This window comes from Podarcis pityusensis (assembly GCF_964106645.2).
Source record: "Podarcis pityusensis genome assembly, chromosome: Z".
NCBI classification, from domain to species: domain Eukaryota; kingdom Metazoa; phylum Chordata; class Lepidosauria; order Squamata; family Lacertidae; genus Podarcis; species Podarcis pityusensis.
Genome location: NC_138044.1, coordinates 50,278,763 through 50,332,394, shown reverse-complemented (window position 1 = coordinate 50,332,394; position 53,632 = coordinate 50,278,763). Strand labels below are relative to the sequence as shown.

The 53,632-nt window shown below is 44.0% G+C and overlaps 2 protein-coding genes across 8 annotated transcripts; both read right to left on the bottom strand.

The window, feature by feature from the left end:
- Nucleotides 1-20,332: 20,332 nt before the first annotated feature.
- PHF6 (PHD finger protein 6) lies at nt 20,333-53,151 on the bottom strand. Of its 3 annotated transcripts, XM_080990423.1 has the most exons (12): nt 39,833-40,005; nt 39,350-39,409; nt 31,369-31,542; nt 30,869-30,970; nt 29,504-29,637; nt 29,273-29,316; nt 27,355-27,515; nt 27,074-27,217; nt 26,110-26,214; nt 25,508-25,641; nt 22,421-22,547; nt 20,333-22,099 (listed from the first exon to the last, which is right to left on the bottom strand). In XM_080990423.1, exons 3-11 carry the CDS (start codon nt 31,504-31,506, stop codon nt 22,421-22,423), a joined length of 1,089 nt encoding a protein of 362 aa, XP_080846549.1. In that variant the 5' UTR covers nt 31,507-31,542; nt 39,350-39,409; nt 39,833-40,005; the 3' UTR covers nt 20,333-22,099. The 3 variants fall into 3 exon arrangements, with proteins under 3 accessions (XP_080846549.1, XP_080846550.1, XP_080846548.1); XM_080990424.1 differs by lacking the exons at nt 39,350-39,409; nt 39,833-40,005 and adding an exon at nt 52,963-53,151; XM_080990422.1 differs by lacking the exon at nt 39,350-39,409 and having other exon boundaries at nt 39,833-40,004.
- CCDC160 (coiled-coil domain containing 160) lies at nt 44,055-52,996 on the bottom strand. 5 transcript variants are annotated; one of them, XM_080990425.1, is made up of 2 exons: nt 52,949-52,996; nt 44,055-45,086 (listed from the first exon to the last, which is right to left on the bottom strand). In XM_080990425.1, the coding sequence occupies exon 2, from the start codon at nt 45,065-45,067 to the stop codon at nt 44,093-44,095; it is 975 nt and encodes a 324-aa protein (XP_080846551.1). In that variant the 5' UTR covers nt 45,068-45,086; nt 52,949-52,996; the 3' UTR covers nt 44,055-44,092. The 5 variants fall into 5 exon arrangements, with proteins under 5 accessions (XP_080846551.1, XP_080846554.1, XP_080846552.1 ...); XM_080990428.1 differs by having other exon boundaries at nt 44,055-45,081; nt 52,949-52,987; XM_080990426.1 differs by lacking the exon at nt 52,949-52,996 and adding an exon at nt 46,333-46,461.
- Nucleotides 53,152-53,632: the final 481 nt, after the last annotated feature.

Sequence of the window (53,632 nt, the reverse complement as noted above, 5' to 3'; positions counted from 1 at the left end):
TAAAGATTTGCCTTGAGAGAGTCTTTAAACCTCTTTTGTTGACTACCAGAATTATGCTTTCCATTTTTAAGTTCAGAATAGAGTAGTTGCGTTGGAAGATGATAATCAGGCATCCGCACAACATTACCAGTCCAACGAAGTTGATGTTGAAGAATCATTGCTTTGACATTGGTGATCTTTGCTTCTTCCAGTACACTGGCATTAGTTCGCCTTTTCTTCCTAAGTGATGTGTAAAATTTTTTGGAGACACCGTTGATGGAATCTTTTGAGGAGACAGCTATATAATATATTGTTAAATGCCGTCCCATTCTCTTCTAAGCAGTAGCAAAATTCCAAGGGTTCCAGGTGCTCACCCAGGGGCATTCTGAATTCAGGGCACAGTGGAAGCTGTGGTGTTTTAAGGTATATGATTTGTTTTACACCTATATACACCTGGAGCTACATGAAGAAGAGAGTTCATAGCATTTACATATTCAGAGTGTTTTTACTTGCTTTTCTCACAGCTTGAGGCAGCTTGGGTCCAGTCTCTGGATTGCAGCCTCTGTAGTCAGGCAGCCAAGATCCTTCTGGCCTTTGTTCTCCTTTCTTGTTCCCGCTCTTTCTGTCAACACACACACCACCATCACCTTGGTAACCTGCCAATTCTCTTGTCTCCGTTCCTCATAGCTGGAAGTGGGGAGGACAGTTCTTTTGTATTGCCAATAGCCCTTAATGGCCTATGATTGTTTCTTAAGGGCTCTGTACTTCACTAGCCTATCTAGGCTGGTTTGCATGAGCCAGCCCAGGGATTCCTTGTGTGGCACAGTTCTGTAGCTTGCATTTTCTCTTCCTATTCCAAATATTAGCTGGATTCTGACATTTATTAATTTATTGGGTTGGTGGGGGTCTCCCCTTCAATTTATATCAGCATATTGCATGCAATTTAGTATTTGATGAAGAGTCATATACCATGTAGAGATTACCTCTAATTCTGCTGAGTTGGTGAAGCCAGCAAAACTGTCTTGGGCAAGACACAGCTCTGTAGGCTCTGTGGCGAAAATGCAGTTGGATCAAAGAGATGTGGCAGGGACCACCAACTAGCTGGTTGGCAGCGCATTGCAAGCCCCAACTATCAGCTTATTGTCAGGAATTGCATAGCTCTGTACAGTGTTATGCAAGAAATGCCTGGTGATCAGCAGGATTGTTAATGAAGGGGGGGGGAAGGGTTGTCAGGTGATTGTGATGTCAAGTGATTGGCAGGTAGGCAGTCCCACTCACTGGTCAAACTTGGCCTGTAGGGTGGGTAGGGAAGATAAGGCTACAATCCGCTGCTTGGATCTTGTTTCCCAGTCCTGCAGTAGAAGGTAGATTCAGATGGTAGAAGTAGTTGTCCTTCCTCAACAAAGTTCAACTGGGAGGTGAATGGGCAATCAGGAAAGATCAGAACAATCATCCTTCTGAGCTGTGCTGGTCATTCTTCTGCCATCATTCTGTACTGAACTATTGAGAACATTGTGTTACAGCATTTTATTTTTTAAAGGAGAAGGTGTACCTATGAGTGGAGGAAACTGGTCTGCTGCCAGCACAACCTTCTGTAGCTTGAGTCCCATGGGAACTAGTGGCGTGAGTTGTATACAATGCTACTATTTTCTTTGTATGTGCTCTTTTGGACTTCTTTTGGCAGAGCAAATATAGATTGCAAGCTCTCCTTGGGTGGAGAGAGCATGCAGTTTGTCTCCTCTGTGTTGCTTCCTTGCTCAAGCGCTTGCATCTATAATGACCAAAGTCACAGAACTGAATCAAGGAGGGAATCCTGGTAGATGAAGGGAACGCAGTGGATGTAGCCTACCTTGATTTCAGCAAGGCATTTGACAAGGTGCCCCATGATATTCTTGTAAAGAAGCTGGTAAAATGCGGTCTTGACTATGCTACCACTCAGTGGATTTGTAACTGGCTGACTGACTGAACCCAAAGGGTGCTCATCAATGGTTCCTCTTCATCGTGGAGAAGAGTGACTAGTGGGGTGCCACAGGGTTCTGTCTTGGGCCCGGTCTTATTCAACATCTTTATCAACGACTTAGATGATGGACTCAAGGGCATCCTGATCAAATTTGCAGATGACACCAAACTGGGAGGGGTGGCTAACACCCCAGAGGACAGGATCACACTTCAAAATGACCTTGACAGATTAGAGAACTGGGCCAGAACAAACAAGATGAATTTTAACAGTGAGAAATGTAAAGTATTGCACTTGGGCAAAAAAAATGAGAGGCACAAATACAAGATGGGGGACACCTGGCTTGAGAGCAGTACATGTGAAAAGGATCTAGGAGTCTTGGTTGACCACAAACTTGACATGAGCCAACAGTGTGACGCGGCAGCTAAAAAAGCCAATGCAATTCTGGGCTGCATCAATAGGAGTATAGCATCTAGATCAAGGGAAGTAATAGTGCCACTGTATTCTGCTCTGGTCAGACCTCACCTGGAGTACTGTGTCCAGTTCTGGGCACCACAGTTCAAGAAGGACACTGACAAACTGGAACGTGTCCAGAGGAGGGCAACCAAAATGGTCAAAGGCCTGGAAACGATGCCTTATGAGGAACGACTAAGGGAGCTGGGCATGTTTAGCCTGGAGAAGAGGAGGTTAAGGGGTGATATGATAGCCATGTTCAAATATAGAAAAGGATGTCACATAGACGAGGGAGAAAGGTTGTTTTCTGCTGCTCCAGAGAAGCGGACACGGAGCAATGGATCCAAACTACAAGAAAGAAGATTCCACCTCAACATTAGGAAGAACTTCCTGACAGTAAGAGCTGTTCGACAGTGGAATTTGCTGCCAAGGAGTGTGGTGGAGTCTCCTTCTTTGAAGGTCTTTAAGCAGAGGCTTGACAACCATATGTCAGGAGTGCTCTGATGGTGTTTCCTGCTTGGCAGGGGGTTGGACTCGATGGCCCTTGTGGTCTCTTCCAGCTCTATGATTCTATGATTCTATGATCCTGGCATTGAAAGTATCTGTGGCCACTTAAAACCAAGGAGAGGTTGCCCCAGATTATAATCTACAGACCCTACCAGCAAACATTGTTTTTCTATAGAAAGTAAAACGTTCCGGACACTCAGATTAAGGAAGCCTTATAGTGGTCTGTTTCCTGCATGCCTTAAAGCAGCCTTCCCCAGCCAGGTGCTCTCCTGTAGCTTTGGACAGTTGCAACCAGCACAGTTGGATGATGCTGGGGCTGATGGGAGTGCAGCTGTACTAGCTGGGGCTGATAGGCAACATGTGGAGAGCAGCAAACTGAAGAAAGTTGCCCTAAGCCACAGGTTTCATTGTCACTGCATGCAGGAGGAGTTCGTGGTCACCTTGGAGGATAGATGGGCCAGCTAAAAATCAGGGCTATGCACCCTCTCCAGCTATTCAGGCTACTAACTGGTTGTATTTTATTATTGCATGTCATAAAGCCACTCAAGGTTGGGGGAAATTGAAGACTGGAACACAAATTCCTTAGTTATAATTAAAACATTGCAAAAGGACAGGAAAACCTTTAACATCTTGTCCTTTCCCCATCCTCTTATTCTATTTCCTGCTAGTAGATTCAGCTCCCTGCTCTGCAGCACGCCAGATGCAATTTAAAATTTTATACTGCTCTCCTCCAGATTCCTGTTGAGTGTGTTTTCAACTGATATGCAAGTAGAGTACAGCTGCTATATCAATATTTCCCTGGAAAAAATAGCACAGGCTTCCTCCTTTCTTGAACGGTTGCTAAGGGGATCTTTAGTTACAAGGTTGCACTGACATCGCTGGTATTGATAAGGGCTTTTTTTTAATACTAAAGAATGCAAAACACAATTAAAAGCTGCTTTGGCCTAACCACTGTAGTAATTAGATAAGCAGGCAATCAGGACGTGGGGAGGGAGGGAGGAAGAGCTTATCTAGTAATGAACTGAGCATTCCTCTTGTGTTCCAATGAGGGGGAGCAGCTCTCTAAGATGAGATGCTTCTGTGGCTTGAACTGGAACAAAAACATGAAAGCCTGTAGGTTGTTTGAAGAACCAAAAACATGTTTCCAAAAGATACAAAGCCCTGTGCAAGAGTAGCAGTGGGGGAGTATCCTGTACAGTTCTTCCAGCAGAACTATACATTTAAAAATAAAACATTTTTTAAAAGCAGACTTTGGGGCGGGTGGAACACATTTTGAATGCACAGCATTTCCTGGTAGGGCTAGGGAAGATCTGGTGAGGCACGCCTTGTCAGAGTATAGTCACTATTGAGCTAGATGGCTGGCTGGTCTGACAGGGTAAAGCAGCTCCCAACTGAAACCTGATCATTATTGAGAATCATGGAAGAGCTGGAAGAGACTCTGAAGGCAATGGAGTCTGCTCCACCAATCTCAGTCTGCCCTCATCTAGGCCACAGCTGTCTGTCAGCTAGCCTGAGGGATGACTGTCCTAGCAGTCAGCTTCGCCCCCCTCCCCCTTAGACTGTGTACACACTGTACCTTTAAAGTACGGTATATTCATAGCCCTCAAATAATTCTGGGCTACTGAAGTGTATTAAAGGTTGCTGGATATTGCAACTCTGTGAGGGGTAAGGTACAGTGACCATAATTCTTTGAGGGGACATATGTGATTTAGAGGTTTGGTGAGTATTCAGCCTGCTTTGCCCTTGTAGAGCTCAGCAGGGAGGAGACGGACAAAACGAGAGCTAGTTGGCTAAGCCTGTTTTGGCTCTGGCTCCACTGAGTGCTGGGCTCCCTGCCCTCTGCCTGACCAGTGCTAATGTGCACCAGCTACCGTTGCTTGAAGGCTTGACCACCTGCTCAGTGCAGCATCCCAAGCAGACCACCACCCAGCAAAGAAGAACCCACTGCCTCCAAGGCATTCTGTATCTGTCAGACCCTGTGACCTTTAGGAAGCTTTTCCTTTTGTGTTGCTGGCATTTGCTTCCTTGCACTTTTTTTTTTTTAATTAATATTTATTAAAGTTTCAGAAATAATAAAATCACATTAATAAACAAGAAAATTTTTAACAAAGACAGAGAAAAATACACCATACAAAATACAAAATACTAAATAGAAAAAAGAAAAAAGAAGAAAAAAGAAGAAGAAAACAGTTAAAAATAGTTCCGTCTTTTCGTAACTTCTTTTACATTTACTTGTTTCCCGGACTTCCTCATACCTCCCTCTTTTGTATTCCAATTCAGTTTGTAAGCCCAGCAATTTCTTTCCCTCCTTTTTAATTCCAATCCTAAATCTTAATATATTATGACATTAGATTTTTACCTATTTAGAACCAATTTTTCCATTTCTCTTAACCTTTTTGATCCTAATCCTTAATCTTGATATATTTATAGCTTTAAAACCTGTACAGCTAGAAGCCACTTAACTTCAATCCAACATCACTCTAACATTCATTAATTTTGCAATGTTTCTGTAAATAATCTTTAAATTTCTTCCAATCTTCTTCCACCAACTCTTCTCCCTGGTCACGGATTCTGCCAGTCATTTCCGCCAATTCCATGTAGTCCATCATTTTCATCTGCCATTCCTCCAGTGTGGGTAGCTTTTGTGTCTTCCAATACTTTGCGATGAGTATTCTTGCTGCTGTTGTAGCATACATAAAGAAAGTTCTGTCCTTTTTTAACACCGATTGGCTGACTATGCCCAGGAGAAAGGCCTCTGGTTTCTTCAAGAATGTATATTTAAATACCTTTTTTAATTCATTATATATCATCTCCCAGAAAGCCTTAATCTTTGGGCACGTCCACCAAAGGTGGAAAAATGTACCTTCAGTTTCTTTACATTTCCAACATTTATTATCAGGCAAATGATAGATTTTTGCAAGTTTGACTGGGGTCATGTACCACCTGTATATCATTTTCATAATATTCTCTCTTAGGGCATTACATGCCGTGAACTTCATACCTGTGGTCCATAACTGTTCCCAGTCAGCAAACATAATATTATGTCCAACATCTTGTGCCCATTTAATCATAGCAGATTTCACCGTTTCATCCTGAGTATTCCATTTCAGCAGCAAGTTATACATTCTTGACAAATTCTTAATTTTGGGTTCTAACAGTTCTGTTTCTAATTTTGATTTTTCCACCTGGAAGCCATTTTTTTTGTCCAAATTGTATGCCTCCATTATCTGATAATAATGAAGCCAGTCTCGCACTTTCTTTTTTAGTTTTTCAAAACTCTGCAGTTTCAATCTATCACCATCTTGTTCTAAAATTTCCCAATATTTCGGCCATTTGACCTCCATATTGAGCTTTTTCAGGGCTTTCGCTTCCATCGGTGACAGCCACCTTGGGGTTTTATTTTCCAATAAATCCTTATATCTTATCCAAACATTAAATAGAGCTTTCCTGACAATATGATTTTTAAATGCTTTATGTGCTTTGACCTTATCATACCACAAGTATGCATGCCATCCAAATACATTGTTAAAACCTTCTAAATCCAAAATGTCAGTGTTTTCAGGAAGCAGCCATTCTTTCAACCAGCAAAAAGCTGCTGATTCATAATAAAGTTTAAGGTCTGGCAGGGCAAATCCACCTCTCTCCTTTACATCTGTTAGTATTTTAAATTTTATTCTGGGCTTCTTGCCCTGCCAGACAAATCTAGAAATATCTCTCTGCCACCTCTTGAAACAGTCCATTTTGTCCACAATTTGCAATGTTTGAAACAAAAACAACATTCTAGGCAATACATTCATTTTTACCGCAGCAATACAGCCCAGCAGTGAAAGCTTCAGATTTGACCAGATTTCTAAATCTTTTTTCACTTCAGCCCAACATTTTTCATAATTATCTTTAAATAAATTCCCATTTTTTGCTGTCATGTTAATCCCCAGGTATTTAACTTTCTTAACCACTGTTAAACCTGTCACATTTTGAAACCTCTCTCTCTCCATTGGTGTTAAATTTTTCTCTAAAACCTTAGTTTTTAACTTATTCAACTTAAATCCTGCAACCTGACCAAATTCTTGAATCAGTTCTAAAACCCTTTTGGTACTAGATTCTGGCTCCTGTAACGTCAATACTAAATCATCTGCAAATGCTCTCAATTTGTACTGTTTGGCTCTGATCTGTATACCTTTAACCAACTGGTCCCTTCTAATCATGTTCAGCAAAACCTCCAGGACCGAAATAAAAAGCAATGGGGAAATTGGGCAACCTTGTCGTGTCCCTTTTTCTATCTTAAATTCTTCCGTGCTTCCTTGCACTTTCAATCCATTCAACATACCGGTATAACTTCAGAGGGCAGTTAAGGAAGCACAATTTTGAAAGGTGCCCTATGGAAACATGCCCTATGGAAACACATGCAGAACAGAACACATGTACAGCAGGGAGTGTGCATACAGGGATTTCTTTTTTTAAAAAATGTGGGTGAGCATTAAAAAAATGGCATCTACCAAGCTCAGGAATAGAGAACGGTGACCCTCCAGATGTTGTTGGACTACAACTCCCATCACTCTCAGCTAGTACAGTGAATGCCCAGGGATGATGGGAGTCACAAGTTCCCCATCCATGCTCCAGCTGCAGTCTGAAGGAGTGCAGTCCAGGTTCCTACCACCTTGTTTTTCTGCTGTAGGGGTAGCCTTGGTCTAAGAATCCGCAGCACAAGCAAGAAAACTGCTGGGTGTCAGGGACACGTGTAGACACAAAGTCAGAAAAGCTAAAGCACGGAATGAATTCAGGCTTGCTAGAGAGGTTAAAAGCAACAAAAAAGGCTTTTATGGGTATGTTCGTAGCAAAAGGAAGAACAAAGAAACAGTGGGGTCACTCAGAGGAGAAGATGGTGAAATGCAAACAGGGGACACAGAAAGTCTCCAGGGCCAGATGAACTGCATCCAAGAGTATTAAAAGAACTGGCAGATGTGCTCTCAGAACCACTGGCAGTCATCTTTGAGAATTCCTGGAGAACAGGCGAAGTCCCGGCAGACTGGAGGAGGGCAAATGTTGTCCCTATTTTCAAAAAGGGGAAAAGAGAGGACCCAAATAATTACCGCCCAGTCAGTCTGACATCAATACCAGGGAAGATTCTGGAGCAGATCATTAAGCAAACAGTCTGTGAACACCTAGAAAGGAATGCTGTGATCACCAATAGTCAGCATGGTTTTCTGAAAAATAAGTCATGTCAGACTAACCTGATCTCGTTTTTTGACAGAATTACAAGCCTGGTAGATGAAGGGAACGCAGTGGCTGTAGCCTACCTTGATTTCAGCAAGGCATTTGACAAGGTGCCCCATGATATTCTTGTAAAGAAGCTGGTAAAATGCGGTCTTGACTATGCTACCACTCAGTGGATTTGTAACTGGCTGACTGACCGAACCCAAAGGGTGCTCATCAATGGTTCCTCTTCGTCCTGGAGAAGAGTGACTAGTGGGGTGCCACAGGGTTCTGTCTTGGGCCCAGTCTTATTCAACATCTTTATCAACGACTTGGATGATGGACTCAAGGGCATCCTGATCAAATTTGCAGATGACACCAAACTGGGAGGGGTGGCTAACACCCCAGAGGACAGGATCACACTTCAAAACGACCTTGACAGATTAGAGAACTGGGCCAAAACAAACAAGATGAATTTTAACAGGGAGAAATGTAAAGTATTGCACTTGGGCAAAAAAAATGAGAGGCACAAATACAAGATGGGGGACACCTGGCTTGAGAGCAGTACATGTGAAAAGGATCTAGGAGTCTTGGTTGACCACAAACTTGACATGAGCCAACAGTGTGACGCGGCAGCTAAAAAAGCCAATGCAATTCTGGGCTGCATCAATAGGAGTATAGCATCTAGATCAAAGGAAGTAATAGTGCCACTGTATTCTGCTCTGGTCAGACCTCACCTGGAGTACTGTGTCCAGTTCTGGGCACCACAGTTCAAGAAGGACACTGACAAACTGGAACGTGTCCAGAGGAGGGCAACCAAAATGGTCAAAGGCCTGGAAACGATGCCTTATGAGGAACGGCTAAGGGAGCTGGGCATGTTTAGCCTGGAGAAGAGGAGGTTAAGGGGTGATATGATAGCCATGTTCAAATATAGAAAAGGATGTCACATAGAGGAGGGAGAAAGGTTGTTTTCTGCTGCTCCAGAGAAGTGGACACGGAGCAATGGATCCAAACTACAAGAAAGAAGATTCCACCTCAACATTAGGAAGAACTTCCTGACAGTAAGAGCTGTTGGACAGTGGAATTTGCTGCCAAGGAGTGTGGTGGAGTCTCCTTCTTTGAAGGTCTTTAAGCAGAGGCTTGACAACCATATGTCAGGAGTGCTCTGATGGTGTTTCCTGCTTGGCAGGGGGTTGGACTCGATGGCCCTTGTGGTCTCTTCCAACTCTATGATTCTATGACTGGTTGGATGCATAAAAATGACAGCAGGAACCGTCTGGGGAAGCCCCAAGGGAAGAAGGGTCAGAGCCCAGGGATTGGTGGTGGGATGACAATGAGTGGTCAGAGGGAGGAGACTGGGAAAAGGTTTCAGAAGCTGAAGAGGTTAGAGGGCTTAGTGAGCAGGGGGAGCCTGTAGCAGAGAAAAGTCCAGAAGCAGAGGCAGAAGCAGGAGAGAGGGAGGAGGAAGGCCAAGAGGCAGAGATGAGTCAGGCTGGTGAAGATGCACTGGGGTCTATCCTTCCTGCTGTGACAAGCTCCCCCCCGCCTGGTCTCCCAGAACCAGTAGATGCATGAATATGGCAGAGGAGAAATTAGCATCATGCAAGCACAGTCTCAGATTGCTTGGGAAAAACCCTGGGGACTTAGGCAGTTGTGGGAAGGCAGTCCCAGCAACTGCTTAATGGGGGCAAGACCTGTCGGAGATGAGTTACTGTGCTCATTTGGCCAGGCACTCCTGTTCAGAACACTTTTCTGCTAATAAAGAGTTAACTCCACTTACTTTGTGTGATTTACTGCTGGCTTGCTCCTGTCACTCTGTCTGTTATTATTAGAAGACCTCCACAACTCATACTATGGGTTGTGTTCCTGGATCAGGGTCCCAGATTTTCACAAACTTTGTATTGAGCACATTTGTTTGTTTGTTTGTTTGTTTGTTTGTTTCAAGGCAAAAGATCAGTGATTAATATTCATATGTTGATTCCAGTGTGGGAAGTTTCAGGTAAAGAACAGAAGCAGGCCTTTTGAAAATCAGACTTCATGAAGTTCACAAGATGGAAAGTAACTGCAGGCTGAAACAGGGCTGGGAAGATAATTTCCTACTAAAATTGCATGTATAGCATCACCCTATTTTTAACCTAGTCCACAATAAGCTGTTTCCATTGCTGTCAGCTTCTCTCGTACATGAGCACTAATTAAACAGGAAGCTGAATTACAGTGAAGATGTGAGGCCTTCGGGTCCACAGGACCTAGAATGTCAGAGTTCTAACAAGTCTTTTTCTTCAAAAACTAATAAAAATGGGAGCTGACAACATCAATCAATTGTTGAATATTGTGGCTTTAAGAGATACAGAATCTGAGCATATCATTCCCCCCTTTTGAAAACAATACTCAAGGGAACCAGTACAATTAATACACAAGAACAAAACCTGCTTCTTGCAGAAAATGTTGAAGCACTCCCCCTCTTGATGTAGTTCTTCTTTTCACTGACAAATGCCAAAGTTTTTGAAGTAAAAGTCATTAAGTGCAGGCATAACTTTGATGTTTCTTCAACTCTATTATCACAGAGAAACTCTTTGCAAACTTTTTTTGAAGTAAAAGTCATTAAGTGGAGGCATAACTTTGATGTTTCTTCAATTCTGCTGCCTATTTTTCTGTCACAGAGAAACTCTGCAAACTAGTTGAAAAAAGAAGTCAGAATTGCCAGTGTCTAATTAGGATTGCTATCACCTTTCTCATTAGCTATTTCCATACGGAACAAAACACATTCTGGAGGGCCCTCGGGAGAAAGTTTTGTAAGGTGGCAACAAACACCTTTTTGTTTGTGACCCTCTGACCTCCACTCCCCACCAGAGACTGACCGTGGAGGTCCAATAAGCACAACACTTTTACCCTGTTGGTGAAAAGCATTTGATGGGATGCCAGCCAGGTACTATATTTTTCTGAATGGGTGGTGGTGGGGGGCGGTGTTTGTAAACTGGCGAGTTGGTGGAGAGTTTTATTTCTGAGCAAAAGGACAGTTTTGCATTTTGACTTGGTTTTTTGTCTCCTGCATTTTTTGTTTTCATTCCTGTTGGGTTTAACACTGTTGTGAGTAGCACTGAGATTGCTTTCCAGAAGGCCTCTAGTCATGGCGTAGCCAGGTTTTTTGTTTGGGGGGAGAGCAGGAGTTTTGTTAGGTGGGGGACAGAACTGACATGATTGGTCAGTTAGTTTAGTATTTATATTGTTTTGCTTGATCTAGGGGAGCTGCTGCCCCCTCGCTCCCCCTTGGCTACGCCCATGCCTCTAGCAAATCAAAAATAAAAATGGACCTCATGGGAAGGATTCTGTCACTGTTCTAGTGACCCCCTCAAACATCAAAGGGATTTTGCCTTAGTATAGTCTTCTAGGGGCTGGCTCCAGATGTTATGGGCTGCAACACCCAGAAGCCCCAAATAGCAGCTTTTTAAAAAAAAAAAAAATAAATTAAAGATTTTCTTGTTTTACAGAAGTGTTTGCAATGTCTCTTTCGTATTCCCCCCCCCCCCATGTAACATTTTTACAAATCAGTTTCATTTGTTGAGACATTGGGAAGAAAAGGGGGAAAGGTTGGGGTTGGCCTAGGATGTGGTTGTTCATTTGTGATTGGCTGTGGTGATCTTTGTTTTCGTGTGTGAGTGAGGTGGGTGGGTGTTTTGGATCAGGTTAGCCATATTGATTTGTATGCTGTTGGTGGGTTTTTGTCATTGTCTTGTTGGGCTGTGTATGTGATAAAGGGGAGCCATACCGGGGTGAAGGTGTCTTCTTCTTTTTGTCCCTGTGTCAGTTTCAGTTTATTAGTTAATTTTTCTAGTAGGGCTGTTTCCCATACTATTTGGTACCATTGGTCCATGCTTACTCCTGACAGGTCTCTCCAGTGTCTGGCTATGATGCTTCTGGCTGCTGAAAGTAGGTGGGTTACGAGTTCTTTGTGGTGTAAGTGGGCATTATTGTCTTGGAAGATGTTTAGTAAGGCCAATTCTGGGGTGATTTCTAATATTTGCTTGGTTATTTTATTTCTTGTATGGTTGTTGTCCAGAATAGTTGGATTTTGGGGCACTCCCACCACATGTGGAGGTATGTGCCTGTGGAGGTGCACCCTCTCCAGCATTTTGGTGAGGTTCCTGGGTGTATTAACACTAGTTTTCTTGGTGTTAGGTATCACCTGTAGGTGAGTTTTAGAGAGAGTTATTTTCTTTTTGTTGATATGGATTTAAAGGGGGGTTTAGACCACATTCTGGTCCATTGAGTGGGGTTAATCTCATAGCCTATGTCATTCTCCCATTGTTTTTTGATTGCAAACAGCAGCTATTGAGCCAGTGTCCTGCAGAGCGATTCTCAAGAGGCCTTGGTCCTTATCAGCTTTGCAATCTTCCCTTTCATCTCACCTTTTCTTTGGGTCTGGCTAATATAGGCTTCATCCTGAACTTTCCCCACAAAAAAACTGTTGAGCAGGAAATGCTCAGTGGGCATCACCCACAGAGTTGGGTGGGGGCAGTCTGGGCATAGCATTGTTGACTTCTGTTTAGCCTGGTTCACACATCAGGTTGGTGAGCTGGTGCATCCAGCCAGGATCTAGAGTATCCCTTGAAATGGGGACAGGTTTCTTTCCACATTCTCTCCTATCCATGAAGAATGCTGTGTCCTCCTGCTGGACCAGGATGTGTGCCCCTTGGCTGTTGCCTCAGTGCCTGCTCCTGGGCTTCTCCTTACAGACCACAAGGAAGCCTTTGCTTGCACCGCATCCTATGAGAACCAGACCCCCATATGCCCAAAGGCTCCCTGCCTCCCTTGTTCTGTACATGCTACTACTTGGCCATGGCGCCACTTCTACCTCCAGGAGCTCTCCTTACTTTTACAGCTAGAAAGGCAGGCTTCAGAGGTGTGTGTGCATTTGGGACCCAAATCCCACCAACTGTGCCTCAAAGGCTGCAGCTTCCCATTTCCCCATGCCATTTTTAAAAATTTTGCCCACAGTGGGACTTGCCTCCGAGGAAACCTTCCTACGATTGGGCCATGCAGCCCACTACCCTTTCCATTTCATTGTTGCAAGGTCTTAACTCTGCAGACCCCTTCATGGATCACTGCCTTGAAGTGGTGAAGGGGCTTGAATAACTCAGAGAAGCTATGAACTATGCCGTGCAGGGCCACCCAAGATGGACAGGTCATAGTGGAGAGTTTTGACCAAACGTGATCCACCTGGAGGAGGAACCGGCAAGCCACTCCAGTATCCCTGCTAAGAAAACTCCATGGACAAAGACAACAGGCATATAAAAGTTATGACGCTGGAAGATGAGCCCCTCAGGTTGGAAGGCGTCCAACATGCTACTGAGGAAGAGCGGAGGACAAGTACAAATAGATTCAGAGCTGATGAAGCAGCTGAGCCAAAGCCGAAAGGACGTTCAGTTGTGGATATGCCTGGAAGCAAAAGGAAAGTCCAATGCTGTAAAGAAAAATATTGCATAGGAACCTGGAATGTAAGAACCATGAACCTGGGTAAGTTGGATGTGGTCAAAAATGAGATGGCAAGAATAAATATTGACATCCTGGGCATCAGTGAACTAAAATGGACGGGAATGGGCGAATTCAGTTCGGATGACCATCATATCTACTACTGTGGGCAAGAATCCCGTAAAAGAAATGGAGTGGCCCTCATAGTCAACAAAAGAGTGTTGAAAGCTGTACTGGGATGCAATCTCAAAAATGATAGAATGATCTCAGTACGAATCCAAGGCAGACCTTTTAACATCACAGTAATCCAAGTTTATGCACCAACTACTGGTGCTGAAGAAACTGAAACTGATCAATTCTATGAAGACTTACAACACCTCATAGAAGTGACACAAAAGAAGGATGTTCTTCTCATTATAGGGGATTGGAATGCTAAAGTAGGGAGTCAAGAGATAAAATCGAAAGATAAAAGGAACAACTGGCAAGTTTGGCCTTGGAGATCAAAACGAAGCAGGGCAAAGGCTAATAGAGTTCTGTCAAGAGAACAAGCTGGTCATCACAAACACGCTTTTCCAACAACACAAGAGACGACTCTACACATGGACATCACCAGATGGGCAGCATCGAAATCAGATTGATTATATTCTCTGCAGCCAAAGATGGAGAAGCTCTATACAGTCAGCAAAAACAAGACCTGGAGCTGACTGTGGCTCAGATCATCAGCTTCTTATAGCAAAATTCAAGCTTAGACCGAAGAAAGTACGAAAAACCACTGGGCCGGTAAGATACAATCTAAATCAAATTCCACACAGTGGAAGTGAGGAACAGGTTTAAGGATTTAGATTTGGTGGACAGAGTGCCTGAAGAACTATGGACGGAGGCTCGTAACATTATACAAGAGGTGGCAATGAAAACCATCCCAATGAAAAGGAAATGCAAGAAAGCAAAGTGGCTGTCCAATGAGGACTTACAAATAGCGGGGGAGAGAAGGCAAGCAAAATGTGAGGGAGACAGTGAAAGATACAGGAAATTGAATGCAGATTTCCAAAAAATAGCAAGGAGAGACAAGAAGGCCTTTTCAAACGAGCAATGCAAAAAAATAGAGGAAAACAATAGAATGGGAAAAACCAGAGATCTGTTCAAGAAAATTGGAGATATGAAAGGAACATTTCGTACAAAGATTATCATAATAAAGGACAAAAGTGGTAAGGACCTAACAGAAGCAGAAGACATCAAGAAGAGGTGGCAAGAATACACATAGGAATTATAACAGAAAGATATGGATGCCTCATACACCCCCGGTAGTGTAGTTGCAGACATCCTGGAGAATGAAGTCAAATGGGCCCTAGAAAGCACTGCTAATAACAAGGCCAGTGGAAGTGATGGTATTCCAGCTGAACTATTTAAAATTTTAAAAGATGATGCTGTTAAGGTGCTACACTCAATATGCCAGCAAATTTGGAAAACTCAGCAGTGGCCAGAGGATTGGAGAAGATCAGTCTACATCCCAATCCCAAATAAGGGCAGTGCCAAATAATGCTCCCAGCTACCGCACAATTGCACTCATTTCACAAGCTAGCAAGGTTATGCTTAAAATTCTACAAGGCAGGCTTAAGCAGTATGTGGACCGAGAACTCCCAGAAGTGCAAGCTGGATTTTGAAGGGGCAGAAGAGCCAGAGACCAAATTGCAAACATGCGCTGGATTATGGAGAAAGCTAGAGAGTTCCAGAAAGACATCTACTTCTGCTTCATTGACTATGCAAAAACCTTTGACTGGGTCGACCACAGCAAACTATGGCAAGTTCTTAAAGAAATGGGAGTGCCTGATCACCTCATCTGTCTCCTGAGAAATCTCTATGTGGGACAAGAAGCTACAGTTAGAACTGGATATGGAACAACTGATTGGCTCAAAATTGGGAAAGGAATTTAACTTATTTAACTTATATGCAGAATTCATCATGTGAAAGGCTGGGCTGGATGAATCCCTAGCCGGAATTAAGATCGCCGGAAGAAATAACAACCTCAGATATGCAGATGATACAACATTGATGGCAGAAGGGTGGAGGAATTAAAGAACCTTTTAATGAGGGTGATAGAGGAGAGCGCAAAATATGGTTTGAAGCTCAACATCAAAAAAACGAAGATCATGGCCACTGGGCCCATCACCTCCTGGCAAATAGAAGGGGAAGAAATGGAGGCAGTGAGAGATTTTACTTTCTTGGGCTCCATGATCACTGCATGATCACCGTTGACAGCAGCCGCGAAATTAAAAGACGCCTGCTTCTTGGGAGAAAAGCAATGACAAACCTAGACAACATTTTAAAAAGTAGAGATATCACATTGCCAACAAAGGTCCGTATAGTAAAAGCTATGGTTTTCCCAGTAGTGATGTACGGAAGTGAGAGCTGGACGATAAAGGCTGATTCCCGAAGAATTGATGCTTTTGAATTATGGTGCAGGAGGAGACTCTTGAGAGTCCCATGGACTGCAAGAAGATCAAACCTCTCCATCCTTAAGGAAATCAGCCCTGAGTGCTCACTGGAAGGACAGATCATGAAGCTGAGGCTCCAATGCTTTGGCCACCTCGTGAGAAGAGAAGACTCCCTGGAAAAGACCCTGATGTTGGGAAAGATGGAGGGCACAAGGAGAAGGGGACGACAGAGGACGAGATGGTTGGATAGTGTTCTTGAAGCTGCCAGCATGTTTGATCAAACTGAGGGAGGCAGTGGAAGACAGGAGTGCCTGGCGTGCTCTGGTCCATGGGGTCACGAAGAGTCGGACACGACTAAACGACTAAACAACAACAACAACAACTCCTCTGCAGAGGAAGAAATGTCCCTGTAAGCAACAGCACAGGCCATCTACACGTAGGCAGGCCACACAGCTTTTTGGAGTGAACAAGAGGAGGATGATATTTTCATCCAGAAAATAAATACATTTTAAATAACTTTCTAAACTCTGTTTCACGGCATGTTAGTGTGTCGGCTGCAATGTGTAAGTATGCTGTGCAAATGCTTCCTGTGCTCCTCTTGGGGCTGGATAGGGGTTAGTTTAACCTCTGGTTTGCTAGTGAAACTGAATTACTGTGTCGTAATATGATGTATGTCTAAAAGTGTGTCGCTAACATGAAAAGTTTGGAAAGCTCTGACTGAGCTAAATAACAGCTACAGCTAGAACCATCATTCCTTGGTGCCTTTCAGTTGCATTTGAGCTGCTTTGCTTAAAAGGCCACACATGCAGCAATTCTGGACAATCCTCATTTCCAAAACAGCAGTGCATCACTTGTCACTATGAAGAATGCAGAAGTAGGGATTGAGGGAAAAAGAAAAACCACCTCAATTATCCTAGTTTAAATACTGCATATCAACATTTGCTAATGCCTTGTCCATTACAAATGGTTTTACTGTGGTATTATGGTGGTATTACATGTTACATATTACATGTTACATATTACATGTGGTAAAATGTAAAAAACCTCTACACGACATAAAGCCTGGAGCAATTGCTTAGAAGTAGCTCTCCTCTGAACCCACCTATGCGGGAATAGGGAACATATTCTGATATCCAGGCATGCTAGTTTGGAGAAAACAGTTCCCACCTTTTATTTGCTGGTAGTCTCCAAACTTCCAAATTAATCATTATTGATAATTTTAACTTTTAAGGAACTTTTGAACTTCCTAGCACCATCTATTTCTTCATCAGCTTAGACCAGGCTTCCTCAACCGCGGCCCTCCAGATGTTTTTTGTCCTACAACTCCCATGATCCCTAGCTAGCAGGAACAGTGGTCAGGGATGATGGGAATTGTAGTCTCAAAACATCTGGGGGGCGGAGGCTGAGGAAGCCTGGCTTAGACCAACCCTTGCTGGCTGGGTGACACCCACCTGCTTTAGAACTTCCATCATCTCCAGCAAAAACATCTGGAAGACACCAAGCTGGGGAAACGTGGATTCTGAAATGTCTTTTCAGAATGCTGCTGGCAAGACAGCATTATCAGGTACCAGTTACTTGGAATATAATTGGGCTCCAATTGCTTTCAAAGCCCAATTGAAAATGCTGATTATAAGCTCTAAAGGCTTGAGAAAATAGTGTGCTTGAAGAACTGCCTACCAATTAAAATCTACAGAGGATTAAGAACATAAATCAGAAGAACCTTGCTGGATGAGGTCAGTGGCCATCTAGTCCAACATCCTGCTCTCAGAGTGGCTGGACAGTTGCCTTTGGGAAAACAGCAAGCGGCCCCCCTCCCCTCCCCAGGCTTCCAGCAACTGTTTTTCAGAAGCACTGCTGCCTCCTAGCCCTTATTTGATAGTGATAAGCACAGACCAGTTAACACTGACATGAAAAATGGCTTTCTCCACAGTACCACCTAGGCCTTGGCACTGCCTTCTACTCCACATTGCACAGTAACGGCATTTTTATTTTGATTTGCACTCCCCACTACAAGGTCACCGATACAGCCTCCCACTTTGATTTTCATATGCTATCTTGATTGCTATACTTTATTGCCTACCTCTATTTTTTTAAAAGGTATAGTCAGTGCTCTCCTGGTCCTGACTAGAGACAGGGAACCTACACCCCTCCAGTTCCAACTCCCATTACCTTGGAGTGCTTGTGCAAATGAGAGTTCACACAGGGGACACCAGGTTTCTCACCCTTGGCCTATAGCTTGTGCATAAAGGAGTTACTGAATTATAGACGTAAATAAAATTTCTACAATGACAGCAGCCTATTTCACCCCATATAACATTGTGCTAAATTGTTAGATGCTGTGTTTTTAAAGCTAAACTGTGTGGTGTGCTTGTTAAAGGAGGCAGGAAAGAGAAAGCTGTACCCCAAGGGGTAAAAGGTAAAGGTACCCCTGCCCGTACGGGCCAGTCGTGTCCGACTCTAGGGTTGTGCGCCCATCTCACTTAAGAGGCCGGGGGCCAGCGCTGTCCGAAGACACTTCCGAGTCACGTGGCCAGCGTGATGAAGCTGCTCTGGCGAGCCAGCACCAGCGCAGCACACGGAAACGCCGTTTACCTTCCCGCTAGAAAGCGGTACCTGTTTATCTACTCGCACTTAAGGGTGCTTTCGAACTGCTAGGTGGGCAGGAGCTGGGACCGAAAGACGGGAGCTCACCCCGCCCGCGGGGATTTGAACCGCCGACCATGCGATCGGCAAGCCCTAGGCGCTGAGGTTTTACCCACAGCGCCACCTGCATCCCTACACCCCAAGGGGTAGAGTTACGATATACAGGCAGCCCTAAAGCCACACATACTTTTAATGAAATGGATCTGCTTTTTTGGATATGAGACAAACTCTGCTCAAGAACATCTAAATATTTACCCTATCACTGCCACCCTTCGGGTGGTGCTGTGTGAATATACTGTCTGTACAGTGGTACCTCGGGTTAAGTACTTAATTCGTTCTGGAGGGCCATTCTTAACCTGAAACTGTTCTTAACCTGAAGCACCACTTTAGCTAATGGGGCGTCCTGCTGCTGCCGCACCGCTGAAGCACGATTGCTGTTCTCATCCTGAAGCAAAGTTCTTAACCCTAGGTACTATTTCTCGGTTAGCGGAGTCTGTAACCTGAAGCGTATGTAACCCGAGGTACCACTGTATTCCCAAAAAGCACTTGGAACCAGATCTCTCTCACACACTGAAGGATCTAGCAAAAATACTTTTTAAGGCTACCTTTAATACATGGCAATTCGTGTTTCCAACAACCATAAAAATGTCTCTGGATGTCCACAGTCAGATACTTGGCCCTTGGGTAGCTAATGCTGTGAGGAAAGCACTTTATAGTTATTAAATTCAGCTGCAGTGATGAAATAAGTGAACTGGCAGGCATACCCTGTGTGAGCTTTAAACCTTCCCCAAGCGAGACAGAGCTGTCCCCACGTTCTAGAAACTGGATGGTATCAGCAACTGCCCAGATCAATGAATGGGTTGCTCCTCAGTTGGTTATCTTGATCAGCCAGTACCTAAATTCTTCTGTTTCTTCCCTTTAGGAGCAGGAGTGGCTAACACAGGCTCTCCAGCTGCTTTGGACTACAACTCCTATCAGCCACAGCAAATGACAATGGATGATGGGAGCTGTAGTCCCAATATCCAAGGGGACCACACGACAGCTTCCCCTGCTCTAGAGGAAAGTGCCTTTATGGTATATTTAGGCTCAGAAGAGACCACCACCCCCACACCAAATATGCTGTACCTCTTCAGTGGAAGCTGGTTTGTTAGCCAATTTTGGCTGAAAAGCAAACAGATGCTGCCAACAAGTATGCTTCTGTTCCCGAGCAGAGTGAAAGCTTCAACAGCTTGTTTACTTCCGAGACTTCTCCCTTTATTTCACAGAAAGGCTGAGTATGATCATGGGTATCAACTTAAGCTTATTCCCATTTATCAATGATCTATAGATGAGCCTTCCTAGGCACTCTGAACCCTGACATGGTCAACATTCTTTGTCCCTGGGTGTCATTACAGAGGTTGGAGGTTGACAGCAGCATGTGTTTTTCTTTGTCTCCCATCCAAGTACTAACCAGGCCCGACCCTGCTTAACTTCCAAGATCAGATGGGATTGGGTGCTTTCAGAGTGGTGTGGCTGCAGGCTTAAAAGAATTGTTTGGAATTTTGCTGGCATTTTTCATGTCCATTCTGAATGCATCACGACTCACACTAGACTTTGAAACTGCTTCCCAAAAGAAGTAAAATAACCCTAACACTGGTCTAATATAATAAATTATGAGTGTATTTAGAAACGATTACAGGAATAAAACACACACAACTCATGCTTTTGAAAGAGCGCAGAGCCTGGCGGAAATCTATTTCAGTACAAGTTGCGCCTTTAATCTTAAATGTTACAATACAAAATAATAATAATAATAATAATTGGTCAATGGCATAAGAGCAGTTAACTTTTATACACAACTTTTCTACGAAAACTGCATTCCTCCAGGAAGTTTTCAAATGCAACTGGATTGAATTTCAATTTGAGGGAGTATTTGTTCTTATACACAATAGTTAAGTCCTTCAACACATTAATTAAATGCATTTAAAAAAACAATAAAGGATCAAAAATAAAATGAAACTCAAAAAGGCTTCAGAAACGGAAGTCAGAAACATAAATCATATTCATGGAGTGCTTTTTGCCACATCCACGGCTAGTGAACCTTTCTGGTTTTCTGACCAATGGTCAGTATATTTCCTTTTGCAGTTTTGCCTCGAATTCAAAAGAGATAACAACATTTAGAGTGAACTTGCTAGCTTGCAAACAAGTATATATATATTTTTTGGTTGTGTTGAAAACAATAGGCTTTACTAGGACAACAGAAGAAATGAATAGAAATACCAAGATTCAATGACATCATAACTGGGATGTTAAGACTTGGCATAAATTAGGCTCCAGCAGAGCATTTGGAAGATTTTAACAGCATTTAACTTGCTGATATGCCAGGAAGCCTTAATCAAATACTAGAACATTCTCATATAGTGGTCACAAGACTCAAAATAAATACTGACCTCTTTCTATATTAAAAAAAGAACACAAAAAAACCAAAACCCAGAATCTTATTCTGCATTCTTCTTACAGCATACGGGATCTGTACATATTTTATTTTTGGACAAAACATGATGTGTTCCACGCAGCACAGAGCAATTGAGGTATGATGTCCAATAAAGGTGGCTAAATTCCATAGTGAGAGTTAAGCAGGAACTCTTAAATCTAAGACAGGTTGTGTGTTCCCCCCACTCCTGCAGCCTCCAGAAGTGAAGACTTGGTTTTCAGTTGCCATTAGCCACGGGTAAAGCAGGGAGACTAGAAGAGGTGGTGAGTGGGTGGGAGCAGGGGGGAAAGAATGAACCACAGCCCTTTGGCATGAGTACTGAAGCTCACAGCTTATAGTCAACAGCAGCTTGAGTCATCTCCAGCAAGGAATGCTAGGCAGTAGAAACCATCTTAACAGGAATAAAGATCCAAATGGTTCAGCACATGCTCTTGGAGCTGCAGGATTCTTTTCTTTTTTTCCTATGCACTGTCTGCTTTTGCAAAAGAGAGGACAACAGTTTCCCTCCATGGTTCTTAAGTGAAGGTAAATGCAAAATGTACTTCTTTACAGTCTTCCTATGGCACAGTTATGTCTGCTTTGCACGTTAAACCTTCTGTCTTTCCCTTGCTGCACAAAATCATTGAACCTAACATATTCCGCATCTTGGAAGATTCATTTAGTCCAGAAACCATGCTTCCTATTTCAATGTTTGCTGTTGTTTTGACACTGTACACATTTACATCTCATTTGTATAGTGTTTCAGGGTAGGTGTGTTGTTCTCTCCAAACACTGCAGACTAACTAGCTACATAATATTGACATGCCGCTCATCGAAGGCTCACACATGAACACTTCTGGCAGCTCAATGACATTTCTAACAGTCAGGCAGTAAAAAAAAAAGGGGGGGTCCCAACCCCTTTCAGACTTTATAAAGCCTTTTTTAAAAAACAAAACAAAACAAAAACAAAACTTAGAAATCATGGATGTCTTATTCATTCCGTTTAACTTGAACCTGTTTAAAAGATGACAGGGAGGGAGAGAGCAGATTTTAAAATAGTACAGAATAAAAAAAGAGAAAAGCAGGTTACTTAACTGAACATGACAGCTACGTTTACTGGCAGAAAGGCAGAGTTTTTCGTAAAGTTAGCTAAGGTTGAGAAATATCCCTGGATTCTTTTGCAACAGGGATTTTTTAAAAGTAAAAGGATTTTTTTTAAAAGTAACAAAAACTAACCTAATCATTGGCAATTGCTCAACTTAAAATATACCACAAATAACTACACTATTTTAACTGTGGCTCCCCTGGAGGGCTGGCAGGTGAGAACTTCCATACCTAGTTTCCATTGAGCTGCTGCGAAACTCCACTATGGTCAGCTATTGACCTCTCGCGGCTTTTACTCTCTCGCTCTTCGTCCTCTTCATCTCGCTCATCGTTTCCACTGTGGTTTTTACAGTAAAGCCTAAGAAGACAATACAAAGTAGGGGCGGGGGGAACAACCCATGTCACAGGGTGTTCATCTAGTCCAGTGCGTGCCATTGTGATCATGTTTACGTTTGCTTTTTAATGTATTCCACCAGTTGCGTTTTATGAGCTATTGTAAAACCAACCTGAAAATGTTTAAGACCAGGGATAGAAATGTTTTAAATAACCTAAATGAATGGGTAAATATTCTTAGGGCAAGCCAAACAGATTTAGTGGTTCTAACTTGAGATAGGCAAGGCTATCGTGTCTCTCACTTATGCATTGCTTCCTTGCTGTTGTCAATAAATGGGGCTAAGGTTCCTCAATCACTGTAAAGCTAATGGGGGGGGGGAGAGTAGGATGGGACTGATCTCTGAAGGTATTAGTAGTGAGGCTGAATTTGACCAAAACCCTTTCTTCCCTTGCAGCAAAATATCTTCCACCAAACTACTGTCCAGAGAATAAAAAGACTTTGGAGTGTTTGACCAAATCTGTGCTAATCCAGTTCTTGCTGGTCCTTCATGGGTCTCTTATACATAGAGATAAGGTCACATGCAGATCCCACAATAATTCCTAACCCCTTCAGAGCAGCCAGGCTAATCTAAAAGCCTAATATGCAATTGTGAAATACAATGGACCATTGTCATTTATTTGGGTAGTTACATAAGGGAGTGTGGAAAGTATTCATCTCTGTTCAGTATTCAGTAGCATATAAGGGATGAAATGGAGACAATAAATATCTAGCATATATTTGGTATTCAGACAAGTCCTACTCACAGTTAACCAACTAAAATTAATGTACATTAATATTTTAAATCTTTTTTTCCCTGAAAATTTTCCAGTGCCCTATGTCTACTGGAATCTCATTTAGCACTTACTTAGCATTGATTTAATCAACAAAACTAAAAGAAGTATAGCATTTAAATTTTATATGCTATTTAAAATCTCTCAAGATTTTCCAGTAGCCAAAATATTTGTACTGGAATATTTGATTAGGGAGAAAAATAAGCACTGTTGAACTACACTAATAGCCCAATCCAAGCATGTCTATTCAGAAGTAAACGGCTCCTTTACTCAATGGGACTTATTTTTCATCAAATGTGTACAGAAACAACCTAATGAATCTTACTTCTAATTAGGTACAAAAATGATCACTCTGTGTTATACTCAATCCAATTCAAAGCTTATTTATAAAACACATTTTACTGAAACACTTGTAAATATTATAAGCCATGTCAACTCATGGCATGTGTTAGTTTATGTGGCTTAAATTAAGGAGCTGGGGGGGGCCAGAATGAAGGCACCAAAAACCATTAAGAGTACTAATTCTAACATGGCACAAAGCCCTAAGCGCGCAAGCGCGCGCGCGCACACACACACACACACACACACACATCACAGCCACCTGAATAAAGTTCACTACAATTCTCAAACTGTCCATGTACAGATATATTTATTTACATACATAATGTATACCCCCAATGAATACTTCAGTACGTATTCTTGTTCCCAGCATGGCTAACAATAGCAATAAGCATACAACTAAAAATCTATTAAGTTATTAATTAATTTTATATTGGGAATATGTTTTTTCCAAGTCCCAACAAAAAATACATAGCAGCTGAAAGCTTTGTGGGAGCTTTTCTGCTTCACACCACTGCTTGTTAAGATGCTGTCTTTGGGTGTGAAAAGCACTTGTTGAACTCAATCCATTGGCCATGGCTTTCCTTCCAGGTTCCTAACACTGCAAATTCTTTAGGAGGAACTAACTGAATCAGTTGGGCACAAAAAGCCAGAACTAAGTATCATTCTATCCTCCCTGCACTGCAAAGCAATCCAACAAGACTGTGCTCAAGACGTCTGAAGGCACTTTCCAGGTAAATCAAGCTAAGACACTCAAAGAAGGAAAAACAAATAAGGCGACATGAAGCCAAACCACCAAATCTGAAGAGACAGAACTTGCACCACACTGTTCAGGAAATGCCACTTTGTGACCAACCTTTGGGGTCAGACACAATGGCAATAAGGCCATTAGGCAATTTGGGTGTGAACCTGGGGTGCTGGAGAGCAGTCATCCATAAGAAGAACTGTCATAGGAAACTGCAGTTGGTGTTGAAACCACCTAGAAAGGGTCAGAAGGCAAGTGATGGCCTGAGCTCCCAGAGAGACAACACTGGGCTGGACAAACAGCCTGATGTGCTGTCATCTCACTTTGGCCATCACTTTCAGCAAATCCCTTCTCAGCTTCCATTTGCTATTTGCTTTGGGAGGGGCGCGCACGAAGAAATAACTGCGTAAGAACTATTCAGCTAATTATAAACAGGAGTGGGGAGCTTGTAGCCCTCCAGATGTAAGTAAACTCAATTCAGCCCAAGCCAGCGTGGCCAATAGATGATGAGAGTTGTAGTTCAGCTACAAGGAAGGTCACAGGTTCCCCATCCCAGGTACAGAAAACGCTATTAATACAGACCCACTAAATCAGAGGTTGGGAACCTGTGGCTCTCCAGATGTTGCTAGGCTACAACTCCCATCACCCCTGACCACTGGCCATGCTCAGCAGGGTTGCTGCAAGTTAGAAGCCACCTACAATTGAGGACTGCAGACTCCCCACCCCTGCACTACATTTAGGAACACAAAGAACATGGTTGTAGAGCAACGTTTCAAAAGCATGCTTTTTAATACATTAAAACATACAAGTTTAACTTTGGCAGAATGCCTTGCTAATTTCAAAACAGAACGCTTACTGGAAACACTATTCTGTGTTAAGCATAGTGAAGAAGTCTACAGTCTTCAGTGGAACAAATTGAAATATACTGCCTCATGTGAGTTTCCTGTTGGCCAAAACATACGTGCCTCTCTATTCACATCAGTTCAACTACATAGAAATGATAACCCCATGGCCAGCCTGCCCTATGCTCCAGTAAAGTGTGTGGCAAAGTAAGAGAGAATGGCATTTACTTGTAAATTCCTCGTGACATGTTCTCAATGTATTTTGCTTTGTCTTGCACTCCACAGTGGTAATGGTAAGTCTTGATACAGGCTTTGATTTCGCATCCAATAGTTGCACCAGACTGACTACAAAGGGTGCATTTCTGTTATACAGAGACATTAGAGGGAGGAGACAGAGACACACACACAGAGAGAGAGAGGGGGGGGTAGGGGGGAGAGAGAGAGGTATTAATCTGTATCTTTCTGCTTCACAATAAATTTCATATTATTAAAGTTCTCATTTCTGGTAACATTTTTCAACAGCACGCAAGCAGTTTGCTGGGGAATTCATGTTATTACAACTTTTAAAAGTAGATACAGCCGCTCAACATGCATTACTTTCTATCGGCAGTAGTGGCTAATGTGAGAGACCAGGGGAGACTTGGCTCCAAACCTCTGCTTTACTACAAAGCTTATTCTGTCACTTTGGGTCAGGCACTGTTCTCAAGTCTACAGTTGCTGTGAGAAGAATGGGTGCAAGGAATCATGTCTGCAGCACTCAGCTCTTTGGAGAAGAGGCAGGGTAAAAGCCAGGTGGGTGGATAGGTCAGGCTCAGACAAGAAGGACATACCATTCTTTTCCCTCGTTTGATTTCTTGAAGTACAGTTTTAATATCAAAATCACCAAACTCTGCCCTTGAAGTTGTTGTCAATTGTACAGTGCCAGAAGAGAACAGCTAGGAAGAAAGGAGAGGCAAAATATTAGGAATGTGGGAAACCTTGGCTGTGTGGGACGTCAAAAAAGGACATGTGACAGGCAGATGGCGATGTGCTGAGGCTTTAAAAGGGGTATGGGCACATTCACTGAGGGGAAAAGAAATCAGTCAATGACTACTAAGTACAGTGGTGCCCCGCAAGACGAATGCCCCGCAAGACGGAAAACCCGCTAGACGAAAGGGTTTTCCGTTTTCAATGTGCTTCGCAGGACGAATTTCCCTATGGGCTTGCTTCGCAAGACGAAAATGTCTTGCGAGTCTTGAGATTTTTTTTCCGCTTTCCCCCCCCTTTTTCTAAGCCGCTAAGCCTTTAATAGCCTTTTAGCAGCTAATCCGCTAAGCCGCTAAGCCTTTAATAGCCACTAAACCGCTAATAGCGCTAATCCGTTAAGCCGCTAATAGGGTTGCTTCGCAAGACGAAAAAACCGCTAGACGAAGACACTCGCGGAACGGATTAATTTCGTCTTGCGAGGCACCACTGTATGCTAGCTATATAGGTTCAGAGGCAGTACACAGTGAGGGGATAAGTCTTGGCTTCAAGGCTTGTTTATAAAGGCATCTTGGAAACATCTGGCTGGTAACTATGGGAAAGAGGATGCTGCACTAGATGAACTTTTGGTTTGACCCTGAAGCACTTTTTATGTCATTAAACTAGGTGGCACCGTGAAGTGTGCAAGCCCTGGCTGGTAGACGGCTATATTTCAAATTAATGTGAAGCTCTGAGGAGGTGGACATCCAGCTTATGATACTATGTCATGGGAAAAGTTTCACTGAAAATGTTTGAACTCCCAGAGAATAAGGACAAAATGACTTTTCTCACCATGCACTTGTAATGTGCAGCTGCCTTTTTGGCATTGAATATATGAAGCTTCCCTCGAGCTTCATTTTCTTCTTCACCTGCATGACAGAATCCACATTTAGGTTTTGTATCACTGGGGCTGCTTCTGTGTGGCGATCTGTCTCTCTGGAAGAAAAAAACTTTTCTAAAATGTGCCAGAACAAGAAATATGGTTTCAACACAAGGCAACAAAGTAAGTTCATTATAAAAAAGAGACCTAGACTTCTTTGAGAGGTTTATAAACAAACATAGAAGGCACTTACATAAGAACTGCTTTCTACATCATCTGTGCCATGTGAAGATGTGGATCGAGTATCTTCTGGCTGCCCTTTGAGACTCAATTTTCTGGGCCTTCCTTTGCGCCCCTTCTTTTTGGGAGGGGATGTTTCCAACTCATTTAGTTCATTTAAACCTTCTCCTAAATCTGAAGGAAGAAAACCCCCACACATAAAAAGGCTAGAATGGTTTTTCACAAGCTCCTGTAGGGTACACACCCACTGGCACAAAAGATTGCCTGGGGAGGAAAGCAGGGCTTGCTTTGACACGGCAGCAGCAATTTATTGGGCTAAATCCAGGCTACTTTTTAATTATTTGAAAACCTGTGTTATAAGACCCCAATGTTCCCCACTGCCATAATCACAATAACCTGGGAAAGCAAGTTCCAAATAACTTATGTAAGCTCACTTCCAGTTATAGGAAGGGAGGAACTGATACGGCTAAAGTTCTCCCATGTTCACTTCTCCCATTACTTCTGAATATACATAACAGATTCCCAGAATAAGCAGCCAAAGAGCAAAAACAAGTATTTTCTTACAGTGTTCCTTGAATTAAACAGTGCAGTTATTAGAATGTCTACTCAAACCATTAGGGCTTGCTTATTCTGCTTGTTCAATGTACTGTACACTGAATAGATTGTTGTTCTGTTCTTGCTAATAAGTCTTTTGAGACAATAAAATATGCAGGCTCCCATTTCTCTAGAGGTCAAAGCACACTCTGCTCATGGAGTTTTGATTAAAAATGTGGACACTTTTTCAATGAGCCCAACTTCAGCCACACACCAATAGTGAGGGAACAACCAATAGTGAGGGAACACACCAAAGGCTGAGGGAACAGCCTTTTTGGTATTTTTGAGGGAAAAGTAATTCCACGTGTGCAGACAGGTTAGAATTCACAGTGGAATTTAGGCCAGATAATGGAACATGTTAGGTAAAGGTAAAGGGACCCCTGACCATTAGGTCCAGTCGTGACCGACTCTGGGGTTGCGGCGCTCATCTCGCTTTATGGAACATGTTATACACAGCCAATTCCCTTTTTTTTTTTTTACAACATTAGTGTGCAAATTAATGCATTCAAATCAGAAACAAAGCTAGACACCACAGCTGCAGATAAACTTTGAGAAACTCGTCTCTGTAGTGTTAGGATTTAGTTCAGAAAGAAAGCAACACATCATAAGGTTTATAAACTCTTGCAAATAGTAGTGAAAGTGTGAAGAGAACTTTTTCCTCCTACTCCCATAATACTAGACCATCACACAATGTGCTACTGGTTGCTAGAATAAGATGTGCTGATTGCTTAAATGGCATTAAAAGACAAATTCAGAGAGGATGATAGGCCCATGTGCAACCTCAGTTTTCAGAGGCAATACTATGCTATGGTTTAGTGCAGAGCTTTCCAAACTTTTCACGTTGGTGACACACTTTTTGGACATGCATCATTTTGCGACACAGTAATTCAGTTTGCTAGCAAACTGGAGGTTAAACTAACCCCTTTCTAGCCTGGTGAGAAGTGTGGGGAGCATTCATGCAACACACCCACACACTGTAGCTGACACACTAGTGTGTCACGACACAGTTTGGAAAGCTCTGGTTTAGTGATCCGTGGACAAGCCTCCCATTCTCCTCCTTCTACCACTTCAGCAGAGATTAGTGTCACTTTAGAAGAATAGTGACTTGCCATGTCATAGGACCCAGAAATTCTGGCTCAAACCCTGATTAGCTGAGCTGGCTTTTGGCTTGTTTAAGGACTCTTCTTTGCTTATGCTTGTGATCAAGGAAGGTTTACTCAAAGAGTAATTTATTTCTTATTAATATGCTTCTGCCCTCATCCTATTTTCTCTTGACTGGAAAGCGTGTACTTTTTGATGCAGAACTACTTAAAACAATGAGCTATGAATAATTTTACCTTCAGAGTTGTGTGGTGCTTTCTTGTGTTTTCGACATAATATCCTAGGGATAGAACATTGGAGAGAGCAAAGTCAGCCACAAAGGAAAAGCTTTTATATCTGCTTAGAACTATACCGTCACTAACAAGACTTCAAGGCACTTTGCACTGAAAGAAATCCACCTCAGAAAATCTCTGCTTAAGTACAAAAGTTGGTTCCTTTAATGGTGGAGAAATGCAAGTGGTCCTTACATGTAAATGCCTTGAGAAGGTTTCTCTCGGATCTGAGCTTTATCATGCAACGCACAATAGTAGTGATAAGTCTTGTGGCAGGTTTTTACATCACAACCAACAGTTGCTCCAGGACAGTGGCATAAGGAGCACATCTGAAAGCAGGAAAAAGACACACATTTGGAACCTTTCTTCTTACCAGCAAAGGCGATTAGAGCAGAACTGAGGGAAAGGAAGCTTATTGCACTGAATTGGTACTGCTATTTCTTTTGCATGATACTTTAGAATGTGAAAAGGAAGCTGCACCAAATTAAAGGCAGAGGAAATGTGTATTCAGTCCGAATAGACAGGGATTATACTGTACTTCAGTTTCCATGTTAAGTCTGTTACAGCAAAAACACAAGTTAAAGGCACCTTAAAAAGCAACTAATTATGGTATAATAGCTTTTGAGCACTATGGTCCATGAAAGCTTATGCCATTGTTGGTCTAAGGTGCCATTAGACTCTGAGATATTCTACACTTATATATCACCTACTAACTCGGATAAGTAGCAAAGCTACACTTCTGAGTTACACTGTGTGTATCTATCTGGCACACACATGATCTTCAGACACTCCACTGAAATCAAGAGGAAATGCAGAAGCCCCAAATACAACTAGCTTTGTATATTAGGCAAGAAGTGAAACAGTCTGTATTTAAGTAGCTGCCAAATTAATCCATGATTTGCAACACAATCCAATCACTTTAGGAAACTTATCGGTGTACAAAACAACTTCTATTAAAATCTTTTCAAGATCAGATGTTTGGCAATGCAGACAATTCTGTTACTGAAAACAGCTGCAAAACTACTGTTGAGCACAAAAGCAGCATAAGAGAGTGTTTGCCTCCTCCAAACACTGTTTTGTTGCAGTAGCTGTTCTCCTATGGCAGCTTTCTACACAAATACATTACAGTGCAGTGGTATAGACACACACACACACAAAAAGGAGGGGGTTTCTTCAAGAACAGTGGCAATTCACTTTAAAGCTCCCTAGACCTTGCTGTGCCAGAAAATACATTCACAGGATGGAGCAGAATGACCCAGGGGTGTTGCATCCCGTTTTGCAACTGGAGATGAAATGGAAATGTGCTGCCCCCTTCCTGCTGCCCACGTCATGTCTCTCTTACCTGCACTGCATGCTGGTGCAAAGCGCTGGCAGTGGTATCACCTTCCAGCAAAACCTTGTGAGATCTCACAATCTCTGGAAGAGCTCACAAGATTTCAGTGAGACCTTCCTGGAAACTGGCACTGCTGCTTCTCTGCTGGCAGTTTTATCAACTTACTGAACAAAATTTCATTTCGAGTTGAGCTTTTTCACTTTCAAGAGCTAGAAATGCCATCTTACCAGCTTGGTACCTCTTTTTATTTCCTTTTCAACATCTTCAATGGAAAAGCCTCCAAGACTCTCATTATCAGAGTGTGAAGATACCAAAGCAGATGAAAAAAGCTAAAAAGAGACAAAAAGAGAGAACGAGCTAATTGTGACTTCAGGACTGATTAAATTAAAGACAATATCAGAACTTCTACATTAGAGAGAGGTTTCTTAACATGCAGTACTATAGGAAGTTATGAATATATAATGTTCTGTTCTAAAGCGTTTTAATGGGCAGTATGATTCTATGCATAAGCTTACTTGGACATCAGTCCTATGAATTCAACAATGTTGACGCCTGCCTGTGGGGGGGGGGGACACGCTAAAAATAACAATGAGGGGCAATTGAGGGGAGAATTACCAGGGTGGAGGAAGCCTCAAGTACCCCCTCCCACCTGTCAAACTCCTCTTAGCCCACTGCAGCAGTGTTCTGCCCTAAGAGCAGGCTTCCAGCAGTGTTTGGGAGCACTTACCATACACTTATGATGTGCTGCCACCTTCTGGTTTTCAGAAAGCAGTAGCTGTCCACATTCGTTATCTTTGTTGGATCTGCAGAAGCCGCACTTGCGCTGCCTGCCGGGTCCCTTTTTCTGTCCAGCTGCTGCCGACATGATTCTTATGGCAGTTCGAAGAATGCTACTTCAAGCCTTGTCAATGCAACACAGAACAACAAAAAAGAGGGTACAAACAATCATGTTAGCCTCTCTCTAGTTCACCAGCTATTTAGCATTCCTTATCAAAAGCATCTTCAAGATTTAAAATGCCTGGTGGTGGACCATGGTGCTTCCAAGTAAATCTGCATGTTGCCAAAGCAGCCCTTCTGCAAGGAATGAAAACTGACAAAAACCCCAACAGGAAGAGTGTCCAAATAAAGAAAGTTGAAAAAAGACAAAGAGCATTTGAGAAGAATGGATATCATACCATCTTGAACTTAGAATGCTATAAATCAGTCTTGAACCCCACCCTGCTTTTGCTATTGATTTATTTTAAGCTGCCCTAGGAAAGTCAACTGTATTTTAATACAAATTTTTAGAAAATATTGTAATAGAAAGCACTCAACACTGCACTCATTTGCAGGCTCAGCTTGTAAATAACAGAGGATCAAAATGTATCTTGTGGCAAACTGCTGATGAATGATTTAATTTGCTCATCCATGGGGTATGCACATTACAGAAAGCATCAACATCTGAGCTTGTCAGGTAGAAATGTTCATCCAATTAGTTAAAATGTGGCTATCTGGTACCAACCAGATTTCCCAATCATTCTAAAATAAGAATATTAGAAGCCTCCAAGTGACCAGGACATCTGCCATTGCCTCATTGAGAGTCACGCATGCAGCTACAAACTCATAAACTTGTGCAGTATGATACAGATCAGCACTATGGCATGCATAGCTTTCTCATGTATGTGCAAAGAGCTACAGGAGTTTTGGCCAGAAGACTGAATGAACCACACAAACACTAACAGCACAGCGCTATGCCACTGAGCAGGTAACACTCTGGTCTTCGGAAGCTGTGCATGTGGTTCTGGTCTTGACATCACACTTGTAATCATGTGAAGAACATAGAATGTCAACCATTCTTTGCAGCAACATCCAGAAGCTGTATGTGCACATGCATGTGCGCGAGCGCACACACACACGTTTTATTCCCCCCACCAAATAAAGTAACTTCTTTGTTGCACCATACCAAGAGCCTACCTCATCCAACATCCTGCTTCTCACAATGGCTGGGCAGATCATTCCAGGAACCCTACAGCTGGGGCTTGAAGCCAACTGCCCTCTCATTGTTGCTCCCCTGCAACAAGGTCCAGTGGCATCCTGCATATGGACATGGGCAGTCCTTGTAGCCACCAGGGCTAATAAGCCTTTGACACAATGCTCCATTATTTTCTCTAACCCTGTTTTAAGGCCATCAACACCACAGCTTGTGGCAGCTTGTGCAATGTATTGCTCTGCTTTCCTTTGGACCACATCAGTGAGGCCGGTGTGTGTGTGTGTGTGTGTGTGTGTGTGTGTGCGTGTGTGTGTGTGTCTTGTCGTCTGGGCAGCCCAGGATCTCCATGTCCACTGCCTAGGTTTGTGCCTGGGAAGGTCACTTCAGTGCTACTAACATAGCAGATTGACTTCACTCCTGGAGGCATACTTTATTGTCTCTTGAGACAGATGCTAAGAACTGGTGCTTCTTTGTCTAGCCTGAATCAGCTTCTTTTGATGCTCCAGTCTAGTGTTATGTATAGTATTATGTATTATGATGCTCCAGTCTAGTATTATTAGTATTATTCTAGTATTATGACAGGTGCAGATAACAACGACAACCACCACTCACTTTCCCCACAGCATCATGGCCGGGTGCCCCCCCCCAAAAAATGTGGAAAGCATCAGATTTTGGAACCTTTCCTTTTAGCAGAGTGGGTTTAGCTTCATAATAATTTTGGTTGCCTTTTCTCAGCTCTAATGTATCCTTTTTGAGATGGGATGACTTCAAACATATTACCACCACCATCTTCTTCAGTTATATCCCACTACTCCTCCAGGTGGTGTACATCAGTGGTTCCCAACTGGGGGTCCGTAACCCACCCAGGGGGTCCATAGCACCATTCATATAACAAAAACTACCATAGAGATATCAAAATTTTCAAAAGCTTGGCTTTAGAAAAACGGGTCCACAGTACTTAGCTAATTGGGAACCATTGGTGTACATGTTTCTCCACCTCTCTACATATCCACAAAATAACTGAACATTTTGGAGCTGGAAAAAGTATGTTAAATTTCTAGGGAGTGATAACTAGTTTTGTGGCAAATGACTGAAGTGATTTTTTTGCCAGCTCTGGCAAAACATGTCACCCTTACTACTTTTATTTCGTCACAATAAAGGTAAAGGTACCCCTGCCCGTACGGGCCAGTCGTGTCCGACTCTAGGGTTGTGCGCTCATCTCACTCTAGAGGCCGGGAGCCAGCGCTGTCCGCAGACACTTCTGGGTCACGTGGCCAGCGTGATGAAGCTGCTCTGGCGAGCCGGCACCAGCGCAGCACACGGAAACGCCGTTTACCTTCCCTCTATAAAGCGATACCTATTTATCTACTTGCACTTAAGGGTGCTTTCAAACTGCTAGGTGGGCAGGAGCTGGGACCGAACGACGGGAGCTCACCCCGCCGCGGGGATTCAAACCGCCGACCATACGATCGGCAAGTCCTAGGCACTGAGGTTTTACTCACAGCGCCACGCGCGTCCCTATTTCGTCACAATATATGTGGTCATTTGTTGACCCTGTAACAGGAGCTCAGCTCACTACCAAAAAAATAGGCTAAAAGAAGAACAAAAAAATTTATTTATTTATTGTTGAAGGGTTTATATTGGGCCTTTCAAAACATGCCCCCCAGGCTTACAATCAGTATCATATTTTAAAATGAATACTGAGTATTTTCACACTTCAGAAATGCAAGCACAGCAAAATGCAAGATGAGGCAAGAAATTTAATAAAATACTTCAGCTTCCAACATAACAATTTCTAAGGCATCTAATGAAACTAACAGAACTGTTGCTAAGTTTGTGCTTTTTACTTAAAATTTAGTTTGTTAGCGCCTTTAATCTTCAAAGTATCATAATTCTAACACTGTTTGACATTTATAAAAATCAGGCAAAACTTTCTAGAATGAGATGTTTGACTACCCTTGTTCAGAATGCAATAAAATTTTCCATTCTTTTGAGATTTTTTTAAATGAAAACTTAAATATTAGTCTAAACCACTTTGAACCTTCGAGAACAATCCTTGTTGCACTCTAGTGTAATCAATAAATGCCTCAGTTATGCAGATAGACACAGATCCATTTCTGATTGGTTGGTGCCACTACGGCAGTAAACAGTTAGGCAGTGGCATGGAACCTGTGGTCCTCCAGACATCATTGGACTCCTCCTCCTCCTCCTCCCTGGCTACTGACCATGCCAACTGGCGTTGCCAGAAATGGTCCAGCAACATCTGGAGGACCACAGGTTCCTCACTACTGGTTCATGCCCATCCCTCAGAGTGACCTCCTTAACCTTCCCTTGTATAAAAGCAACAATAGCAATGCACTCCTTCTGAAGAAAGTTTCAAATATCTGGAGGACACCAAGTTGGGGAAGGCTGCTGTATTCACTGGCCTTTGCAATATAGTAGCCTTACATGTCCTCACAACACTGTCCTTGATTTATGGGGAGATGCTGGAGCTCAGTGGAAGTAGAGCATCAGCTTTACATGCAAAAAAGGCCCCAGGTTCAATCTCCTGGCATATTCAAGTAGGACTAGGATATGTTGCTCTCTGAAGTCTTGGAGTGATGCTATGATCAGTGTACATAGTACTGAGCTAAACAGACCAGTGGTATGACTTTGTATGAGGCTGTTTCCTATGTTTATGGCCTACAATGTTTTTCTCTTTAAAATCCAGTTTTAGTTCAAGCTTTCCTGCAATATAATCTGAAAAAAACCACCAACTGAACAGGAACCACCAACTTTAAAAAGTCAATGCACCATAGAAACCTGAATATGCACACACATTCCTGAACTGGAAACTCTTCTGACAATTTCCCAGCTAATAACAGAAGTCACATGCCACTTTACACAGCATAAAAGTTTCTTCCAGAAACATCAACAGTAGCAACACAATGGTTTCAGACTAAAGGTTGCCACTGCCTTATAAATGCATTCCAAAGATACTTAATTTGCCAACCCAGAATCCCAACTTCTTACTTGCAAGACTACTCAGGAATCAAGTTAAACATGTATGTTTACTGAATCAGGGCCTTAAGCATCACCAATATGTTCTAGTGGATTCTTTATGAAGGTCTGATAACTATCATGATGTATTTAGCAGAATAAAACTGGGGAGGGAACCCCACCTCCTTTCAAAACAATATTCAAGGCTTTATTTCTCCATAGCATGGCTTTATGGGTACAAACAAAGATAGAAATGTGACCATTTCCCCCTATAAATGCCTATTGTGTCTTAAGCCCTTCTTGTGGCCCCACTGCACTTTTCTAAATGGCTCATTTCTAAGGCATGCGGGGAAAGGCTGGCTCAAAAAAAGCTTCAACCAGCAGGCTATTTATAGGAGGAAAAGCAGCAGTGATGTCACCTAAGCCATGGAAAGGAGGGAAATTCAAGAGCTGGTCTTCATGCTCCATTTAGCTGCTAGAGTCAAGTCCTAGCCTGTCATTGCTCCAAGAGGACAGGGCTTCAGAGGTCTCAAAACAGCCAAACATTTTAGTATGATTGGGTATACTTCACATTTACGTTATAACAAAAACATGCTTAGGATTTCCTGGGTTTGCAAGAAATCTTGCAACTGAGAAGTAATGCAGTAGCAACATACAAAGAGGAATGTAGGCAAATGAGCAGGTGCTTTTGGACTGAAAAAAATTGTGGCACTAGCATTATTTCTGAAATTGATCACTGGAAATGTTTATGCTTGGCTTTCAGAAACGTAAACAAAGTAACTATGGAACAAATGGCAAAATTCTTTTTGGGACTGCAAATTAATGCTCCAAGAATGTGTCTGAAAAGGGTTAGCATCCATGGTGCCAACTGTGAATACTATGGCATTCCCCTTTAAAGCCCTGTAACAAAATACTAGAAAATAGAGAATAGAAGTGCTTAACTTGACCTGGATTCTGCTGTGTGTGTGTGTTTGTAGGAAAAGATTAATAGTCAGATTCAAAGCAGTAAATGGAAGTCACATTGATTTAGGCTTCCAGCCCTATGTAAAAACTGTGTTGCCACTTAAAGATTTTTGTGCAACAGAAACCCTAGTTTTGTTACAGTGCACTCAACAGGGAACTTTGGTCAATCCCAGCTAACATGTTCATCCTTTTGATAGACAAGCTGGCAGACACCCATTACCCACTGGCATGCTTTTATATCTTCACAAGTATGTGCAGAATTTTTATTTGCACACCCAAAACAATTATATGCAATGGGTCTCAAACACTTGGGGTGTATTTATTGGGTGAATCAGCAATGGGAGCCACAAATCACAAGCCAGAGCGCTACAGATATCCAAAGCAGGCAAATAAGCACCTGTGCTTTTTCCACTTCTGCTGTGTACATACAATTGACAATGGCATTAGCCAGGCACACTCTGTGCCAGCTCTTCAACATATGTGCTTGTTCTCCATTGTCAGTCAGGCACAATTCAACCTTGAAGTCCCTAAATGGCGTTGGTACAATATATTTTAGGGAACTGCTACCTTCCATTATTTGTTTGCTAAATCCACCCAGCTAAGATCATCAGCTGAGCACAACATAGTACACCCTTGCAGTTTGAGTAAGGCATATTCTAATGGGATACTCACATTTTGACGGAACTTAAGTTAAGACAGAATAGTACAAGCATTCTAACTGCTCTCACCAATACCTGTGTGCATATCAAACCAAGAAATTTCTCCCAGAGGTTTGGGGAGGGGGAGGCAGATGACAAAAGCTTGATTTTTTAAAGTTTTAGGAGATGGCCTGGGAACCAAACATCCCTCTATATAAAAAGCCCCTTTCAAGTTTTACACATTACGAGAATTTAATACAAGTGACAACTACTGTCAGTCCCATAAGGAATGAGCTTTTAGTTATTCAAGATGAAGCAAGACAATTACTCAAGACTCAATGTTCAGAGAATCGGTGACACTTGGTCAAAGCTCTCCAAAGGTGTTTGTCTTCTACCAAAGGCCAGTGAAACAAAACCCAAATGTGAAGAGGCTATAGAGAACATTAAGAAGTTTCATATGGAACTGGATGTGTATGTTTCATGTTGCCTACTGGGCAGCTATTCATATCCATACATATTTTTCAAGATCTCAGGAAATGTACTTGTCTCTCCTCCTGACTGCTCTGCAAACACACCATAGCTACAGGAAAGCAATACTGAAATGAAAAGAGAAACAGGCAAGGTGATCAGAAAAATTCATTTCAACAGAACTCCCCTGGTCCACAACCAACATGGGACACTATGTGCCCAGATAGAAATGTTACTACAGCAACAGCTTCTCACCAAACTCCTTGCTGTACCTTTTTTTTACAGATAAATGCACTTCCAATAGACTATGCCTGAAACCAGGAGAGGATTTATTATTGAATTTGTACCCCAATCTTTAGTCAAAGAGCAGCTAACATACAACCAAAACAAGGCAGTCCATAGTACCAGGCTTGGAATCTTAAAAAACGCGATATACAAGGGAAGAAGAATGGGAAGGGAAGAGGAAAACAACAACAAAAACTCAGGCACCAGTTTCTAAACACTCATTCCTATAGTGGCTGGCTGGCAGAGGGCAATAGGATAACTTGTAATGGCAGGCATAGGAAAGCTGCCTTGTACAGTTAGATCCTTGATGCCTTTAGCAGCTCAGTGCTGTCTATAATGATTGGCAGCATCCATCCAGTGCTGCAGACATGGAATGTTTCCCAATCATACCCAGAGTTGTTGGGACTTGAACCTAGAACTTTCTGCATACAAAGCAGAAGCTATACTGCAAAGCTGCAGCCCTTCCCAACCCTTCTACAGCAGAGACAGCAGGCACATTTTAAGAGCTGGAAGTCCCACATTCATCTCACCTCAGCCACAAACTCATTACGGCTGCAATCCTGAGTATCTACTAGAAAGTAAACTACATTGAACATCTCAGGACTTATTCCCAGGTAAACATACATGGGTGGGCAGCTTAAAGCAAACCATTGTGCCCTAACACTCAGATTTGCAACAAGGGGGAAACCAACTGGCCGTGCAGGGCAAGGACAACTGAATAACACACAAAACCCTGGGCATCTGAAAATGTGCTAGCTTAGTGCAGCTAACAATGAAGCTATTGTGAACATAAGAGCCTGCTGAATCGTTGCAGCAGGCTGCATTAGATGACCTTCAGGAGTCCCCTTCAACTCTACAATTTGGTGATTCTATGAATCAGGCGAAAGGCTCATCTAGTCCAGCATCCTGTTCTCACGGTAGCCAACCAGATGCCTGTGGGAAACCTGTAACCAGGATTCTAGCATAAAAGCGCTCTCCACCTCCTGTGGTTTCCATCTACTGGAATTCTGAAGCATTGCTGTATTACAAACACATGAACTCTTGTTTTTACGATGACATCCTTATGAAGCCAGCAAGGCAATGCATGGTATCAAGGAATAAGTCTCACTGAATGCTATGGGTTTTCCTTCCAAGAACAGGTGCTTAACGCAACAGCTCTACTAGTCAGATATTCTGCTTGTGCATGTGTATGTGTCGGTGGAATTCAGTACAGGTTTGCTTGCGTGTAAGCCCCAGCGACCTCAATGCAGTTTCCCTGTAAGTCAGTCCCATCTCCAAACCGCGAGTTTAGGCCTAGAGCGCCCAGGTGTAGACACGAAGACTTAGGACACGTGGGCCCACCTCCGCCCAGGTGGGACTTAGTAGCTCCCCCGCCCCACGCCCAGCAGCCCCTTCCCCTTACAGACCCATCTCACAAGGCTCCTGCGAAGAGCGGGAGAGGAACCTTGCGCTTGGCGTCGAGCCCCCTGGAAGAGAAAAGTGCGCGGTCAACCTCAGCAAACGACCAAGCGGAGCAGCAGAAGCAGCAGCAGCAGCAGCCGCTGACCCGCAACTCGGCTGCAGGGCCCCCCGGAAAGGCCGGCGCCGGGACGCAACGGCCATTGGGGCTGCGGGTGGGGGGTGAGGGAGGGAGGGAGGGAGGGAGGGAAGAGCAGCCTCCCCTTTAGTTCCTGGGCAAGGAGAGAGGGAGGGCTGGACTAGATGACCCCTGGGCGACCCTCCCAGCCCGGCTCCTCTGAGGGGCCGCCGGAGGGGCGGGGGCGGCAGGTCCCCCCGAGGCCCCCCGCCCGCAGGGGGAAGCGGGTGTCCCGGCCCCCCCCAGGGCAGCGAGGAGCGGTTCCCATGGCAACCCGGCCCTCCGGGAGGGGGGTGTGGGGCGCGGGACTCACCCGGGCGGCTGGGCAGGAAGGGGCGCCTCTCGGCCGGGGCGCAGCTCCTCGCTCGGCGTCGACCGCCCTTTTCCTCCGGAGGCTCCGCAGCAGCAGCAGCAGCAGCAGGAGGAGGAGGAAAAAGACGCCGCCGCCGCCGCCGCCGCCAAGCTTGACGCAAGCACGCACGAACGGCGCCTGACGCCCGCGAGACCGGCGTTTTATGCCACGCCCTCACCCAAACCAAGCGGCCCGCCTGCCCTTTTGGCCGCCGCGGCGGCCGCTTACTGCGCATGCGCCCTGATTGGGGTGGTTTTTAAAAAACCCAACTAATATGGCGACTGCGAGGGACTCGACTTTCCCTCACGCGCCTTTGGTGGCGGGATGGAAGGAGTAGTAGGGGTTAACCAGTCTCGCGCCTGCGCAGAAAAGGGAGCGGGAAGAGGCGGAGTGGCTAGCGCGCGCTCGTTTCCAATGGAGGAGTCCCGCGCATGCGCTGCTGCTGCTACTGCTGCCGCCGCTGCAGGTTTTGTTTCGTTTGATTTTGTTAAAGAGGATGCGGCGCGTCTGGCTGTTTGAAGGGGTTGAGCGGTTTTGAGCATGCGCCTCTCTCCCGATTATAAATGTATTTGTTTAATTCCACCCCGGACATTTAGTGGGAATAACGCAGCTGGACCCGTCAGCGCTTAGGGGCATGTGGGAGTGTTTTAAGCACTGGTTGCACGGAATGTGTTTGCGCACCCCCCCCCCCGAAAAATACGCCAAGCCAAAGTTTTGTAAAAAAGAAAAGAAAAGCAAAATCTCACTCTCCAAGGGACAAAATAACCAGGACTGTGAACTATCGGATCATGGCCCCTGAAGGCGCGCGGGGGGGGGGGGAGGGGAGAAGTGTTACCTATCACTGGTCAGTGGGACAAAAAAGGAAGGCGACTCTCAGGCTTCTGGTGCATGTTCAGAGGAGAGATGGCATAGGAGAGGGGCCACCACCGAACAAGGCACCCCTTGCGCTCCCTGCCTCGTGGCTTTTTATGGAGGGCAGGCAGCGAGCAGAGCTGCTCCTGATGACCGCAGTGCGCAGGCGGGTCAATATCTTGGCAGACAACCCCGGACAAGTAAGTTAGTTCTTGGTATGAGCTTTCGTGTGCAAGCACACTTCTTCAGATACTTCAGTGTGTATCTGAAGAAGTGTGCTTGCACACGAAAGCTCATACCAAGAACTAACTTAGTTGGTCTTAAAGGTGCTACTGGAAGGATTTTTTTTATTTTGACTATGGCAGACCAACACGGCTACCTATCTGTAACTGGAACCCCGGACAGTTTAGGCTCTTACCTGCTAATGGCAAGGCCTTGAATTGGGGCCCAGTAGCTTACCAGCAAGCCAGAACAGCACGTCCAAGGTTGGCCGGGCATGAACCCTCAGTGGGCCACCTGCTGGGCTGCAGCATTCTGCACCAGCTTCTGGGCCATCTTCAACAGAAAACATATTGCAGCAGTCTATCCCAGAAGTTACCATGGGGTGCTGGGACTACAAAACAGCCATAGCTGGTGAATCAGCTGTAGCCAGGCAAAAGTGACGCTTGCATCAGAGGCTACATAAGGTTGCAGTGATCGTTTGAAATTGAGGAGCTCCCCAAGCTATGCAGCTGCTCCTTCTGGGAGCATGCTGACCCACTAGCAAAACAGGTCACCTTCCCAATGCTTGGGCCCAAGGACCACCATTCACCCCCAGTACCATTCAGCTTCAAGTTTATCAGCTCAGCTGCCAGGTAAGAGTGCATAAGTTTGTATCCTGAAGCATTTATGGTTGTTTTGAACTATGTCATATAGCAGACCTGTGAAAATCAATAAACCATGCCCATTAGTTTAAATGGCTCTTCAGTGCAAGGGAGAACACCCTAACAACATCCATGGCCCACTCCCTCATTTCTTTTCTTGTATTTCACCACAAACATCAGGAATATAAAAATATGTAAATTGCAAATTGGATACCATTTGCTTAGATGTATCATTCTTCTTTAGTCCAAGTTAGAATAAATAACAATACACATTTGACCAAATACAGTAGTTTGGGAAGGTGGTTGTTCCTTTTTTGTGTTTTGTTGTTTTCTTTTGTTTTGCTCTGTATCCAAGTCTTAACAGGAGAGCTGGAATATCCAGCACCCTCCAGAAGTCTTTGTATAAAGCAAGGACATCCTCACACCCTGCCCCGCAATTTCCCATTAGAACCAAGCTGACCACAGACAATGCAGCCAGCAAATTAAGCCTGTTTTCCCACTCCCTTGAATATGATGAAGTTTCTGGGTGCTAAACAACAGAAAGGACAAGAGAGGGTGAAAATACTCTATTGCAGGAGATAATAGTGGGTGAAGATTTGAATTAAAAGGTCTGGGTGCACATTCCTCACTCGTGTATGAAACTTCCTCAGTGACTTGTGACAGTCACTCCTTTTCAGTGTTCCTTACAGGGCAGTTGGGAAGATAAATTGGGATAACCCAAGCTTGCCACCTTGAAATCTCTAGAAGAAGGGCAGCATACACATGACATGATAATGCATTGTCTTAGCTGCTCCCTTAGACAGAAAACAGATCAAATGGATTCCTGCTCCACAGTTGTTGATATATCATCACGGTTTATCATTACTGCTGCTAGTGCAAATGTTCCCTAAGCCTACTTTGCATATATCTGAGCTATAAGTGAATTGTCACAGACAACTGCAATCTTTGCCTTTGGTTGCTATGTCATCCCACTATTTACCGGTATCTGACTCTCCAAGGGTTGTTGGACTCCAGCTCCCATCAGTCCCAGCCAACTTGGCCCCAGTAATCAAGGATGATGGGAGTTGCAGTCCAGCAACAATTACAGACCCTCAAGTCCCGCATCCAAGGGTAACACTCCATGTAGATGATGAAGTCTACAAAAGATTTTGCCATAATAAACTTGCTCACTGGAATTAGTTGTACAGGATTCAGTTATTTTACCTACCACTTACTTCTGGCTGATAAGTTCTGTGTAAGTCTAAAACCTGTGTATACACAGGCTCTCCTTTCATTTGTCTGCACCAGAGGCTAAAAGCACATTATGAAAACCAAAAACAGCTGGGCAAGGACTGCCCCCTACTGGGGAAGGATTAAAATTGCATGTGCTGCTGCCAAACACACTCCAGCAACACACCCTAAAAACTGCAAAAAGAAAAAAGATTGGCCTGAAATCAGGTTACAGAAATAATGGTGGCCTGCTTTATTATCATTTAGGTAAAGGTACCCCTGACCATTAGGTCCAGTCGTAAACGACTCTAGTAAAGCAACATCGCTCATCTCGTTTACTGGCCGAGGGAGCCGGCGTCCAGCTTCCGGGTCATGTGGCCAGCATGACTAAGCCGCTACTGGCGAAGCAGAACAGTGCACGGAAACGCCGCTTACCTTCCCGCTGGAGCGGTACCTATTTATCTACTTGCACTTTGGCATGCTTTCGAACTGCTAGGTGGGCAGGAGCTGGAACTGAGCAACGGGAGCTCATCCCATTGCAGGGATTCAAACCACCGACCTTATGATCGGCAAGTCCTAGGCTCTGTGGTTTAGACCACAGCACCCCCCCGCGTCCCTTATTATCATTTAGCAGCTGTTTAATCTGGGGCAATTTCTCCACTACTGCGACTTTAATTTACAGGCAAATTCCAGCATGTTACAATCAAGTTTATCCATCCTTTGTTAATTCACACAATAATAGACAATGAGAGATATAAAATGGTGCATTTGAACTCAGCATCTCAGACATGATTCCCTCAATATGAATGAGGGTTCATTGGCAAAGTTGTTCTCTTGTTGAAAATCATAGCCTAGTATTGCAAACAGGGGCGACGTAACAGAGGTCTGTGCCTTTAAGACTTACAGGGGCTCTCAAGATGGAATCAAACCAGAATCTCCCCCAAACCAAAACTCTACTAAATGAAAGATACACTATTTTATCATCACAGATGACTGCCTTTTAAAAAAAATTCCCCAGGCTAGAGGAAAAGAGGAGAGACTGTCCATGGCATTAAACTTGGGATTTGCAAGCAGTTTGCATAGTGGTTAAGAGTGTTGGACTAGGGAGACCCAAATGGAAACCTCTGCTCAGCCAGGAAGCTCACTGGGTGACCTTGGGTCAGCCATGCTCTCTCAGCCTGAACTACCTAACAGGGGTGTTATGAGATAAAAGGGAGAAATGGGGAGAACTCAGGGGAGGAAAGGTGGAGCATAATAGATTAGTTAACTAAAATAAATCTTTTAATTTGGATTTGCATTAAATAAAACAAATTCTCAAATTTTGAAGAAAATCATGTGATGGCTGGCCTGAAAAGTGTATTTTCAGCATCTCTAGATCTTTAGCACTCTTTGTATTCAAGGCTTTCTCTGCATCCAGCTCTCCTTTAGCATCCTCCAGCTCTTTTTGTATTTTTCTCATTTCCATATCATGACAGAGCTTCATGTTTTCTGTGAGTAACTTGTTTTGAAAATCTTGCCGCTCTCTGAATTCCTTTAACTCTTCTTGTAAATCCTTCTTCTGCAACTTTAAATGCGTGACTTCTCCTCTTGTTTGTTTCAGTTCCTCCTTTAAACTTCTGGTGCTGTCTGATTTCTCAAGTAGGCCTTGTTTAAACACTTCAATCTTGGAATCTCTTTCGAACCTTTGCCTTTGAATCTGCTCCAGCCAGCCAGTTTTACACCAAGCTTCCGTTCTGTAGTCGCTCAGCTCTTGCATCGCTTGTTCAGATTCTGCCACTAATGTTTTGTATTTGGCTTTAAGTTCCACCAGCTCCGCCTTGAGAAGGGACACCTGAAGCTTTAAAGAGATATTTTCCAAGTGTTCCTTGCACACCTCTTGTCTTAAAACTGCCAGTTCCTTTGTATTCCAGGTACAATGACCTCCTGTTTCAGCTATCCTTTCTCCTGATTCAACATCTAAATTAGCAGATCCCCTGCGGGTGGAATCCCCATCTTTAAACTCCTTTGAATTTTCTCTCTTTCTTCCCCATAAGTTCAACTCCTGCTCGCTCACAAGGAGTTTGGAGGGAGATCCTTTCCTTTGGAACTGTTGATCCTCATGAAAACTGGCCTTAGCCGTTTTGTTGTAGATTTGCTCAGTCCTTCTTGCCCTCTCCAAAGCAAACTTTTCACAAATCAGAGGTTCTGGCTGATGGGACCCACTGAAGAAATCTTCCTTGCTGAAATGAGGAGGAAACAGCCTCTCCAGCCAAAGTTGGTTTGAGCTCTCCATCGCAAAGGCTGCCTCTGCACTGAATAAAAGAGAAAAGCAATAAAATTAAATCAGTAACTGATTGGAGGCTTTGGGGTCAATTAATTCTTTAAAAAATATGTTTTGCATGGTGTAGTGAGTGGAATACTGAACTAGGTGGTCTGGAGAAAATGGTTATAAATGCCCACACAGCTATGCACATTCCCCAGTACCAACCAACTTGGTCCTTCTCATTGGCAGGCAAGGCCTTGGGCTAAGCCACCCCAGAGTCATGTTTTGGTCCACCATGTCAGTTCAAAATGACACCTGGTATCTAGGCAAAGAGCACCAGCCCCCACCCCAGGAACCCTTATGCTATGTTTGGCAGTGATATCTCGAGTGGCAGCTGTACCTGTGCCGAAACAATGGGCACCGTCACATTTCGGTCTGGCATCATAATCTATATGACACCCAGCACCCTATCATCTCCCCCACCTTAGGAACTCTCGTGCTGAGTTTGGCAACAATATCTCGAAAGGCAGCCAAATCCATAGAGAACAGACGGACTGACAAATGGACAGACAAAGAGACAAAATTTATAGTAGAAGTCAGTGAGAGCAAATGGCAGTGTATTCAGAGTTTTACCACAATGCTGCCTGTAGTCCAGCCTGACTTACAGAAATAATCATATTCCATTTCTGATCCTCTTTTGATCACTGGCTTCCCAACTGGGCAGAGATGGCTTATGTATGCAAGACGAGAACTCCATGTTCATTAAGCACACAATAACTCCTCCTCCACCCCCCACCCCACCCCCCGTGCTCCCCTCGTTCTCCACTCTGGAATGGAAAGAGTTGTAGATTAAGCCACTTTGCCATTTACTCACAAAATTGTCTGCTTAGCTGTGCTTTTCCTATTATTAAGGAGCTCAAAATTTGAACTTTAGATGTTGCGGGAAGCCAGGAATATTTCAGTTGTATGTTCCAGGGAGCCTTGGTCTAAGGAACAACTTTATTTATTTATTTCTAGCAGTAAATATAGCTGGAAGGGGCTGTGGGGGGGGGAAAGCAATTTGAATTAATATGATGCCTTGAGTCATATAGTATGGGATGCCTATAGGTTATGATTTTCAAGCACCACCTGGCTTGCCAGGTTCAAGAGGTTAAAATGCAGGGCATTGTGTGTGTGTGTGTGTGTGTGTGTGTGTGTGTGTGTGTTGTGCATGAATTCCAGCTCCAGAAGAGGAGGTTTCCCAGGACTAACTATTTCCTTGTTCTGTTGGTTAGGGGAGAGCAAGAAGTTCTCACCAGGTCCTTTAACTGAAAATCCGTATGCAATAGTGTCTCTTCTCTTTCTCTGTGTATCTGTCAATTCTTCACCTTGTGAGTTTTGTGAATCTTCCCAGTGACACAGACTGATTCTTCAGTGGCTAAATTTAAACTTTTGTTTTATTTCCTTGTTGTTCCTATTTTCTGCTAAAGACCTCTAAAAATTTATGTGTAAAGTGGCTCCCCTCCCCCTCTTCTAAGCCACAAGATAAAACAAAGGTAGAAAAATTAAGACAGCTCTTTCCCTTCCTTCCTCTCTGTTCCTAGAATAATTTTGACAGTTGCACATTCAACAGGTGGAGCTTTTTCTAGCACTGGAGAGCAACTTTTGAAGGTGCGTCTTTTAAAGGCACAAAAGTCCTGCCTGAAAAACAACATGGCAGGCCCTGCAAAAAAACCCTTTTAGAAGAACCCTTGGCATGGGGCCACCGATACCCTGCTCCAATCCAGCCACCCTTATTTTCTTTAGCTGCTGCCATCACGACAGTGGCAGAAACCCCACTTAACTGCCCTCATCTCCAGGCCCCTAGTGCTTGGAGAGTATGTTCCAGATAGATACATTAGGTTCAACCTAGAGACAGGGCATGAGGAGTTGGGCATGAGCCTTCCCTGTCCTTACTTGGTAATCCTTATCAGCCTATCTCTGTGCGTCTCTGGGTTGTGGGTGTCTGAGTGTATGTACTGGATATGGGGGCCTGCCCTAGATCAACAAAATGGCTTCCTTGCTTAACATTTTAACTCTCAAAATGGCTTCACTGAGCACGTTGCCACAATAATACAGTGGTACCTTGGGTTAAGAACTTAATTCGTTCCAGAGGTCCGTTCTTAACCTGAAACGGTTCTTAACCTGAGGCATGCTTTTAGTAATGGGGCCTCCTGCTGCTGCTGCACTGCTGGCGCACGATTTCTGTTCTTACCCTGGGGCAAAGTTCTTAACCTGGAGCAACCACTTCCTGGTTAGCGGGAATGTGCAGGCGACCTTGGAACGGACAGCTCACGGAAGAACCCCGACCAAACCTAAGAGGAGGCGTGTAGTGGTGATAGGGGATTCCCTACTGAGGGGAACAGAAGCAGTGATCTGTGGGCCTGACAAGATGTCTCAGGAAGTGTGCTGTCTCCCTGGGGCTAAGATCCAAGATGTAACTGAATGACTGCAAGGAATCATAAAACCCACTGACAAATACCCCTTCCTCTTGGTTCATGTGGGAACCAATGACACTGCAAGCAATAGCCTCCAGAAGATCAAAAGAGACTACGAGGCTCTGGGCAGGAAGTTGAAGCAATTAAATGCACAAATTGTCATCTCCTCTGTCCTCCCAGTTGAACGACGTGGCCCAGGGAGAGAGGGAAAAATAGTGGAAGTGAACAGCTGGCTTCGCAAATGGTGTAAACAGGAACGGTTTGGATTCTTAGATCACGGACTGCAGTTTCTTGAAGATGGACTTCTGGCAAGTGATGGGCTGCACCTCACAACGGTTGGGAGGAATGTTTTTGCCAAAAATCTCAGAAACCTCATCAGGAGGGCTTTAAACTGACTAATGTGGGGGAGGGAGACAGTGCTCCTGAAGGTAGGAGTCTATCAATTGATGAAGATGATCATCCAAATGTCATAGACCAAATGGAGCAAATAGCACGCAGACCTAGTGGTGGGAGGAAAAAATCCTTAAATAAGAGACACGGGGGAATGATTAATGGACTTCAATGTCTGTACACTAATGCACAAAGCATGGGAAATAAACAAGATGAGCTGGAGCTCTTGGTACAGCAAACTAAATATGACATAATAGGCATCACTGAAACCTGGTGGGATAAGTCCCACGATGGAATGTAATAATGGAGGGATACAATCTATTTCAGAGAAACAGACCAGACAAGAAAGGAGGAGGAGTGGCGTTATATGTCAGGGATGTGTATACCTGTGAAGAGATCCAAGATTTAGAACCTCAAAGCCAAAGTGAGAGCATTTGGGTCAAAATTAAGGGGGAGAAGAATAACAGTGACCTCATTGTGGGAGTTTACTATAGATCCCCAAGCCAAACAGAGGACATAGATGATGCCTTCCTGGAACAGATGGCCAAGCATGCAAAAGGAAGGGAGATAGTAGTAATGGGGGGCTTCAATTACCCGGATATTTGTTGGATGTCAAACTCAGCCAAGAGCATAAGGTCAAACAGATTCCTCACTGGCCTTGCAGACAACTTCATTGTCCAGAAAGTGGGAGAAGCAACAAGAGGAACAGCCATTTTAGATCTGGTCCTAACCAATGTTGATGACCTGGTTAGTGGGGTAGAAGTGGAAGGATCATTAGGCGCGAGTGATCATGCTCTTCTGAAGTTTACTATACAGCGGAAAGGAGCAGCCAAGCATACCAGGACTCAATTTCATGACTTTAAGAAAGCCGACTTCATAAAACTTAGGGAAGTGCTGGGTGAGATCCCATGGACAGTAATACTAAAAGGAAAGGGAGTTCATGATGGCTGGGAGTTTGTTAAAAGGGAGATAGTAAAAGCACAACTTCAGGCAATACCAATGAGACGGAAACATGGAAGGTGCCTAAAGAAGCTAGGGTGTCTATCTAAAGAACTTTTAACTGAGTTAAGATTAAAAAAGGATGTGTACAAAAAATGGAAAAGGGGGGAAACCACCAAAGAGGAATTCAAACAAATAGCCAGCACGTGTAGACACAAAGTCAGAAAAGCTAAAGCACAGAATGAACTCAGGCTTGCTAGAGAGGTTAAAAGCAACAAAAAAGGCTTTTATGGGTATGTTCGTAGCAAAAGGAAGAACAAAGAAACAGTGGGGTCACTCAGAGGAGAAGATGGTGAAATGCAAACAGGGGACACAGAAAGGGCTGAACTCCTCAATGCCTTCTTTGCCTCAGTCTTCTCCGATAAAGAAAACAATGCCCGACCTGAAGAATTTGGAGCAAATGATTCAGCAGAGGAAACACAGCCCAGAATAACTAAGGAGATAGTACAAGAATACTTGGCTAGTTTAGATGTATTCAAGTCTCCAGGGCCAGATGAACTGCATCCAAGAGTATTAAAAGAACTGGCAGATGTGATCTCAGAACCACTGGCAGTCATCTTTGAGAATTTCTGGAGAACAGGCGAAGTCCCGGCAGACTGGAGGAGGGCAAATGTTGTGCCTATTTTCAAAAAGGGGAAAAGAGAGGACCCAAATAATTACCGCCCAGTCAGTCTGACATCAATACCAGGGAAGATTCTGGAGCAGATCATTAAGCAAACAGTCTGTGAGCACCTAGAAAGGAATGCTGTGATCACCAATAGTCAGCATGGATTTCTGAAAAATAAGTCATGTCAGACTAACCTGATCTCATTTTTTGACAGAATTACAAGCCTGGTAGATGAAGGGAACGCAGTGGATGTAGCCTACCTTGATTTCAGCAAGACATTTGACAAGGTGCCCCATGATATTCTTGTAAAGAAGCTGGTAAAATGCGGTCTTGACTATGCTACCACTCAGTGGATTTGTAACTGGCTGACTGAACGAACCCAAAGGGTGCTCATCAATGGTTCCTCTTCATCCTGGAGAAGAGTGACTAGTGGGGTGCCACAGGGTTCTGTCTTGGGCCCAGTCTTATTCAACATCTTTATCAACGACTTGGATGATGGACTCAAGGGCATCCTGATCAAATTTGCAGATGACACCAAACTGGGAGGGGTGGCTAACACCCCAGAGGACAGGATCACACTTCAAAACGACCTTGACAGATTAGAGAACTGGGCCAAAACAAACAAGATGAATTTTAACAGGGAGAAATGTAAAGTATTGCACTTGGGCAAAAAAAATGAGAGGCACAAATACAAGATGGGGGACACCTGGCTTGAGAGCAGTACATGTGAAAAGGATCTAGGAGTCTTGGTTGACCACAAACTTGACATGAGCCAACAGTGTGACGCGGCAGCTAAAAAAGCCAATGCAATTCTGGGCTGCATCAATAGGAGTATAGCATCCATATCAAGGGAAGTAATAGTGCCACTGTATTCTGCTCTGGTCAGACCTCATCTGGAGTACTGTGTCCAGTTCTGGGCACCACAGTTCAGGAAGGACACTGACAAACTGGAACGTGTCCAGAGGAGGGCAACCAAAATGGTCAAAGGCCTGGAAACGATGCCTTATGAGGAACGGCTACGGGAGCTGGGCATGTTTAGCCTGGAGAAGAGGAGGTTAAGGGGTGATATGATAGCCATGTTCAAATAGATAAAAGGATGTCACATAGAGGAGGGAGAAAGGTTGTTTTCTGCTGCTCCAGAGAAGCGGACACGGAGCAATGGATCCAAACTACAAGAAAGAAGATTCCACCTCAACATTAGGAAGAACTTCCTGACAGTAAGAGCTGTTGGACAGTGGAATTTGCTGCCAAGGAGTGTGGTGGAGTCTCCTTCTTTGGAGGTCTTTAAGCAGAGGCTTGACAACCATATGTCAGGAGTGCTCTGATGGTGTTTCCTGCTTGGCAGGGGGTTGGACTCGATGGCCCTTGTGGTCTCTTCCAACTCTATGATTCTATGATTCTATGATTGTAACCTGAAGCGTCTGTAACCCGAGGTACCACTGTAGTAGGCAGATGGGAGCACACACAGAGAGACACTGCTGAAATGGCTGTCTGGGGCCCAACAATGAGCACATTAAGTGGTTTGAGCTGGTGAGGGACCCTTTGGAGGCAGTGAGGCCCTCAGCCAGCACTTTGCATGGCCAGCTGCAAGCTCTGGCCCTGGGCATTTCTCCCACTACAAGCCAATGAATGAACACAGAGTCACACACCGCCTGATGGAGCTATCATTCACACGTCTTCCTCATTCATGCTGTGTGCATGCGTCTTGAGGGCCAAATTAGATGAGATGACAGAGAGCCAAAGTCAGACCTCTGATCCCTTTAAAAAAAATTTTTTTTAGCATATGCAGTAGAGATGGGGGCAGACCTGCTGAGTTGCCCCAGACATGGAAGGGGCCATCATGCATGATGTGCGCCATCTCCTCCTCCCAACCTGGCCAGGCCAAATTGGGCCCCCCTCACCACCTTACCTTCGTGAAAGGGATGTGTTGGGATGAAGATGCTTCACCCTGGCACATCTTTTTGAGGATCACTGTAGAATTTGGGGAGGGTGACCCCCTCCTTGAAAATATTGGTGGACCCTGGTCCCCCACCCCCCAGATGGTGCCCCAGGACAGGGTGATTTGGTTCAGGGCTGGAACACTTTGGGGAGTGTCACCTCGCACTCCTCCCCAGTCTGGGGAAACTTTCAGGTGCATGGGGGAAGTGGCTCTTTGGGGATTGGGGTGTTCATCACGAATATAGAGGAGTGGGGGCCGGATGGTTAGCCTTGTTCCCCGGCGTCACAGTCCTGATTCATTCTCCCTCGCCCCACAGCTTTCTACAAGAGATCTCACTGTGTAGCTCCATGTCTTCTCTAGCTTGGCCCTTGCTTTAATGCTAGAGAAGGGATTAGGGTTCTCAGAACCAGTAGGACTGGTTGTTACACCTGACTGAGGAGAGATTAAGGGGTGGTGTCATAATTAAAATGTATCTTGTACCTTTAAACATCGTTTTAGTTAGTCGGCAATGCTAAGAAGAAGAAGCACTAGGGCCAACTTGTGTATTTGGCAACCTAGTAAGTTAATGTTCATTACATACATTTATGCTTATCATATATTGTTATGTAGCGCTTTTAAAAACAGTGGCAGGGGGGATGATTGAGCCCCTCTTTTCCGCATGCTCCTGTTACTGTTAAAATAATGCTGCACCCATCCAGCTTTTTCTGTGAATGGAGGAGGCATGTGATAAACACACACACACATTTTCTAAAGCTTACAAGCCTACGCAGCTACCTGAAGCCTTTTTTGATTGGCCAGCCATTGTCTTGCACTTTTCTTTTCTTTAAAAAAAATTGATGCTTTATCTCAGTCCACCATGCTGATACATTATATCAATCCTTTTACAGTGGTACCTCGCAAGACGAATGCCTCGCAAGACGAAAAACTCGCAAGACAAAAGAGTTTTTCGTTTTTTGAGTTGCTTCGCAAGACGAATTTCCCTATGGGCTTGCTTCGCAAGACGAAAAATGAAAACGTCTTGCAAGTTTGTTTCCTTTTTCTTAAAACCGTTAATACCCAGGGTGACTTCAAGGAGCAACTCATAGCATGCGGTGTGGTAGCCTTTTTTGAGGTTTTTGAAGACTTTGCTGATTTTGAAGACTTTGGGAAACCGTGCTTCGCAAGACGAAAAAACTTGCAGAACGAATTAATTTCGTCTTGCGAGGCACCACTGTACAAGTAAGTACATGGATGTCATAGCACCATCATGGCCGCAGCTGGGCTGCGACATAACTTCTTGTCATATATATATATATATATATATATATATATATATATAATTTCAACAAAAGGGCATGCTAACAACGCTGGTGAGAGTCCTGAAGGGGATGATATTGTGTCAAGCCAAAACGCTGCAGCTGCTAAGGAGTAGTAAAAAGATGAAATGAGAAGAATGGTAGGATCCCGGTTCACATGATGCTATGGCAAATAAAAGGTGTAAACTTAAAGAGATGCCCTAACGCCATCCTGCCCCCACCCACCTCAAAGGACTCACCTGCTTCCCCTGGAGCTGGCTTCCATTCTCACCGTTGCCCCAGAGGCTGCAAATGGTTGCCTAGGGCTCCCATAGCAACAGCACTGAGGCTGTACTGAGAGAGGAAGGGCCTCCCATCTCTCAGGGAGTGAGCACCCCCTGCTCTGAAGTGAAGCCCCGCTGCCTGCTTGCCTGCCTTTGCAAAGCAGCCTCCTCCTCCCCCTGGGGCTTTGCAAAGTCTGGTCCAGAGGGATGGTTTTAAAGCACTATGGTACCACTTTTGACAGTCAGGGTTTCCCCCCAAAGGATCCTGGGAACTGTAGTCTCTTCAGGGTGCCAGGAATTGTTAGGAGGCCCATTTCCCTCACAGAATGGCAATTCTCAGAGTGGTCTCGTCCAACTGTCAATCTCTATTTCCAGGAAGCTGGGGGTGGGGATGGTGTCTCTCAACAACTCTTAGCACCCTTAACAAATTTAAGCTCTCAGGACTCTTTAAACCATGGGAAGGCAAACTAAGGCCCAGGGGCCCCGGATGCGGCCCAATCGCCTTCTCAATCCAGCTGCGGACAGTCCGGGAATCAGTGTGTTTTTACTTGAGTAGAATGTGTGCTTTTATTTAAAGTGCATCTCTGGGTTATTTGTGGGGCATAGGAATTCGTTCATCCCCCCCCCCCAATATAGTCTGGCCCCT

Coding starts and splice junctions, on each gene's coding strand:
- PHF6 (XM_080990424.1), bottom strand. CDS start 31,506: ATGTCGGCAGCAGCTGGACAGAAAAAGGGACCCGGCAGGCAGCGCAAG. Junction 30,971..31,368: donor CAGCACATCATAAGTGTATG/GTAAGTGCTCCC, acceptor GTCTCTTTTTAG/CTTTTTTCATCTGCTTTGGT. Junction 26,215..27,073: donor CTGCACATTACAAGTGCATG/GTGAGAAAAGTC, acceptor CTTTCTTCCTAG/CTGTTCTCTTCTGGCACTGT.
- CCDC160 (XM_080990425.1), bottom strand. CDS start 45,067: ATGGAGAGCTCAAACCAACTTTGGCTGGAGAGGCTGTTTCCTCCTCAT.